This window comes from Chenopodium quinoa, unplaced genomic scaffold (genome assembly GCF_001683475.1).
Source record: "Chenopodium quinoa cultivar QQ74 unplaced genomic scaffold, ASM168347v1, whole genome shotgun sequence".
In the NCBI taxonomy this organism is placed as follows: domain Eukaryota; kingdom Viridiplantae; phylum Streptophyta; class Magnoliopsida; order Caryophyllales; family Amaranthaceae; genus Chenopodium; species Chenopodium quinoa.
In genome coordinates, this window is record NW_018743212.1 from 2,292,580 (window position 1) to 2,363,185 (window position 70,606).

At 34.7% G+C, this 70,606-nt stretch overlaps 3 protein-coding genes, 1 long non-coding RNA gene and 1 other non-coding gene across 5 annotated transcripts; 2 read left to right on the top strand and 3 right to left on the bottom strand.

Annotated features, from left to right (window-relative positions):
• Positions 1–28,025: 28,025 nt before the first annotated feature.
• LOC110734380 (LOB domain-containing protein 29-like) lies at positions 28,026–29,837 on the top strand. Its single transcript, XM_021914517.1, has 2 exons — positions 28,026–28,770; positions 28,946–29,837. Exons 1-2 carry the CDS (start codon positions 28,492–28,494, stop codon positions 29,372–29,374), a joined length of 708 nt encoding a protein of 235 aa, XP_021770209.1. The 5' UTR covers positions 28,026–28,491; the 3' UTR covers positions 29,375–29,837.
• Positions 29,467–32,121, bottom strand: LOC110734381. Its single transcript, XR_002513801.1, has 2 exons — positions 32,009–32,121; positions 29,467–31,900 (listed from the first exon to the last, which is right to left on the bottom strand). It is a non-coding gene; the product is annotated as an uncharacterized LOC110734381 (long non-coding RNA).
• A 1,436-nt stretch (positions 32,122–33,557) lies between these two features.
• Positions 33,558–33,630, bottom strand: TRNAF-GAA. Its single transcript has one exon. It is a non-coding gene; the product is annotated as a tRNA-Phe (tRNA).
• Positions 33,631–40,312: 6,682 nt separating this feature from the next.
• On the bottom strand, positions 40,313–41,832 carry LOC110734127 (LOB domain-containing protein 16-like; the record flags this gene model as incomplete). Its single annotated transcript, XM_021914182.1, has 2 exons — positions 41,170–41,832; positions 40,313–40,513 (listed from the first exon to the last, which is right to left on the bottom strand). Coding segments are annotated over exons 1-2 (483 nt in total), but the record flags the coding sequence as incomplete, so codon positions are not given.
• A 6,641-nt stretch (positions 41,833–48,473) lies between these two features.
• LOC110734128 (amino acid transporter AVT1I-like) lies at positions 48,474–51,243 on the top strand. The gene is made up of 4 exons (XM_021914183.1): positions 48,474–48,594; positions 48,818–48,980; positions 49,245–49,852; positions 50,350–51,243. Exons 2-4 carry the CDS (start codon positions 48,884–48,886, stop codon positions 50,878–50,880), a joined length of 1,236 nt encoding a protein of 411 aa, XP_021769875.1. The 5' UTR covers positions 48,474–48,594; positions 48,818–48,883; the 3' UTR covers positions 50,881–51,243.
• Positions 51,244–70,606: the final 19,363 nt, after the last annotated feature.

The window sequence follows — 70,606 nt, forward strand, 5'->3', positions numbered from 1 at the left end:
GTGGTTCACTATCGATGTGATAGCTACGTCCACGGGCACCGAGATCGAATGATTTCACTATAAACTGCAAAGATTACAAAGATGATTCTTGTATTTCTCAAGAACGGCTCTCACTCTGTCTCTCTTAACCCTAATACTGATATTAGGGAGGTTTTATATTAATCCCTAATTAAAAGATACTTGGGCAAAAAGATAATAAAATAAGATAACCTAAAACCGCAAAATCCGCGTTCCGTATTTTTCCTTCTCCGCCCGGTCAGACCGGGCAAGGTCTGCCCGATCGGGCGCGAGAAGAAAACTCCATACGAATGCTTCAACGTATCCAACCCCCACCGCCCGGTCAGACCGGGCAAGGTCTGCCCGATCGGGCGAAGGCTCGCCCGGTCGGGCGAAGGCTCGCCCGGTCGGGCGCGAGAGCAGCTTCTTCAACGAATTTGCCAGGCACCTCTTCTTCTTCCGCCCGGTCAGACCGGGCAATGTCCGCCCGATCGGGCGGACAAAGCTACGAAGTACGAGTCACCTAATATACTTATCAACAATCTCCACCTTGACGAGAACTCGTAGTCAGCAAACAACCCCATCAAGACATAGTGAAAAAACATCTCAAGCCAAACCCGATGCAGGACTCATGCATAAGCCATACATCCCGATAAGTCTTCAACCAAGACCCATCACATACTCGTCTCCAAGTATAACAACTCATAATGCTCCACCTGCATCACAAGCCCCGGGCAAGCTCCACCTTAAGGCCAACACACCTACACCAGGAGCTCCCCAACTTCGCCCCTCAGGGCCTACTACATCACGTAGTAATCAATATTTAGCAAGTCTAAGCAATGTTTAAACTTGCTAAACGGAACAGGCTTAGTGAAGAAATCAGCCGGGTTGTCAGCAGTCCCAATCTTCTTCACCTTAATCCTCTTGTCAGTACGTAAGAAATGATACCTGACATCAATGTGCTTCGTCCGATCATGGTGTACTTGATCTTTAGCTAAGCAAATCGCACTTAGACTATCACAATACACTGTAGCAAAATCCTGTGCAATACCCAGTTCACCTACTAGGCCTTTGAGCCAAATAGACTCCTTAGCTGCAGAAGTTAGAGCCATATACTCAGCTTCAGTAGTTGACAACGTAACTGATGACTGCAATGTAGACTTCCAACTAACCACAGAACCACCCAAAGTGAACACATAACCAGTCACAGACCTCCTGGTATCCACATCAGCTGCATAATCAGAATCACTGTACCCAGTGACCAAGCATTCCTTATCATTCCCGTACACAAGACCAATATCAGTTGTCCCTCTCAGGTAGCGAAAAATCCTTTTCACCCCTTGCCAGTGTTCCCTCCCAGGTCGAGCCATAAACCTGCTTACAACACTAACAGCATGCGCAATATCCGGCCTAGTACAGACCATAGCATACATCAAACAACCAACCGCGTTTGCATATGGAACTCTAGACATATAAGACAACTCCTCCTCTGATTGAGGTGACATAGACAAAGACAACTTACAACTAACAGTAGTTGGCGTACTTATAGGCTTCGATTTTTCCATCCCAAAACGAGACAAAATCTTTTCAATGTAGCTTTTCTGAGTCAAGAAAAGCTTACCTCTAGCCCGATCCCTGTAGATCTCCATACCCAAAATCTTCCTAGCTGCACCCAAGTCTTTCATGTCAAACTCCGAGTTAAGCATCTCCTTTAATCTTTTGTACCACTGTCGGGGGGATTGCTTAAGTCCATACAATGACTTTAGCAATCTGCAGGCATAGTGTTCCTTTCCAGGAGCTTCGAATCCTTCGGGCTGCTTCATCAGAATCTCCTCCTCCAAATCGCCATGAAGGAAGGCCGTTTTAACATCCAACTGCTCCAGCTCAAGATCAAAATGTGCTACAATTGACAATAACACACGGATAGAAGTATGTCGAACCACAGGTGAGAATATCTCAACAAAGTCAACCCCTTCTACCTGACTGAACCCCTTAGCAACTAGCCTAGCCTTAAAACGTATTTGCTCAGTTTCCGACAACCCTTCTTTCTTCTTGTAAATCCATTTACAACCCACAAGCTTCCTCCCTTCCGGTACCTTTACCAGTTCCCACACTCTGTTCTTGTAAAGAGACTGCATCTCTTCACCCATTGCGGCAAGCCATTGCGCAGACTCACTACAACTAATTGCTTGTTTATATGTGGCAGGTTCAAATGACTCTACATCATCAGCTACACTCAATGCATAACCTGTCATCGCATCAACACAGCAATTTCTTCCCTCCATCTCTTCAATCAATCTAACAGGCTTCTTGATAACTCGTTTAGGCATCTCAAGAATGGTGTCAGGTTGACTAGATGACCCCTGATTAGATTGCTCCACCTCATCCCCAGAGTTAGAATGAGTAGGAGTAATCTCAGGTTCAGGAGTACCCGGCACTGGAACATCAGCATCATCATCAATATATTGTACCCGAGGTAAATCAGCAATGGTAGACTGATGTACCTCAAGTACCCCATCTGTCTGTAATAAATTGTCTCCTTCCCTTCTCAAATCTGAAATCTCTGCATTTTTAATTGAATACATGGTGTTTTCATCGAAAGTAACATCCCTACTAAGAATGACCCGACCCTCCGAAGGTGAAAAAATTCTAAACCCCTTCACACCATCCCCGTACCCAACAAAACACCCCTTCTTGGCTCGTGGATCCAGCTTACCCTCAATAACATGATAATAAGCAACACAACCAAAAATCTTCAAATTCGAAAAATTAGGCAACTTACCACTCCAGATCTCAAACGGAATCTTGGAATCAATTCCAGAATGAGGACCCCTATTAATGACATAACAAGCTGTTAACACAGCTTCACTCCAGTACCTCCTCCCAAGCCCTGCATTAGAGAGCATGCATCGGACTCTCTCTAGCAGTGTCTGATTAACCCGTTCTGCTACACCGTTCTGCTGTGGTGTCTTCCTGACAGTATGATGCCGACCTATACCCTCATCTGCACAGAACTGATTAAACTCGTCTTTGCAAAACTCTAGCCCATTGTCCGTTCGTAGCTTCTTGATCTTCCTTCCTTGTCGATTTTCCACCAAAGCTTTCCATTGCTTGAAAACTTTGAAGGCCTCATCCTTGGACTTAAGCAACCTAAGCCATGTGTATCGGGACTTGTCATCAACAAATGACACAAAATAGTGGTAACCTCCCATACCTTCAACTCTAGATGGACCCCAGCAATCTGAATGGATGTAATCGAGCACTGCATCAGTAATGTGAGCACCCTTGCTGAACTTTGACCTGTGTTTCTTACCAAACACACAATGCTCACAAAATTCAAGGTTGGCAACCTTGACCCCGGATAGAAGACCCCTCTTGGACAATAGCTGCATCCCCTTCTCCCCCATATGACCAAGCCTCATGTGCCAAATCTTAGTCATCTCCTGGTGAGATACAGATGCGCAAACCGCAGAACTAGGCAGTGTAACACCCTCAAAAACATAGAGGGTGTTCCTTTTGATACCCTTAAGTACCAACTCAGAACCTCTGAAAATACACAACTCCCCATCTGAAAACACACCATTGTACCCCAATTCATCCAGGGTACCCAATGAAATCAGATTCTTTCCTAAAGCAGGAACATGCCGTACATTAGTCAAAGTTAACCTCCGCCCATCAACAGTCCTCAACCTCATGGAACCAATACCTGTGACCTTACATGGAGCATTGTTACCGACTATAACCATACCCCCATTGCGAGGTTCATATGTATCAAACCAATCTCGACGTGGACACATATGGAACGAACACCCCGAATCTAGAACCCAGTTATCAGATAAATCATCAGACCTAGCAGAACTGACTAATGCTAAATCTTCCTCTGAATTATAGCTCTCATTCGGTTTCTCTTCAACTACAGCAGCCTGGGACTTGTTTTTCCTCACCGGACAATTATTCCTAAAGTGACCCGGTTCTTTACAGTAATAACATGTTTTAGTAGTAGTTTTACTAGATCCATCCTTGCCGTTTCCAGCACCCGACCCAGCATTGTTCCCCTTGTTAAACCCCTTATTCTTTTTAGACTTTCCGGACTTAACAAATAACCCACTACCATTATCCCCATTATCACTCGTAGCTTTCATTCTGAGTTCCCTAGTATGAAGTGCTGCCTTCACTTCTTCTAAGGTTATAGAATCCTTACCAACAACAAAAGACTCTACAAAATTCTCAAAGCTAGACGGTAGAGATACAAGTAAAATCAACGCAGCATCCTCATCATCAATTTTAACATCTAAATTACGTAAATCAAGCAAAATAGAGTTAAGTTTTTCTAGATGTTCCCGTAAGGAAGTACCTGACTGCATCCGGAGGCTAAACAACCGCTGTTTCAGTAATAATTTGTTGGTCAACGACTTAGTCATATACAATGACTCCAGCTTCAGCCACAATCCAGCCGCCGTTTCCTGATCAGCCACCTCCGTGATGATTTGATCATCAAGACTAAGTAATATGGTAGAGTGTGCCTTCTCTTCCATAACTTCTAACTGCGAGTCAGTCGGTCCGTCTCCTGACTCCGAAGTAGTACTCTTTGGAGCCAACGGACGCCATATCTGCTGTTGTTTTAACAGAGCCTTCATCTTAATTTGCCATAGCCCGAAACTATTTTTCCCGGTAAACTTCTCAATTCTTATTGTTGAATCTCCTGCCATTGTTATCTTCAAGAAACTCTCCAAGGATTGAACCTGAGCTCTTGATACCAATTGTTGTGCGACAGCGGAAGCAAAGGTCGTAAACAAACAAGAAAACAATAAAGAAATTCAATGCAAACAATAAGAACAACACCAAGAATTTACGTGGTTCACTATCGATGTGATAGCTACGTCCACGGGCACCGAGATCGAATGATTTCACTATAAACTGCAAAGATTACAAAGATGATTCTTGTATTTCTCAAGAACGGCTCTCACTCTGTCTCTCTTAACCCTAATACTGATATTAGGGAGGTTTTATATTAATCCCTAATTAAAAGATACTTGGGCAAAAAGATAATAAAATAAGATAACCTAAAACCGCAAAATCCGCGTTCCGTATTTTTCCTTCTCCGCCCGGTCAGACCGGGCAAGGTCTGCCCGATCGGGCGCGAGAAGAAAACTCCATACGAATGCTTCAACGTATCCAACCCCCACCGCCCGGTCAGACCGGGCAAGGTCTGCCCGATCGGGCGAAGGCTCGCCCGGTCGGGCGAAGGCTCGCCCGGTCGGGCGCGAGAGCAGCTTCTTCAACGAATTTGCCAGGCACCTCTTCTTCTTCCGCCCGGTCAGACCGGGCAATGTCCGCCCGATCGGGCGGACAAAGCTACGAAGTACGAGTCACCTAATATACTTATCAACACTCTTTAATATCTACTATTGTATTGGCTTCTCCAAAGTTGTCTCCACCTAATATGACTATCTTGTGCATAACCAATATTGTAACATAGATTAATGTTTTGTTTAATTTAATTTGTTAATACAATTAAATCTTCTTATAATTAGTCTTCTTGACATGACCGTCCAAATTGTCTTTTGTGTTACTTAGTTCTTTGTAAAAGAATATTATCAACTCTTCTTATCTCCTATATTTAAGGTTTAGACTTGGAAAAATTGCTTCCCATTCAAACTACATTTTCAATTAAATTATAATCGTGTACGTAACTTAGAACTTTGTTATATTAATATAACAATAATACCGAGTAATAGTAATTGTATTAATTGGTTGTAATTATAATAATTAATAATGATAGATTTAGTCATATAATCTTGAATGAAAATGATTTAAACTTACTTGTGTCTCCATCATTAAGCAAAGGCCATTTTCATCACTGTTTTGTGTCAATGCTTTTCAAATTTGCTGATGGTAACTTGCTCGAGTAGTTCACCATTTGGTTTAACGCATTTAGTTGGCATTTTCTGGTTGCTCTTTTTGGCCGAAAGAGGACATGGATCCATGTATTTGGGCTACTAGTAAGAGATTAATCTGAGTATAAGAGATTTTTTTTCTTGTTTTTTTTTTTTGACAAGTTTAAGTATAAGCGATTATATATAGTGATATGGGGTCGTAAATTAGGACCGGTCCAAAATAATTTTCCATGTTCTAAACATGTAACAATACATGAAATAGGCACACTTGTTTTGATGTTATAATGGTATATTGGTATATATATTTTGTAATTAACATCAAATTAAATAAAATAACAATGTAAGATAGTAGTATTTTTGTATGATCAAATTATTATTTTCTCCTATATTATAATTATGTGATGGAATGGAAAAGATTAAGGAGTACAAAACAATATTTGTTGCTCTTTAGATTGCTTCATAAGTGTAAAAAGTATCTATTATTTGACTTAATTTCAAAGTCTTTTGATAATTTTTAAACCCTATATAAATTGGCTCTTGTTTGAACTTACATAAACTTATTTTATCTTATCTGAATTTAATAAACCTTATTAAATTTTATTTTCGTTGTAAATTGAACATAAATAGTCCTTAAAAGAACTTCTATTTATTTCCTTGATCCTAAACTTCTTACTTAAATGAAATTAATTTTTTAAAATAAGTGAAAACAAGATGAGTAAAACAAACTCTTATAACTATTTTTTTGTTATATTATACACATAATTTATACTTGGAATTTTCATTAGGGATCCTATAAGATATTGGGAGATAACGATTGATTTAATTAACAATAAATAAGATGAAATTTATCATAGATATGAAATAATAATAGATATGAAACAATAATAATACATACATACGTACACGTGCAAAGGCTACAAAGTTTTGGTATAATTAGAGTGTCGGCTTGACTGGTCCATGGAAGAAGACATGACTACATTATTCTCCGACACCATCGTTATCCATACTACGCCAATATCACACAGTATATATGCTACGAGTAGTATTCAATAGACCTCCTCTTCAAAATTTAATATATATGCTTTCTTTAATTTAATTAATGTGCAATCTAAACTAATTCCCACTAGTATTATTTTCATCTCCTTAAAGACTAGATGTTCTACTTAACAACATATGGTTTCATGCTTTCTTTTCTTTTGGATGGATCGCGTTTAGGTCTAATCGATCTACTCTACGCGCTCGTGAATTTTTTTATCATGAAATTACGATCTAAGTTCACAAACTATCTAAGCTCATTATTTTGTAGAAGTTTGACAGATTTTATGATTTTTGAGATTTTTCGGATGTGATGATGATTATCTTCATATTAGGCCCTGTTCAGTTCACCTTAAAAAAATAATATTCAGTAAAAATAATTTCAGTTCAACAAAAATCAGGAACTCTAAAGAAGAAATATAATAGAGAATCAGTAAAAATAATTTCAGTAATAATTTCAATTCAGTAAAAATAATTTCAGTTTAGTAAAAAATAATTTCAGTTTAGTAAAAATAATTTCAATTCAGCAAAAATAATTTAAATTTAGCAAAAATAATTTAAGTTCAGCAAAAATAAGGTGAAGTGAACGGGGCCTAGTTGAAATTTTACGAAAACTAATTACAATGATAATATCGTACTATTCAAGTCACTTATTATGAGTAGTTACATATTTCATTAATAGTTAGTACTAATCAATAACCATTGCGGCTACGATTAGGACTTCCAATAACTAAACCAACTTCCACGTACATAAATCTACGAGGTTGACTAAATTATGGATTTGGTGGAGACAATAGTATATGAACTGATGTTATCAATAATTATTTGACTTAAACATGTATTAAGCGATTCACAAAATTGTATGAGAATAGTTTTTAAGATATTAATTGATTGTAATATAGAATACTCCATGTGCATATATATTAAGGAGTATGTACTACGTAATTATTCTCAATGAATTGAAGAAGATAGATCGAGAATTTATTCGAAGGGGAAGTAAAATAGTTTTCTTTAGTCTTTGCAAGGTGAGGTCACAATTGCCTATCGAATCATATAAAAAATTCTCATTTTTTCACTATTTCCGTTTTATATTATTTGCAATAACTTTTGAATATTTTATATCTCACAAATATATATGTATTGAGAAGAATCAAATGAACTCCACTAGAAAATATTTTTTCTTAAACATTAATCTTAAAAATTGATATCAAAATAGAACAAACTTTATAAAAGAAAACTCAAACACTTAATTTCACGTGAAGAGAACAAATCTTTAGTCATATTATTCCTTGAGTTGATTCAATTCAATTTAAGTTGAGATTTTATAGTTTGGCCACTTTATTAATTTTGGGTATATACTTGTATATAGTTCAGGTCTATCCAAATTGAATAAGTGAGATTAATATATAGAACAAGTGCTAGTTTAGTTTATTTGCCCATTTTCATTACTTATTCCATTAAATCTACCATTGTCCATCTATGTACACATTTTTTTTATACACAATTTATGTACACATTGCTTAAAGAAACTTTGTATGAAAAAAAATATATATTGAGCTAAGAAAAAGTTAATTATAGCGCTATCAAACATAACATCACGTATAATCATGTTTATTCTTGTTTGACCTAATGTAATGCTAGTTTGTATTTTTTTTTTTTATTATTTGCCATAAATGCTAAATAAACTATATAACTAAAAAGGGGGAAAAAAAGTCTAATGAAAAGACATTTGTAAAACCAATTCTATGTTCTTCTAAAAGCCAAACAAGAAGAATGAAGACCCTCAAAAAGTAAAAAAGTTGAATTATAATTGTAGCCAAAAAAGATAACATAAAATATAAAATACGCTTAATTTATATTTCTCTAATTTTGTGTAAAAGAACGGACAGTAGATAATGTCACCTTTCTAAGATTCGTATTCTTTAATTATTTATAAACTTATATCCTAATTACAAGTATAATAAAATCCAAATTAAGATGAATTATTATACAAAAATTATATTATAATGTATACTTGTATTAAGGGTCCGTACATAATAGAACATGATTAGCACTTAAAATCTATGAAATGATCTTATATTAAAGGTCAGGTGGGATTTTGCGTCATACTTTCATTTGGTACTTATGAATTATATGATCAAGCTGTTTGTAGCTTGGATAAATAAGAAAATTAAAGTTGACTATAATATAATGGTATTTAATTATTTATTACACTAAATGAAAACCTTTTCAACTTGCACATTTTGACTATTTTTACTTTGTTTTTCTAAAAAGTCTCTTTTTTAACTAATCTTATGTAATTTAACCACGTATTAATCCAAATAGTAAGATAATATACAATGTATCAATGCATGAAAAAGTGGATGTACAAACATAAAACATTATTGGATATAAATTATTAAGAAAAACGGTGGATATACATAAACATAAATGGAATTTCATCCCCTAAAATCCATAATTTTTTATATGGTGTCTCAAAATCTTTGTCTTTGAAATTGTGAAACTAGTTTGATTTCGTGAATTATAGCCTTTAGTCTTGGATAAATTTGGGTTTTTTCGAACCTATAAAAAAAAGTGGTTGGAGAACTTCCCATGAAACCCACGATGCCTCAGGAGGTCATGCGCATGGGTAGTGTAGAACCATCCACTTAACTTTAAACTAAGGAGTAGCTATTAATTTAACCATTCATGTACAAGCCTCCCTTACAATATAATAAGGCCACCACGTACGGTATTTTATGTGACCGACTATTAATTATATATGCCTAATTACAAATAACATTATATGATCCCGAGATACATGCATCCTCTATAACATTGAAAATTTTCAACAGCTGGTCCAAAAGTGTAGATTATATCCTTTAGTTTTCAACAATTCTAGACTTTTTTTGACTTGAAAAGAAAAATGATTTTACATTTAAACTGTCAATGTAACCATTTACGAACACTCGTGCCTTAATTAACTCAATGCCACCACATGCCTTTATATAAACGACTAGTAATCATATATGATTTTAAATAACATTATATAATCCCAACGCAAAGTCTTGATGAAACCTCTGTGATATAATATCTACTACTCTGAAATTGGTCGGTTCAAAGAAGTTATTTGAGTGGTTAGAACCGTTCCTTTATATATTTATTTTTTATTTTTTATTTTTTTCTGTGACATACTTTGTCTTCAAACAATCGATATACATAATAGTTGCTTTTGTATACGCCTAATTAAAGGCAAAGAAAGAACCTTTATGTGACTGACTAATGACGGGGCCGGGTCATAGATGAGTAAATCGCTTTCTTTCTTCTTTCAGATTGATCGCTAACAAGATAATTTTCAATTTAACCTTATCTCATAATACATGCTATGAAGTTGATGAACATATTTTATAGACTCTAGGTTGAATAGCCTTAAGCCCTTATATATCTAGTACTCTGTATAATTGAGATTAAAACTAATAATGGACAAAATCATGACCTACAAGCTAAGGCTACAATCTATTTAAACCTAAGAAAATCTATCATATGCATATAATCAATATTTCATGTATGTAAGGGTAGGTCAGTAGCAGGTGTACGTGCGCAACTTGAAAATTTGTTCATCTGGCTGGAATTATTTCATGTTACACGAGTGGAAGTCTAACTGGCTAATACAAGAGGGGGGGGGGGGTGAATTGTATTTTTGAGGTGAAATCTAAAACTTTTGCGGAATTTAACTAAATGAAATAATGACGAGAGAAGATATAGGCTTTTCTAAATTTCCACTATGTAATCAAACTCTTTACAAGTGAAGATTCAAACCCGTTAACAAGTTCCACAAATTAGGAACTTGTTCCCAACTCTCACAGAAGCCTTCAGCAGCGAAGCTTCCTTGACCTCACCTTACACAAACTCACAATCCCAAACCCCAAAGTGCTTCAATACAATCTGTAATTATAAATACCTATTGCACTCAAGAATATATGAAGGAAAATAACTCTCTTTATGTTATTAGGTTGCTACTGGAATTTTTATGCTCAAGAGTTATGTTTTGCTGAGATAGTTTGCATGAGTATTTATAGAGATGGCTTAGTCATTAACCTCCACTATAATCACGTCCACATGCCAACACCCCACTAACAACTTGTGGAGTTATCTTGACAGATGGTGATCATGAAGGAGGTTTCCTAGCCTTATCTCACTAATTCACTATCTCAACAACTTGATAAACATTAGCTTTGATAAAACCGTATAATCAGAGATTTTCACAACAAAGAAAACTGTTTGTTAACTCTATCAAAAGTTTGTTTAAAAAGATTTTATTTTAAAAAGGATTTTATTTGAAAAGATAAATTAATTATTTATATTAAAACAACTAGATAATTATCTTCGATAATTATCTTTATTCGAAAATAGATGACTAGATAAAACTTTTATAAATTATCTTTTTCCTTAAGAAATTATCTTTTAAAACTAGCTTTTATTCCAGTAGTCTTTTTAATAACATAAGTCATTGAGTTCCTTTCCGACTTTATATTATTGAGTGCTCACAATTAAAAATAGAACGTGAGATTTGCATGAGGCTTTTTAGAGAATGCTACTCCGCATCCAAGTTCCTACTCCGGAACGAACTTTGCTTGAACCCTTTATTCACCAAAGACTCAAAACATTCATTAGTCGAGTTTGTCAATTTGTCCATCAAAACCAAAAGGCTCAACAACGAGTGGCTTCAGATTCCTAGTACCATGCCTATTGTATTATTTGAGTTGCTTTAAATTTGTTATCAAAAGGAAAATTGAACAACTTCAATTTTAAATTTAATTTAAATGATTCAATAAGATTTTTTTTTTTTAGAGTCAGAAGGACGGGTGATGAGAATCGATCTCAAAATCTCCTGAAATCGGAAGGAGGCTCCAACAACTTGATGTATCCCTCACTCTTAAAATTCAATAAGATAACATATTGAGATAAGAATGTATATTGTGATATGATATTATGAGAATAATATCATATGAGATATTATTATGAAAAGATATATGTGAGATATTGTGAATAGATTTAGGTCATCCCAAAATTTAACATAACATTACAAATTCTACCATATCTACTATTCCATACTCGTACCTAGTTATGAATTTTAGTTCACTATGAAATTGTTACAGTATAAATATTTAGTATTACTTACAAAAAAATATGGAGTACTCCGTATTTTTTAGTATTATATTATAAAAAAAAAAAATATGGAGTACCCCTAAGAATGATATCTTGTAGTAGTTCATCTTAGTTATCAAATATTTAGTATTACTTACAAAAAAATATGGAGTATACTCCGTATTTTTTTAGCTCAATATTTTTTAAAAATTATACTTGTATTATTTATTTTGACTACCATATTTTATTTTATGAGTTACAGTATAAATAAAAGAAGTCTTATGGTACCTTTCTTTCAAGGGCGAGTTTTGAGAAAGTGACTATGTCAATTTCACAATTAAACTACTACGTAATATGAAATCAATTACATTGATAAGTAAGTAGCTTCTTTCTAAGTGGAAGGAAACAACTAATTTCTCATTTTTTTTTCTTTTTTTTTAAAAGTCCAAAAAGACACTTAAATTTCATTAATTAAGGTCATACGACATCTAAAATTGATAAATAACGATAATGAAAATAGATTTAACAAAATCAAACAAGAATTAATCGGAGAAGTGCTAAGAATCCAAATACATAGATATAACAATCCAAATACACATTACGACATTTAAAACTTAGATTACTAGGACTTTATTGAGTTAACTGAACTTAGCAAAAGTTTGTACCTTCGATGTGTGAGTTCCTTGGTAAACACCTTATCCACCATGAAGTTTGTCTTTTCCCCCTTTTGGCATTATCAAAAGATTGAAAAAAAAACATTTTGCTATACTCCCACTAGACTACTTAGGGAATAGTGAGCTCAAATAATGCAAGGCAAAAATAAGTTAGGTACTAAATTATCAACAAACACACACAATCATATGAAAAATACGAGCCAATTTCCCATAGACGAAAATCAAAAGCAGGAAAGAGTAGCAAAACTTAAGAATTACAAACTGAAATCCAAATGAAACAAGCAAAAGCAAAAGAAATTAAAAGTGACAAGTTTGAAATTGCAATTATGGTGAATAGGTAGGTTCATCAGCTGGGGTTATGGGGTCATTAGAAGCTTCCACCACTTCTTCAAAAGCCACCCTGTTAATCGTCTCCAATATCTTTTGAGTGCTGTGCAGTATGTTCTTCTCAGCATCATCAACCTTGTTCTCCATCCTAGTAAAACTAGTTGCCTGAGTGTCTGCCACAGCCTGCACTTGGCGTTGAAGAGAAGTCAGCTGCTTTGCCATTTCCTCCAGCTTTGTGCTCACTATCTTTATCAGCTGCTCCATTTTTGCTTTCACCTGTTGAATATCAAAAATAGAAGCATTTGTTCCAGAGAAGGCAGCAAAGCCTGTAGGCTGTGATGTAGGAAAAGTTGGGGAGGGAGAGGGAGAAGTCTGTTTTGGAGGTGAAACAGGAGTGTAAGAGGGTTTAGCTTGTTTTGGGGGAGAGTCATGAACAGAAGATGGCTCGGAAGCAAAAGGAACTTGTGTAGAGGTAAAATCAGGGTCAGAGTGATCTGAAGAACTAATGTCTTCAATAATCACAGGCTTTAGAGTAGAAACAATAGGTTTGACAATTTTCCTCTTACTCCTCCTGAGTTCCCCTTTAAAAGGGAGGTCAAGACTCTCACTTTCTGAACTAGATTCCCCCTCACTCTGAGTCTCCTCTTCTTTCTCAGATTCTGCCTCCTGTGGTTCCCCCTCAGAAATTTCTCCCTCCTCTTTGTCTTCCTCTCCTTTTTCTTTACTTTCTTCTTTTTCAGATTTACTTTCCTCCTCTTCTGACTCACTTGTATCTCCCTCTACAACCTGTGTTTTCCCTTTTCCACTATTTTTCTCCGCTCCTCCTCTAGTCAAGAAAGTAATTATCCCACTCTCAAGTTTAAGGCTCAGGCGAAGCAAAGATTGTTCCGAAAGAATGTTCTCAGGTTTAATATAAGTGGGTGACTCACTTTCAACATCAATCCCAAAAGACTTAAACAACACAGTAAGGAGAGATCCATATGAAATAGTAGTTTTAGCAGCATAGAAAACCAAATGTTCAATCATCAGTTTTGGAAAGTTTATTTTTATTTTCCGAGCAAGACAAAAGATGATGGTTGCATCTAGTAGGGATACTGTGCTTCGTTTTTGCAAACGAGGAACAATGCCTCTCCATGTGAAATTGAACAGTAATTTGTGAAGAGGAGTGAGTATGTTATGATGTGAAGTCTTGCTTTTCGGGTTTCCACCTATAAATTTGATTATTCTATTCTCATCATAATGCCCAATTTGCACAATTTGTTTGTGTTTTAGGTATGAACTATAGCCAGAGGTGGGGACTTGAAACAAGTTCCCTAAATATGCAACATCAAAATGAATGTGAGTATCTTTGACTGTAGCCGTGCATACACCATTGTTGTGTTTGAAAGTATTTTTAAATTCAAACAGAAGCTTAGGGTAAATTGGATAGTGAGAACAATTTTGGAACAAATGCACCCATTCTTGATAATCAATTAAGGAGATGAATTCGGAGAACTTACTTGCCGTACACCAGTCATAATTGATGTGATAGCCGTGAGTGTAGTTCCAAGATGGAAACTTTTGAGAGCTTTGCCTTTTTCGGTCACCTCCTTTCACGGTTGTAGCCTTTCTCTTTGTCGGAGCTTGAGGGTGAACGACGGCAAGTGGGACTGGTTCAGGGGAGCCGCCAGCAGAGGAAGGTTTGGGAGGAGGTATTCGGGTTTTTGGTGGTTTCGGTGTTGAGTTTAGGTTGGTTTTCATGGTTATGAAGGTGAGTTGAAAGGAAGGAGGAGATGAATAGTGTGAATAGGAAGGAGAGAGAGTGAGGCCGGTTTTTATGAGGGTGTATGGAGAAGTTAATTTGATGTGATTGATGAGGGTGGAGTGTTAAAGAAAAAGAGTTTAATTGGGAAGGGTGAGAAAAAGTGACGGTTTATATGGTGAGGTAGTAGAGTAGTTTTAGAGGTAGTAGGATTTTAATAGGGTGGATTAATTGCAATATTCAAACTTAACACAATAAAAGATAAACTTTTAAAAGATAAGAAATATACGGAAAGTAAGGAGTAGTGAATATACTAGTTCCTTATCTTACGAAAAAAAATATTTTTTGTGTTTTTGAATTATATGAGGAATAGAAAAAGAATTGAGCATAAAAAAATAAGAAAGGAAAAGATGAGAATAAAAAAAATAAGGAAGAAAAAAAAAAAGATAATAACAAGATGGAAAACAGATAAATTTTTTTTTAAAAAGATAGATAAGTGCAAATTGATCGTAAATTATGATGATAATTTACGTGATCATGATACAGAGAATAAAGAATGATGAAAAGGGAACTTGAAACAACATGGCTCAATATTTTCAACATATTAAAAGTATGTATAAGTGACTTTTCAATACTTCACAAATCTTTCCCCTGGGTAATTTCAGCTGTGTTATGCACACAAGATTGAGCATAGCATTGTTAGTTACATCCGATTTTACCTTAGGGATTCCAAACAAAAATCACTTTAGCCGTAGCATTCCCAATTCCACACGCATCTTTTCAAACTTGTCTCTGCTTAAAGGCTTAGTTAATATATCAACAATTTGACATTCAGTAGAAATAAAATCTAGCTTAATTAAACCCTTTTCAACATTATCTTTCAAAAAGTGATGCCTTACATGTATATGCTTAACTTTAGAGTGTTGTACTGGATCTTTAGAGATGCAAATGGCACTTGTGTTATCACAATGAATAGGAACACACTCTAAAATAATGCCATAGTCACGCAACTGTTGTTTTATCCATAGCAATTGAGAGCAACATGCAGCAGCAGCCACATATTCTGCTTCGGCAGTGGATAGAGCAACAGGGTTTTGTTTCTTGGAACTCCAAGAAACTATGAAAGAGCCTAAGAATTGGACCATACCTGACGTGCTTTTACGATTTACTAAATCTCCTGCATAGTCAGCATCAGCATATCCTCTTAGGTCAAACGAGTCACTTTTTGGATAGAACAGACACAAGTCTTCCGTCCCTTTTAAGTATCGTAGAATCCTTTTGACGGCTGTTAGATGCGATTCCTTTGGATCCGATCGAAATCTTGCACAAAGACCTACACTAAACGAAATGTCAGGTCTGCTAGCAGTTAAATATAACAAGGAACCAATCATACCTCTGTATTTTGTTTGGTCCACACGAGTTCCCTTGGGGTCTTGGTCCAACCTTGTGGTTGTTCCCATGGGAGTGTGGTTTATCTTTGTGCTTTCCATACTGTATTTTTTCAATAACTCCTTCACATATTTCTGCTGATGGATCATTATTCCTTCGTTAGTTTGCTTAATTTGGAGCCCAAGGAAGAAGTTGAGTTCCCCCATCATGCTCATCTCAAACTCACTGCTCATTAAATCGGCAAAGTACTTGCACAAGGATTCATTAGTTGCACAGAAAATAATATCATCAACATAAATTTGTACAATTAATAAATGAGTTCCTTTTGATTTTAAGAACAAAGTTTTATCAACTTTTCCTCTTTTGAAATCATTTTGTAAAAGGAATTTAGAAAGTCTTTCATACCAGGCTCTTGGAGCTTGTTTTAATCCATACAGTGCTTTATCAAGCTTAAAAACATGGTTAGGAAAGTTTGGATCCTCAAATCCAGGTGGTTGTTCAACATAGACGTCTTCCTTTAAAAAACCATTTAAAAAAGCACATTTGACGTCCATTTGATAAAGTTTAAAACCCATAAATGCAGAAAATGCAATTAAAATACGAATTGCTTCTAATCTAACTACAGGAGCGAAAGTCTCCACAAAATCGATACCTTCCTGCTGATTGTAGCCTTTAACAACCAATCTTGCCTTGTTCCTTACAATTGTGCCATGTTCATCTAGCTTATTTCTGTATACCCATTTGAGGCCAATAACCTTTTGATTCTTTGGTTTAGGTTCAAGGTGCCACACTTTGTTTCTTTCGAATTCATTTAATTCCTCTTGCATGGCAACAATCCAATCAGCATCTTCCAAGGCTTCTTTGTGATTTCGAGGTTCCAGTGTTGATAGGAAGGCGTTGAATGCACAAAAGTTTCTCAGTTGGGATCTCGTCTGAGTTCCCTTGCTTAGGTCACTTATAATTTTATCCAGGGGGTGTGACCTTTGATGTTTCCATGGCTTTGGTTGGAATGATTGAGCTGGTATAAAAGTGTTATTTTGAGTTGCTCTTTCTTCCATTTCTTCATGGTGTTCTGCTTCTGCATTTGCTTCGCCTTCTGTGTTTTCTGTTTCTTCTGTATTTTGAACAGAGGCTTCAGTATTATTTGGAACTTCAGTAGGTTCCTTATCAGTATTTTCAGTAATTCTAACAGGCTGCTTTATGGGAATTAATTCTTCCTCTTGGTCTGTTGAACGAGTGAGACCAATTTCAAAATCTCCATCTTCATATTCCTGTATACAATCATAATTATTAGTTTCATCAAAAATCACATGTATACTTTCTTCTACACACATAGTCCTCTTATTGTAAACTCTATAAGCTTTACTATTAGATGCATATCCTAAAAAGACTGCTTCATCACTCCTTTCATCAAATTTTCCAAGATTTCTTTTATCATTATTGTGAACAAAGCATTTGCATCCAAAGGCTCTTAAATGAGCAATATTAGGTTTTCTCCCTTTTAATAGTTCATAAGGTGTCTTGTCCAACATTGGTCTGAGCATGGCTCGGTTGATGATATAGCATGCTGTGTTGACGACTTCTGCCCAAAAATTCCTTGGAAGCCCACTTGCTATTAGCATTGTTCTAGCCATGTCTTCCAATGTTCGGTTCTTCCTCTCAACCACACCATTTTGTTGTGGTGTTCTTGGCGCTGAGAAATTGTGACTTATTCCCTATTCCCTGCAAAATTCATCAAACTTGGAATTTTCAAATTCCGTACCATGATCAGTTCTCATATGAATAAGTTGATTACCTATTGATTTTTGTGTCTTTTTCAAGAAAGTCATAAACATATCAAAAGTTTCATCTTTACTATGTAAGAATATGACCCATGTAAATCTAGAATAATCATCCACAAAAACTAAGACATATCTTTTTCCACTTCTACTTTGAATTCTAACGGGGCCACACAAATCCATATGAATGAGTTCCAATGGTTTTGTGGTGCTTACCATTTTCTTTGATTTAAACGATGATCTAACATGATTTTGCATTTTTCAGAAGAAAAGCTTACAGAGTTTCCTTTATCACAAAACTGCAAAATACTGAGTAGATTATGCTTCAAACCCTCGACTAAAAATACATTGTCAATTGCATGGGAACTTGACCTTCCTACTTTGCCAACAGCAACAATGTTGCCTTTCTTATTGTCTCCAAAGGTCACTGTTCCCCCTGTATAGGCCGTCAGTGAGAGAAATCTGGATTCATCTCCTGTCATGTGCTTAGAACAACCGCTATCGAGGTACCACTGGTTGTTCCCCCTCACTGCGACCTGCAAAAGAAATTAAGGGTTAGTAGCAGGAACCCTTTCATTCATGGGTTCCTGTGTTGACACATTTGAATCAGATTTCTTCTGCCAAACATAGTTCACATTCTTATTGTACTGTTTTGCTTTCTTAGTACATTCTTCACTGCGATGTTCTTGTTTACCACAAAATGAACAAACAGTCTCACTAGGCAAATCCACATACTTCTTTTTCTTTCCAGTAGACTTCTTCTTATGGACATAGCCTAGACCTTCTGTTCTTTTTGTCTGAGCTTCCTTTACCCACTTGGGAACACCCGTGCTTGCTGTAATTTTACTTTTTCTTGCAATTTCTAGGTCCTTTTCTAGTTTCTCATTTTTATCATTAGTATCCTTTATCTCTTTCTTAACATGCTCTAGTTCATTATTAAACATGATTAAAGGAACTTCAGTAGACCTGCAAGAATCAATGTTAGTACACAACATTTTATATTGAGTCAATTCAATATTCAGCATGATATTCTCACTCTTGACTCTTTCAAGGGATTCTTTTAGCATAATATTTTTATCTAACAATTCAAAGAATCTGCCTTGAACATCATTTCTTAAGCTATTCAGATACTTAACATGATCTTTACAAATTCCAGTTGCCTTTTCGGCTTGCCTTAGTTTTGCACATAATTCTTTATATTCATCTAAGGTTTCTAACAATAAAGAGATTAACTTATCCTTTGAGAGAGATTTCAAATAACTAGGTTGAATGACTACCTCATCATCATGCTTTGCCATTAGACAGAGATTGGCTACTTCATCGTCTGTGTGTTCCTGTTCCTCTTCTTCGGAACTTGATTCTCCCCATGTGGAAATCATTGCTTTCCTGAAATTTGTTTTAGAGAAGTTAGGTTTGGAGTTTCTGTTTTGATCAGCTTCTTTTCCCTTGCCTTTCTCAGATTCCCATAATGGACACTCTTTGATGAAGTGGTTGGTGCTTCCACATTTGTGACAAGAAGACTTGGATTTGGATTCCTGATTTCTTTTACTGTATCCTTTATTCTTGTCTAAAAACTTGTTATTGCGATAGAATTTTTTCAGCCTTCTCACCAACATTGCAGCTTCTTCTTCATCAATATCAGACTTCTCTTCGGATTCTTCATTAGCTTTTAGTGCTAGCCCTTGACTTTTGACAGTCTCCTGAGTCCGGTTGTTCAACTGGATCTCGTGGGTAATGAGGGAACCCGCAAGCTGTTCTAGATTGAACTTGGTGAAGTCTTTTGATTCCTGCACAGCTGCAACCTTTGCTCTCCATCTGTCATTGTCTGGAAGACTTCTTAAGACCTTTCTGACCTGCTCATCTATAGGAATTATCTTACCAAGACACGTTAGTTCGTTAGTAATACTTTTAAATCGAGTAAACATGTCTTTAATGGATTCTTTGTTTCCCATTTCAAAGCGCTCATACTGAGACAAAAGAATGTCTATTTTGGAACGTTTAACATCTGATGTTCCTTCATGTGTAACTTCCAGAAGATCCCAAATTTCCTTTGCGGACTTGCACCCTTTGACACGAGTATGTTCATCGGGTCCAAGTCCCCAAATTAAAAACTTTTTGGCAGTAGCATTCATTTCTAGTTTTTCGAAATCAGTTTTTTTCATATTCATCCATAGGTTTAGGGATTACCTCATTGTTAGCATTCGTTTTCGTAATTTCGTAATCTCCTACTTGTATAATCCACCATACCTGATAGTTCTCTGCTTGGATAAAGATTTCCATCTTATCCTTCCAATAAGGATAATATTTGTCGTTGAAGTATGGAGGCCTTTGAATAGATGTACTCCCGAATTCCTTTTCCTCTGTGTAAGCCATTTTCCCAGGAACTCACTCAACAGGGTTGCCTGCGTGCTCTGAGTTCCCGCTCTGATACCAACTGAAAGTCTAACTGGCTAATACAAGAGGGGGGGGGGGGGTGAATTGTATTTGAGGTGAAATCTAAAAACTTTTGCGGAATTTAACTAAATGAAATAATGACGAGAGAAGATATAGGCTTTTCTAAATTTCCACTATGTAATCAAACTCTTTACAAGTGAAGATTCAAACCCGTTAACAAGTTCCACAAATTAGGAACTTGTTCCCAACTCTCACAGAAGCCTTCAGCAGCGAAGCTTCCTTGACCTCACCTTACACAAACTCACAATCCCAAACCCCAAAGTGCTTCAATACAATCTGTAATTATAAATACCTATTGCACTCAAGAATATATGAAGGAAAATAACTCTCTTTATGTTATTAGGTTGCTACTGGAATTTTTATGCTCAAGAGTTATGTTTTGCTGAGATAGTTTGCATGAGTATTTATAGAGATGGCTTAGTCATTAACCTCCACTATAATCACGTCCACATGCCAACACCCCACTAACAACTTGTGGAGTTATCTTGACAGATGGTGATCATGAAGGAGGTTTCCTAGCCTTATCTCACTAATTCACTATCTCAACAACTTGATAAACATTAGCTTTGATAAAACCGTATAATCAGAGATTTTCACAACAAAGAAAACTGTTTGTTAACTCTATCAAAAGTTTGTTTAAAAAGATTTTATTTTAAAAAGGATTTTATTTGAAAAGATAAATTAATTATTTATATTAAAACAACTAGATAATTATCTTCGATAATTATCTTTATTCGAAAATAGATGACTAGATAAAACTTTTATAAATTATCTTTTTCCTTAAGAAATTATCTTTTAAAACTAGCTTTTATTCCAGTAGTCTTTTTAATAACATAAGTCATTGAGTTCCTTTCCGACTTTATATTATTGAGTGCTCACAATTAAAAATAGAACGTGAGATTTGCATGAGGCTTTTTAGAGAATGCTACTCCGCATCCAAGTTCCTACTCCGGAACGAACTTTGCTTGAACCCTTTATTCACCAAAGACTCAAAACATTCATTAGTCGAGTTTGTCAATTTGTCCATCAAAACCAAAAGGCTCAACAACGAGTGGCTTCAGATTCCTAGTACCATGCCTATTGTATTATTTGAGTTGCTTTAAATTTGTTATCAAAAGGAAAATTGAACAACTTCAATTTTAAATTTAATTTAAATGATTCAATAAGATTTTTTTTTTTTTAGAGTCAGAAGGACGGGTGATGAGAATCGATCTCAAAATCTCCTGAAATCGGAAGGAGGCTCCAACAACTTGATGTATCCCTCACTCTTAAAATTCAATAAGATAACATATTGAGATAAGAATGTATATTGTGATATGATATTATGAGAATAATATCATATGAGATATTATTATGAAAAGATATATGTGAGATATTGTGAATAGATTTAGGTCATCCCAAAATTTAACATAACATTACAAATTCTACCATATCTACTATTCCATACTCGTACCTAGTTATGAATTTTAGTTCACTATGAAATTGTTACAGTATAAATATTTAGTATTACTTACAAAAAAATATGGAGTACTCCGTATTTTTTAGTATTATATTATAAAAAAAAATATGGAGTACCCCTAAGAATGATATCTTGTAGTAGTTCATCTTAGTTATCAAATATTTAGTATTACTTACAAAAAAATATGGAGTATACTCCGTATTTTTTTAGCTCAATATTTTTTAAAAATTATACTTGTATTATTTATTTTGACTACCATACTTATTTTATGAGTTACAGTATAAATAAAAGAAGTCTTATGGTACCTTTCTTTCAAGGGCGAGTTTTGAGAAAGTGACTATGTCAATTTCACAATTAAACTACTACGTAATATGAAATCAATTACATTGATAAGTAAGTAGCTTCTTTCTAAGTGGAAGGAAACAACTAATTTCTCATTTTTTTTTTCTTTTTTTTTAAAAGTCCAAAAAGACACTTAAATTTCATTAATTAAGGTCATACGACATCTAAAATTGATAAATAACGATAATGAAAATAGATTTAACAAAATCAAACAAGAATTAATCGGAGAAGTGCTAAGAATCCAAATACATAGATATAACAATTCGGCATATTCTCGATTCGTTGTTTCATACAACTTTTTGAGTGGATCCTTGTGAGGAAGAAATTTCTTGTGATGATTTTGTAACCCGAATTCGAGCAATAATCAATCGTAGCCCCGTAAAATTGGAGACCCTATCAAACGCAAATAACACCTTGTCTTTTGAAGGAGTTCGAAAAACCTTTTCTTTCGAAAGAGATAAAAAAAAACCCTTGTCTTTCAAAGGAGATAAACCCATTTTTTCAAGGGAGACATTATTATAACCTAAGAATTAAAAAACTTAAAAGAAACCATGATTGGGGCTTTTCACCTGTGAAATCCGATGGAAGCCACTTCAAAATTTATAATGGAGGCTAAAGTTTAGAAGAGAGAAGAGAGAGAAAGGAGGCTCAGGTTTTTTTTTAATTTATCATACAATTATTAGCTTATCATCATGATAATAATTAATAACTCAAATAAATAATTAAATTTGGGTGTTATGCCCTCGAGCACATCAAGATTAGTCCGTAATATAATTATGATTAATCAAGGTTTAGTACAATCAACAGTGCAACAGTGAGGTTAAATTAAATAGGTTCCAACAGAAGAAGCTGGCACAAGCATATAGACAAAATCCACCAATTCATCATTGTAATCATATAAATATACACATTACACTATTTTACATTTTTACATGAGATTTATGAGTGGTATGTACATGTACGTAACAGCTCACATGAATCTTTTCTCTTAAATAAAATTAGATAGTATGTAACATAAAGCCTATACAAGAACTTTCGTTACTAAAAAGTCCAAATTACATTTGAAGAATTAAAAAAATAGTTACTCTCTTTACACTTTTGGCGTTTGTAAGGGAAAAAAAATAAAAACACTACTATAGCACGGTTACATTAAAATAAATAATGCATTTGTTAGACAAAGTGCCCATAAAACTTGTATTTTGTACTATTATATAAAAAGGGAGAGAAATAGAGAATATATACGTTGAAATTTCTAGAAAAAAAATGAATTTATAGAAAAGAAAAATCATTTCTAACAAATTTGACTAACAAAAAAAAAAAATTCACAGTTAAAAATTAAGTATAGTGATAGTCATTAGATGATTACCGTAGAAATATCCATTATTGAAAATTCAGAACTATTGTAAATTATTTAGTTTAAAATGCTCTCATATTATTATATGATTAAAATGTCAAGCTCCCAAATGAGGTGGGCCAATAATTACCAATGATGTTACGTGTATAACAGTATATAAGTGTCCTAAACCCTTAGATTAATTCTTAATTAATGAATTGAAACAACTGATGGTTAATTATCAATTTGTCTTAATTAAACTCTCGCTGTTATTGCATATATGTTTCCCCTAAATAATACGGAGTTGGTAGCTATTCTACCAAAAGATCAACTTTGAAAACACAATATCAAATGGTATCAACTTTGAAAATACAATTATCAATAATGGTTCCTATGTTGTTCACTTTATTTTTTATGAACGAACAGAAATTATACATAACAATTAACTTATTTTTACCGATTCTCAGTATATTTGTTCATAAAAGTTATTGATTTTTACTAATTTGAAATTTTGTTTATAGAATATTATTGTTTTAGATAAAGAGAACGGAAGCTTACTAATTTTTTCAAACCTCTTTACATTTTTAAACTCTATTCAATTACCGTGAACACAATTTTATGAACCAAACTATTTTGTAAAAATCAATTAATTGATTTAGTAGAAGATGGAACAGACCTACTTAAAAACAACTAAAAATGTGTAAAACGGTAAAGGACTACAGAGTGTCGAGATTGGAAGGTGAAGTGTCATTTCTGGTAGGTTTTGAAGAAACAAACAAATAATAATTCATGATGCAAGTACTTCTAGATTTATTATCTATGTATATTTTTAAAATAAATAAAACTAGAAGTAGTTCTAAATTAAGCTAATTGGATTATACAAAAGTCTATTTAATTAGTTTCTCAAAACATACTAGATCATACACGTTATCAAATGATTTATCTATTGATTTATGTGTATTAAAGGGTGACAAAGTTTAATTTATAATTAGATTAAATTTAGATGGGGTTTGTTTGGTGTTCTCTTTTTTTATATCTAAAAGTTAAATAAATTAATTAAAATTGAATTAGTTAAATTAATTAATCCATCTTTTAATCAAACATGCCTTATTGTCTGTAAGATAAATTCAACCTTAGAAAGCTAAAGTGGCGAACAAGTACACCTGAGCACGAAAGATAATAAAGGGCCACAAAATTCCCCATATTCGGATGTTGGCTATGCAAATACAATGCTTCCATGCATAAATATAATGTACATTATTATTATTGTTACGTTTATGTCATCCAATGTTATATCTCCATCTGCTTATTAGCCTTGTCATCTTCTATGTTATAGTAGTGATTAAATGAAACATGCATTATAACACAAACTCTTAAGTAATTAAGCTAAGGTGAATTTGGAATTATTTTAATTCCTATATATTGTAAGGCAGGTGTAAAGTTGTTATGTCACCTTCACTTATATATATTTTCTAGAAACAAAAAAAGTAATGATCATATTGTTAAGTTGCTTACATTTCCAAGAAAAAATGGGAGATTTTTAAAATGAGTACCGGTTGAAATTTATAAACTCTATTCCAAACAACACATGCGAATATCCCAAATTGATAAATTATAAAGAATAGAGATTTACTAGTTTTATAAGGCTAGTGTGAATGTAATATGGTGATTTTCCTCGTGCTATCGTCATATAGTTTTGGGCTAAAACCTCAATAAACTCTCTTTCTTAATGAGGCATGTACTTGATCATATAGGTTCAAAGCCATATATGGCATAGATTACTGATAGAATATGTATAAACCAATTTTGGGCTCCAACTATTAGCTTAAGTTTTTAATTGAGTCGATCCTCTAATATGGTATCAAGCTAGCATGACAAATGATCATCATCAATTCCAATCTCACCCATCCCTCCTTTTAAGTGGAATTAGTTCATGTTGCGTATTTGGAGACTCAAGTTACATCCACATTTTAAGCTCAGTGGACTTTTATGTGTTGTGGCATGATAGAGTTTATAAACCAATAATAATGAGCTTCTAACCATCAACTTATATTTTAATTGAGTTGGTCCTCTAACAATTACAAATGAAAGAAAAGAGAGATTTAAAATAATAACCTATCAAATACATGCATTTAGTCTACATAATTGGGCCAATAATGCTTCAAGTGTTAAGTAACTAATGAATGAGTTTGTTGTTTCCGGTTTATAAGTCATGACGACTAATATCTCGTTAGTTATACAAATACCCAAGGGATTAGAACTAGTGACCTATCAAACACATGTCTTTAGTCTGTCTCAATGATCGTGTATGTTGTTTCTGGCTTAAAAGTCACCACCAATGATTTATTAGTTATACAAATACTCATCTCTTTTGTCAATGACAAATTATTAATTATCACGATATAAATGAGTAGTCTATTACTACTTATAAGTTATAACTCGAATGTCAAATAATATATTTTTACCCTAATTCCATCTTTAATCAAAAACAAAATGTATAGAAGAGGAAAACAAAGTAGAAGGACAAGGAACATCAAGTCAATTTCAAGGGGCCATTTCATAATTATGTGGGGGCTATTCTAATATTCACATTTAGAGTAAGGTCTCTTGTTTGTTGGGTACCATTGTGTGACACTAGAAAGTGACTTAAAAATCAAAATTCAATTAAATTATTGATCTAGCTTAATTAGTGATAATAATTTTAATTAATAATACTCCCGTATTGCTCGACAAGCTGTGACCCTCTTGTACATAAACAAATACACACACACACGTACACAATTGATTACACAAAGTGAGAAATCTTTTAATTTTTGAATTTTATTTTTTAAGGGATTCTATCTTTCTGTCACAACCTTTAGTTTTGTTTCAATTTTAGAATAATAGGCTCCATTAATTTTTATTATTTTCAACCATTATTTTTCACTTTGCAATTTTTTTTGCTTTTCTATATTAATTAAATAACAATTGACCACTAATATAATTAACCTAATTAGAAAGTTCTTATATTAACATGTAACCAAAATATATTGGGGTGACCCAATGTCTGAATTATGGGACATTGTTACAACTCTTACAAGTTTATGGTTTCATATTAATATAATAATTATCCAATTACAAATTCCTTATGTTTCCTCTTTAATTATTAGAAGGATCTTTTAATCTTATAATTAAAATTTAATTAAGTGGGACCGAAAACTACCCTGTAAGATTGAAGTGGGTTTGTGTCAGAATTTTACAGTAATAAAGCTTATTATGCTTAATAGTTTTAATTAGACAGCAAAGCTTCCAAAATCAAGATTTAGGTGATTAATTCTGTTAAATTTTGTAGTATATTGTATGTAACTTTTGTTAATCCAATAAAAGGTAAAAATGTACATTAAATATTAATATATATAGTAGGACAATGATGATTTCATAGTGTCATTTTGTACCCAATAAGAAAATATGAAGTATATATACATATTTTTCATGGTTCCTTTTGACTGTTCAAACATAGTTTTCTTGATGTCTATTCTCTTTATTTTGTCTTAGCATATAATATAAATCATAATTATTTTTTCTGTTCAATGATCATTTAAAGCTGCCCATCATTTGGTCATTGGCAGTTGGCATAATGGCATTGTCCAAATTATATAAAAATTAACAAAAGAAATTCTTCTAGTAGTGTAGTTATCAACTGATCAAAAGCTGAGTCATCCTGTTTTTTAAGTTTTAGAGAAAAAACAAATATTAGCTAATGTATATTATTTGCCAAATGACCAAAAAGATGCATTAATTTGAATAGAACAGAAATTATTTTACCATATTGAAATACATTTTGTGATTTTTGCAATCTCATTTTTATTGCGTATAAAGTAGGATGATTACTAAAATCTTTGCTTTTATTATACACCCGGGTGTGTGATTATCTGCTCAAAGATCATTTATCATGCACATTTGTGCCGAGGCTACATATTATATTATTCCATCAATCGAGGATGTATACACAACAAATAAATAAGTTTATTGGTTCACACAAATTCTAAGTCCACCTACAATAAAATTATAAACATTGTCTTAAATCAATACAGTACATTTGCGCGTACACATTAATTATGATATACTGTAAAGCATAGTGTAACAAAAAAGTCTTTTTCTCTATTAAATGGTTAAGATTGACTAATAATGTCATGATCATTCGAGATAAATCTCAAATTCCAATAAATAATTTGGTCGGATTGCATAAACAAATTGTATTAATTACTTAGTTACGAGTACAATTATAATACTATGATTTGTCAATTTGCATAGAAAACATATGAAAAATGTAAGGTTATATAAACAATTTTACTACTAATCCAAGGTAAATATTGGAAGATTCCTATTTTAAAATACCTAAAATTACAACATGCGCCTCGGGATACTAAAAAGAAAGAATTATTATTTATACGTAAATTGGCAAATAACAATTGATTAAGATTATTTTTTTGTGAAAAAAAAATGGTTAATTACAAATGGATCCAATAGACATCCAGATAGATACATAAATGGGGTTTGGTTTATGCCTAGCTCTTGTCGTTTAAGGATGTTGAATGTGGGAGTCTCTAATTAAAGTATGAGATTATTATTCTTATTATTATTAATTAATTTAATCATATGATCTTATAACAATGGAGGGGTTAAGTTAAAGAAGAGAGGGGTTTATAATTAACCAATTTAATAAAATAGTTTGTAGGCCATTAAGGGAACATAATGTAATTAAAGTATTGATTAAAATATAGTAAACCTCCCTCATCCTATGGTGTTTATAAACATGGAGGTTCTTCTTTCCTTTGGCCTTCAAAACTCCCTTAAAACAAGTAACAACTATTATCTTTTTTCACCTAAATTAATATTAAGCATAAACTAAATTCGATCACAAAAAATAATCTAATTTAGTATCCAAATTAAACAAAAATGACTGGCTCAAGTTCACCTTGTGGTGCTTGCAAGTTCTTGAGGAGGAAATGTGTGAGGGGATGTGTTTTTGCACCTTATTTCTGTCATGAACAAGGTGCTACTCATTTTGCAGCCATCCATAAGGTTTTCGGGGCGAGTAATGTGTCCAAATTACTTGCTCATTTGCCGGCTAGTGATCGTAGTGAGGCCGCCATCACCATTTCTTATGAGGCTCAAGCTAGGCTCCAAGACCCCATCTATGGGTGTGTTTCCCATATTTTTGCCCTACAACAACAGGTAATTACTACATATGTTTCGCGAGTTTGATCCTTTGTCTCGTTCTGTGTCTCATCTAAAACACTAGATAAATCGCGTGTTTTTGTTGTTTCTTCATTTTTTTTTTGTGGCTCTTAGTAGCCCTAATTTTTGAATCGAGTGAGGAATTTATAATTTTTGATCAAAAATTATGCAGGTTGTAAACTTGCAAGCACAATTAGCAGCTTTAAAGCAATTACAAGCAGCTCAAGGCTTGTTAAATGGTAATAATTCTACTCAAAACCCTAGTGAAAGATCTTCTTCTAATTACCCTCAAGATGTTCATAGTTGGTTGCAATCTGAGTACCCACAAATGGTACCTCCCTTTGATCCAAACCACCTCAACTGTAGCGCCGAATCTTCAGCAATCTATGGATCAAATAATCAAGGAGGATATAATAATAACCATAACTCAATGGTTTTACAAGATGATCAAGATGCCTCTTTTGCTAGCTATGAAGGATCTTCGTCTCATCACTCGGCTTCCATGGCCTCTCTAGAGTATGAGAATAAATCGAAATGGCCTTACCAAGACGCCGATGATCTTCACTCCATGGCTTTTGGCTATACTCAATATTCATTGTGAAAGGAAGTAAATTAAACAATGATTTGAAGGTTTTTAAGTCTAGTTTTTATCCAATTTTTGAGATGCTACTTGCATACATCTTTTTTTTTTTTTTTTTTTTTTTTTTTCGTTGATCAAAGCATGAGCTTTGATTACAATGATTAAATAGAATCCCTATATAAATCTCTCTACCTTAGATTCTAGATAAATATTTGTTGATACCTTTTAGATCGAAACCCTAATTTCGTATTATCTGCCTCCTATAGTAATGTTTTCTTAGATCTCTGTAGTAGTCATGGAAGATGTTAGATCAATCAATAATTATAATAATAATGTGGTTTTTTCAAGAATTTAAGCTTTAATTAGCTTTATAATTGGATTTAATTACAAAGACCTAAAGCTTTGACTTAAGGATCTTTTTTTACCTGACATCTTTTTGTCATAAAGGTTTTTCCTCATTACTTTGTTGTTAACCCTAATCTTTCTTTCAGTTTCTTCAGTAAATAGTTTATTTTCGATTTAATCAGCATCATACCAAAAATTAATCTTCTGTGTATACGTTATCAAATCATCTAGTTTGATGACAAAACCGATTTTGAGTAGCTTAATTAGGTATCTGATCTAACTGATCTGAATTGTATGTACTATGCTTGATCTTTCTTTCATAGGTGCTTGGTACCTCCCTGAAATTTTAAGGCTTACTTTGGTTATAAGAGGGACTAATTATGTATGAAGCTTTTATATATTAAGGAGCTTAATTAGGGAATGATTGATTGTAAACAAGAACTAATGTATCCAATACACAACTATCAAGGTTTTGGTCCAAAATCAAGTGTCCATGCCTAGGTCGAAGTGTCAATAATTCAACGCCCGCCTTTGGGATACTCCATCAAGAACTAACCCATTATTAGGCATTAACAAACTTCATCCTTCCTCCAAGATAAGCTTATGAACTCCGATGCTCCTAGATTTGGCATGCCGTGTTTTGATTTGGTTAGGCAGCATGTACTTAATTTGACCAAAACATTAATATTAGAAAGCAAAATTATACTTTATATGCTATTAATGAAACTCGTTCTCCTCGTTTTGTAGGGATAATTAGAGACAAACCTAACTCCTCCTAAATTAATCTCAATGATCAATATATTCTTGTTACTATACTATAGGTAAGTAGCTAGCTCACCAGTATGAACTAAAGAAAGCACACAATCAATTTAATTAAGAAGATATATAATAGCTTAATTATATTATTATTAATTGTATGATATGTGGCTTTTATTATCTTGGTAATTGGTTTTCTTAGGGATCTGCTATATTTATGTAGATGGGGGTTCTATAATTGTCCTTATTAGGTTTTACAAGGTCAACAGTAAATTATTGGTCATGTAATTTATGTTAGGGGATATGAATCCTATGATAAGATGCCTAGGCTTAAAAATGCTTCTTACTAAAAGCAATCATCCCTAGTCTAGATTTCTAAATAGCCACCATTTTGAAATCTCGAATAGCTAACTTTAATTTAGATTGTCTAATTAAGAGATCGGGTTCTTTTATTTTTGCCTTAAGGTGTTTTTGAACGGCACGTACACTATCCTTTAGTTTTTTTTGGTTATAATTGTTGATCCTAAAGGATCTTGAAGTATTAATTACAAAAGGCTCATCCATGCTTAATAATGTCAAGCACATAAAAATTAAAAAAAACCGGATCCATATCAAGATATAAAGCTATTTATATTATGTGGCCGACAAAAAAACAATCCAAAAAGGACATTATACTTTTCATCTACGCGTTTTAATAGATCTGACAAAAGTGAGTACGTTAAGGGTTTCTTACACAACAACTAGTAACTCTAAGGGTTTTGACCAAGTCAAAACATTACTACAGGTGAAATGTGGCCTTGTTGTTTAGTAAAAAATTATTCAATGATAAATTTTAAAGGTTGATGTACTGTATATTTTGGAACTTTAAGATAATATACTTAGTAGTTCATTCATTTGATAGCTAACTTCTAATAGATAACATAAACTAGCTACATACTACAACTTTTGCCGAACAAGCCTTAGCTTATAAACAAGAAACTCAGATTTATAAATGCTTCGACTTTTAGCATGATCTAGCTAATTTCCAACTTAAGATTCAACAATCATCCAATTAAAACATCTGAAAATTCCTGGATATTGGCATTGTGCATCCTACAATGCCATTCAAGCTCTCTGCCTACTTTCCATTTACACATTTATATAAAAAAAATATAACCACTTGAAAAGATTAGCATATAAATTTCATGCAGCAGATACTTAATTAAGCTGAAACATTCAAAGAACAAATTTAATTAACCTAAAAGTTTGGACATAAAGGAGGAAAAACAGGAAGATGTACAATTCTTTTGTCTATATAAATCTAACTCTAGTTGATCATATACCTCCAAGAACAGAAATTATCTTGCTAAAATAATTACGATTTTCAACATTAACATCAACATCAAGCAATCAAATTAAGCCATACCATTTTTCCTATCACGCGGCTGAATTTGTTTCCTTTGCTAGCTGTTTAAGAAGGGATTAAAAGAAAGAAAGAAAATATTAATCAAAGTTAAATTACTTAACCATTGAAAAATCTTAAATAATTAGAGTATTATACATAAGTATAGTAACCTTTTTGTCTTTTTGCTTGGTTTAGTAAATGCTGAAATAAGCCTTTGATCTGACCATGAAATTGAATACAAAACCTTCAACTTGATGAATTTTTGTAATCTTTGACAAAGTAAATGAAGATTGTAAATTATAAGAAGATTATATATATATATAAACAAAATATTGTAAGCTAGGTATAATATTATGATATGACACTGTATAATGCTAGGGTTATCTAGTGGCAGAAATTGGGCAACTATGAGTGGTGCTGGTTTAAACACGGCGCTCGCAATAAAATCCAAACAAAAAGCAACATTATAACGTTACAAAGCCCTAATTCTTAACAAAAAGTAATTTTTGTTAGATATAAGAACAAACTACCAATTAACAGATAAATAATTGTAGGGTTCATTTATACTCTTCAAATTAACCCTTCAATGGTAGGCTCCCTATTTTATCATGTTGACAAGACTTGCTTCGGGACTTAATATTTGACGCGGATGTCAACTAGTTTAATAGCAACACTCCCTATTTTATGATGTTGACAAGACTTGCTTCACGACTTCATATTTGATGCGGATGTCAACTAGTTTAATAGTAACGGTTAAAATTTTCCCCTTTAACTATTGTTTTTGTATTCTTGGGAGAAATCCTATCATATGCTAAGTGTCAAGTAAATTACTTGGTTAAAGTCTAGAAGTGATAATTAAAACCCAAATCATATATTCATTGTATGTCATTTGTATTTCTTTATTTAATTCTTAAGGTCTATCCTTTATAAGGGTGTACAAAATCTATGTATACAAACATTACAGCTTACAAGTTACAAGTGTCTCACAATAAAACCTATATGGCTATATGCAAATATACAATATACTACAGTATATACTTGAATGCTAATTAGTTTGATAGGAAAAGTTATGTATGGTGGTACGTATCCGTGACATGTGGTACCTGTGAGGCTGTGACTTGAGGTTCAATACTTAAATCTCGATTAAAAGTCGGATGCAATACTAGATTTTGTTACATATATTCAAATATTATGGTTGCTTTAGTCCGTGAAATGCTATACAACAAGATTCAAGTGTCAACTATGTCCAATTAATTCAACTAATATTAACTCCAGTACATACATTTTTTATACTTTTAATTTGGGATTAACTCTAGTATATACATTTTTTTATTTATTTTTAATCTAATTAATACTCTGAAATGTATCTAAGTCTCCTTATCACATCTACGTTTTATTTTTCAGTGAACTAATACCCCCGGTCAAACTAATGCACTTACAAAAACAGAGAGAATAGGGAAAAGCGTGGTTATATTTTTGAACTTACTCTAATTTAAAAAAGAAAAAAAAAGTAGCATCTTTAATTGGACCGTACTATTTATCTTGTTATGATTTTAGCCTTCTTAGGCTTGTGGGTCAATGGGCCCATTTTTTATATCGGACCATACTATTCATCTTGTTATGTAGTTGAGGCTTTCGTAGTAATGTAGCATGGCTCAACAGGTTAGTAAAGTAAATTTAGCCGACCCCAAAAAAAAAAAATAATAGCATGTGAAAAAATGCGGTGAGCGTGGATCGAACACGCGACCTTCAGATCTTCAGTCTGACGCTCTCCCAACTGAGCTATCCCCGCATGATTGATTTTTTTCTGCTTTACTTTTTACTATTCTAAAACTAAAGTGTTGCGTATGGACCGGATATAATAATTCTATTTTGTGATGGACCTAGACTCTTAATCTACTGGGCCATTTTATAGCCATATATTGATTTAATGGGCTTATATTACTTATACCCATTTTTTTTTTTTTTTTTTCTTTGAGGGGATATTACATAAATTAAAAGTTCTAGTATAAACCATTACAAAACCTAGATTGAAACAATAAATACAATTATGTAGCAATGTCAAGATGAGTGATGAATAATTCTTCAAGGTTAAAAATTAAGCTTTTTGAATTTTCAAATTGGAAGTAAAATATTTAATGAAGGTGACATATCTACACATGTACGAAGTACTCCGTAATTTTTATAATTTCAAACTTAATTGTAACATCATGGAATTTCCTCAATTCATAAACGGGTTTCTAGTAGTCTAATAGAAGTAGTATCACAATTTTTTATTTTTATTTATTATTTTTTGTTAACTAAGGTGTAAACTATTGTTAGTGGCATTATTGTATTATTTTTTTTAGAAAAATGAATATAAACATAATAATGGCCGAAGTTTAATGTTGCGAGGCGTAAATGTTGTATTCCATATTACAACTTTTAAAGAATGGTGAACGTAACTTTTTTTTTTTTTTTTTTTTTTCTTGATCAAGAAACACAAGTTCACATGACTAGAACGAACTACCACTACTACTAAATTGAAAAATAAAGTAAAATTGATACACCCAAATTATAATTTGCAAACTACAAAAAATAAAACTTGTAAGAAAAAAAAATGTAATCTACTTCCTCCCTATTCCGTAGTCCCTAGGTAGTAATTTAAGCTTCAAGCAGTTGCAACCAAAGTTAGAAGCTTTGAGCATTGGACCAACAAGTCAACCAACCCAAAATATAAAAAGTCAACTAAACATTTTCGTAAGAAACACTACCATTTCACAAATCCCCACTTTTTTCTATCACCATAATTTGTCCTTTTTACTTGAATTCTTCCAACCCGTTTAACATTTCATTTTTATTACAGAAATGGACAAGAGAAATGCTTATAATTTGTTAACAAAAAAATAAAAAGAAGAGAAAATCTTATTTATCTAATGAAATTTGCTTAACTAGGGTGGCTTTCTCACAAGTCACACCTAATTAATATGGTCATTTCTCACATATACTATAATTTATGATCAAAGGTCTTAAACTTTGTCCCTAATTTATACGTATAATTAATTGAATAAATAATAAATTCTAACACCATATTTAAAATAAATTTATTGAAAGCATCACATAAGAAATAATCAATTACGGAGTACTAGTGAGAGCATTGACTGATGATGAGATTATTGATTAATCCGAGATTATTTATTTATGATATTCAAGAGTAAATATATATACCATGTTCTATAAGATCGTAAGTGATAAATATTTCCTATATAATTTCTCATCATATGTACATAACAAAATTACTACTGTTTATCTTATCATTTTACGTTTAATTTATGAAATTTTTGTAACCAATTTTACATCAAATTTATTAAATTAACCCATGCCAAAAAAAAAAAAAAAGAAAAAAAAGACGAATAGGACAGTGGGACATGCAAATTACAAAGGCATACAACTTACAAGTACTTCCTAAATGAATTGACAACTTTAACGGACACACTTACCACTTTCTTTCTTTTTTTGTAGTTGAAGACTACTTTCTTCCCTCTTTCTAAACCAATCTATTACTTCCATCTCTTTATGTTTACGACTCTTCTTCTTTTCTTTTTGAGTTCTAAACTCTAAAGACTAAAGTATGTCCCTCCTTTTTCCCATTAGACTACAAGTTTTCCATCTTGACTACTTCGTATTGTACTCTTACTCTTAGAATATTTGATTACACAATAATAATACGAATTATTAGTAACCCTATATGTAGTCCTAAAGGCTAAATTCAAGAATTTATAACATTATTATGTTTTATTTATATGTTATGAGTCCATTGTCTTTTATACTTTAATTTGTATCTAGAGTATAACACTTCATTTCAAGATTAGTTATCCTGATAAACTAATACTTCATCCATTTTTTTTTAGTTAACATGTATGTATTGATTTTAGCAATATTCACGTACACTTTTATTCAATCGCTTTTTGTGATCTATACGTAATGAAAACTGTAATCAATTTGAGTACAGTCTTAATTAGATAGATTTTTTTTTATTGATAATTGATTAATTAATATATAGCTTTCAAAGTGCATTTGATGTGGCCCAGTTATAAGCGAAAAACACCAAGTTGTAAACAAATGCGACGAATTAATTTGGAGTATTAGGACCCAAAACTTTATTTTCCGTTTAATTTGCTTGTCTTTCCTTTATCTCAAGTTATGACCATTTGTTTAATATTTAGGGTGATGTATGAAGATGGTCAGTTTGTTTGACTATAATCAACGTTTTAAACTTTATTTTAAGGTGCTAAAGTTTATGGGCTCGAAAAGATTAACTATTTAGTCAATTGCACTTTTTTTCATTGTAATCATCCACTCTTTGATTTAATTGCAATTAAATTCAACAATTCCATTCCTAATTATACCAAATTAATAACAAATTACGAGATCTATATAAGTTTTCTCCTTAAAGGTATAGTTGGTCAAAATGCAAGGACCACCACATATGATTATATGTAGATATTTTATTAATATATACCAATAAGAAGAGAAACTTCAATATACGTAGTGTAATGTGTAAATATTGGTGTGCCCTTTAATCCTTTATCTTAGCTTCTTATTAATTCATGTGTATTGTATTTAGTTTATCTAGTGCAAATGAGGTAGGTGCAAGGCTCGAATGAGAAACATTCAATTTAAATGCAAAGGGAATAATTGAGCGAGGGAAAATTAATTTAGACTTGATACAGTAATTTGACTTGCATCGACCTATTCATCTGACTTGAAATAACTCGATTTATCAAATTGATAAATTGAAGCGTAACGGAAATTAAGTTACCTAAAACTAACTTGGCTACTAGGAATTATATATTTTTATCTTAATCTATTTGTTTTATCACTTTAAGCTTTGTGTGCTTTCAGAATATAATGCACACTACGCTCTTGAGTTTGAGTTTTAGGTGAAAGACTTAGCTTATATATTCAAATAATTATGTTACAAATTCCTTATTTAAATAAAACATAAATTTGATGAGTTTGATTTCTTCACGGACGGTCAAATTAAAATTAATTTTAACTATTTATATTTGGAGAAGCTGCCGAAGCTCCTTACGTTTGATGTTGGCTTGTGCTTTCAATTAAGGGAACAATTTGTCCATCTATTTGACAACAAATGTGATTACATACTTAATTTCTTATCAAAAGATATAAATAAATATTTAGATGTCTTAATTATATATTGGGTAAACCTACTTATTCAAACATATTTGCTCAAGGCAAAGTTGGGGTCCACTTAAATACTAACTCTCTAGAAATTTGGCATTAGCTTAATGGCCACAATTATAACTTTTGCCTCCTTACTAATCCCTAATTAGTGAGTGAATCAACGTAGTGTCATCATTTAAACTCGTACGTGGACACTAATTATATTTAATTTTTATGAATATATAAAAATGTTTCTAAGAATAAACTTTTTGGGCTTGCTGATATAAACTAGTAATATAGTAATATGGACAGCTACTATATTGGACTTGCGATTTGGAAAAAGGACACGGATGGGTTAAACGTATCTCAATGGACATACGTGTGATTAATTAACTATACAAATTGCTTTGGTTAATTAGAAATTAGAAGCAATCATTATAGAACATCCCTTCTTCCCACTTTACAATGAGGCAATTTTATTAACTTTTTCACCATCCATTATATATATTAACTGTATTTTGAGAAAATATAATTAATATCTTCCCGTTGGGTAATCTATCCGTGTATTATTTAATAGTTAGTTATTAAAACTCAACAACATACATAATTTTTTAATATTGACCTGTCCCATTACATTGCTCCGATCCAGTAACTTAATAACACCTATTTTTAGCAATTAAGGGTATTGTCTTGGCCAGCCTGACTTGCCTTATGACCAAAGCAAAGCAGTGGAGTTATGGTTCGGAAGACCTAGGAATTGAAAGGCAAGACAACGCAAGGCCAAGCAAAGGTATGTAGTAATAAGACCAAGGAAAGACAAGGGAAGGCTAAGAAATGATAACGAAAGGTGGATCAAGGCATAGATGAGATGGTTCTAGGTCAGGAACCAATTAGGCCTCCTCAGGCCTTTTAAGAACCCTATGAAGCACCTTTGGATGCCAAATTTGAAGGCTAACTATAATACACGAAATTGAATCATTTCAGAAGATATTGAGACTCGATATCGAAAACTCAAGAAATGGTAGGAGATGCATTCATATTATCAAAGGGTCATATAATGTTTTTTGGAACCTGGCTACTAATTCATCACATAAATGCACTCGGTGACCTTGAGTTAATGAATGAGAACAACATGTACGCAAATGGCTAAAATGACAATTTAGAGGCAAAGTGGAGGGATCCAACTACTCTAATGGTCTCCTTGGGTGTTATAGGGTTCATGAAAAGCACCCTAACTTACTTATTTTTAGGGTCTTAATTAAAAAGTAAAAAATTATCCGAAAATGAAGGCTATAACCCACGCTTTCGAACCAATTTTGAATTTTTTTTCTAAAATTGAAGTGAATGTGTGAAGGGGACATATATAAGTTGGTTTGAAACCATAACAAACATAATAATAATTCTGTAAAGCCCCGAGAATGATTTTGATTCAAGTATGTGCCTCTTTCGGAATTATGATTACATTGATAGTGAAAAGCTACAAGAGATGATTTTGATCTTACAAAAAATGGTGAAATGGAATAAATGTTATGAGACTAGGGGAGCACATCTTCACTGGTTAGAACATTCAAAGTGTCAAATCGACTGTCGTGGAATCACTATCTTTATTTGGAATTTTACTTACGAAGTGATCACATTGGAGTTAATAAGTTTGAGTAAACTCACAAAAGAAATCAACTAGCACCTCTTGGAACGAACCCTTATAAAAAGGCCTTTGATTAATTAATACAGTATGTAAAATAAATAGCACTATTTATGTCTGAAGAATTGTTAATTATGAGCACATAGGACAAGATAGGATTCAAATAGCTAATTAGCTAAATACTATGAGTTGGCTACTACTTATTACTTACTACTAGTCTACTACGAATTTGTACTGTGATAATGTACTGGACTTGTTATAGTGTTTAAGTAGTAGATATAAATTTATATATAGTAGCACTCCTGCCATGTGGTTAAAAATCATAAACCCATATACTTATCATGTATGTTAACTGTTAAAAAAATTAATTGCACCATTGACAAATATAAATTCTTTATACATATGACCGTGGGAAGTTTCTTAGGGAAATTTGTAAGAAATATTTCGAATCACATAAGAAAATAGGTAAATTTGTTATGTACTAAAATTCCCTCTTCTAATAGTATTTGACCCATGCATGTGTTGCATGCTTTAGCTTGTAACGTTGGTTATAATTTATTGTCTTATTCCAAGTGTTCTCATGTTTTTGGTTGGTAGACTAAATAATGTATCCTTAATATTGGAGGACAACCAAATTGTGGTGTAAGTAATTATCTAGTGTTTCATGTAATGGAAGTCATTGTGGACGACAAGCAAATTGGTTTTGGTAAAGGATCATTGGAGATGCAAAGGTGCGTGGTGGATGTAACAAAGATAGGAGGTCAATAATATGACATTTATCGTATATTTGAATGTAAATTGTCTTTGTTTAATTTCTTCGGATGCATAAAATAGCTGTATATGATACCATATTAAGTTTGCTATAAAAATCAAAAAAATTTCATTCGTTATCGTAATATGAAATTACTCTGACGCTCAATTAATTACGATTGGTAGATAAGACGATAAGAATACCATAATGAAGCTATAGAACAACTAAACAAGATTGATAGCATAATGAACATTTTCATTAACCTATTATTTATTAATTAATAAAATTCTGACCCTAGGCATTCAAGTTAGCCGATCAATTAATAGTATATCTCAAAAACAAAATAATAGTCCAACTAAAAAACAAAAGCAAAAACAAAATGCCTCAAATTTGGGTTTGCCTCATTTTATAATATGCCAAACATATTTTTTTTATACTAAGTACTAAAATTAGCTCCTCTGACAATCCCCTGTATTTACAATCATTTGTGGGATTAGAGTCATAAACCACCACCATCATATTTTTCTTTTTTGCCTCTCTATTTTTTTTTTATAAAAATAAAAAAAAGACAAGAAATAAAAAAAAAAAAAACTAATTTCTCATCATCCTAAGGGCCAATTCTTGAAGCTCACCCATGTCATTATGGGATCTTTTCTTTCCAATAATACCCTCTGATTTCGCCGAAATTGCACCACCATAGTCTTGCATTGCCATTATCATCATTCCTTGATGATCACGACTAACATTTTGTTGGTCAATTGAGTCTAATGAACTTTGTGGTGATATTGGATTATTGTTATTATTACTAGTACTATTATTATTATTATTATTATTATTATTATTATTATTATTATTATTATTATTATTATTCATATAACTATGATTATAATTATTATTATTATTATTATTGTTGTTAACTCTTGTTGCTGTTGTTGTTGGGCAGCTTTGTGTCTGATAAACTGATGTTTGAATGCTTGGATAATTGTGACTGTTATTCCCTTCTATTGCTGTTGTTGCTGCTGTTGTCCATTGGTTTTCCATGCTGTTTCTGTTATCTACTAAATTGTTTGCTAGTTGAGCCTTCACTTGTACAAGTTGTGCTTGTAAATATGCAACCTATACATACATTATTCCAAAGAAACAATGAGATTCAATACATGATGATAAGGAATGCATATATTAAAATCCTCAAATTTTTAATTGCGAGTTTCATCACTACATAACTTGGGTCTTTGAATAATTAATAATTACTAAAGGATAGTGTAAGTTCTCAAGAAACTCCATGAATTTTCAAGAAAACCCATATTGGACTATTGCTCCCACAAATTGAGTCCGTTATAGGGATTAAGTTAGATCTTCATGTTAATTATAATTTGATCATTACGTTTTTTAGAAGAGTTTATTGAAATTACGGAGTAATTTATTATGTATAATGCATGTATAATATTTTTTGAATTAATGATCAAATTTTTAGACAAGGAAATTTAGTACGTTTAAGGCCATGATGTAAGACTATGGAATGTGAAGTGAATTTGTTTACACATTCTTAAAATGCATTACTTCTTACGATTAATTTAGAACTAAATACCCAAAAAAAAAATATAAGAAAACTCTGATTTCTCTTCCAAAATGTTGAATTAACATGATAATAATCCAATAATTAATCATTTACTTACAAGATCATTATAGCGAGGAGTTTTAGATTTTACTCGAGAAAAGAAACTAAATATTTGTGGGTGTTATATGATAAGCATAAATTCTTTGCTTATTACCTGTTGTTGCAAAGCAAAGATGTGAGCAACACAACCGTAAACCGGGTCACGGATCCGGGCTTGGGCTTCATAAGCAATGGTAACAACAGCCTCACAACGGTCATGCACAGGGAGATGTAGAAGGAGTTTAGACACATTGCTTGCTCCAAACACCTTATGTATGGCAGCGAAACGAGCCGGTCCTTGTTCGGAACAAAAATACGGGGCGAAAATGCAATCGGATGCGCATTTTCGCCTTAAGAACTTGCATGCTCCACAAGGAGATCCTGCCCCAGCTGCCATACTCACTCGAGAAGAAGAAGAAGAAGAAGAGGAAGAAAAAGAAGCAATTTTTAAGTGAGGAAAAAAATGACTTTACTAAGAAGATTTTATTTTGGAAGAGAGGGGTTTTTAAGCACACGGGTGTACTAGAAAATGGTGCAAAAATAAGGGGGGTTTGGTGTGTGTATGTACTAGTACTACAACTACTAATTAGTAGCTTAAGAAGTGGGGTTGGTTCATAATAAGAGGGGGATATATATGAAGAAAAAGTATGGTGTTAGACTATTATTAGAGGGTCCCTTAATGTAGGGGTTCTATGGAAACATTTGGTAATGGTTTTGTATAAATTATAATTTGTGAAACTATAGTTTTCTAAATCTTTATAACACTTTAAGGGTTTCGTCTGAGTTCAAATTAGGTTTGAATGCATATAACTTTTCTTATGAGACTGGATCTGGTGGATATTTGTTTTTGATGTGTAATGTAACGATTGTCTATTATTTTATATCTGTCCTTTTAATAATGGTATTTCGAACAAACTGACAAATAATAATCAAGTTATTGATTTATGAAGTATAGTATTAATATAACAAAGAGATAATAATATGAAGCGAGTGGAGTAATAATTAAGTAATGCATAAAACATAAAAAATGGGGTTGGACTGAGTGATTGATTGACCGTTGAGTATACTTTGTAATAGCAAGTAGTACAATTAGTAGTATTATTATTGTGAGATAATGATGTAAGATTGGATTAATTAAATAATGGTGGTGTAGTTTAGTTTAAGGGCATGATATGGGTAGTGAATATAAAAATAGAAGTGTACTAAGTTTGATTTAGAGGTCTTCTTTCACTTCATTTTTCCGCCGAACGCCGCACCTGGGAAACTGCTGTCATTTGTTTGTTTTCTGGCCATCGTCCACTTACACGTGTCACAATATCAGTTTTTACCATGATATTTTTTTAACAACAGTAAAATTATATTTGAAAAATAATACCACTCTGTAGAGTAGGACATCATTTTTACTTAACTAAAATCTCAATTTAAATTTTAAAGTGGTCATCATTAATTTGAAATATTATTATGTGTTACTTTAAAAATTCGAGTAGTTATCAAATTATTTAGGTAAAATATCGTGACATTGGACAATTACCTAGTTTGCTAGTTATGACTCTTATGAGCTACATTGGCTCTTAAATCTGGCCGTTTTGTTTATATGTTTAAATTGTTTATGTTAATTAACTTCATACACCGCAATATGTTATAATGGTATATGTTGTATATTGAGAGATTGTAGACTGAATCTACCAAGTATGTAAATCTTTCTTGTAGGATATTTTCATAATTGTAAGTTTTCGTTTTGCATGCATGGGTTCAGTGATGCATGTTGTTGGATAAGTTATCAAAGAAATTCGAGTACGAGTCACATATAAATGTATTGGATAGGGACCTATTTCCTTTCTTAGTGTTGATTGCTTAAAACAAACATTTATAATTGTTAGTGATGTAGTCTAAGCTAGTCCTTCAAACTTCAACAATCAAAAGAAAATTTGTGAATCTTTTGACCTTGGAATGAAGCATGTATTGGTGAAACAACTATTTATAAATTGAAAAGTTTGTGATTAAGTGCTTTGATTTCTTTCAGCTTTCTGCTCATATTTTTAAAGCCAAAGTGGGTCATTAGTCACTAAGATTATAAAGCTAATTAAAATTATGAGATGTAAGTCATGTAACTCTATAATGTATTAATGTATATTAGCAAGAAACATTGTAATAAATAAGGAAAGTTGTCCCTAAAATAAATTACATTGGAAATAAGTGTTGCTTTTGAGCACTCACTTAAATTTGTAACCTCATTAAGCCTCGTCCCAATGTCTGGGAGTCAGCTATTGCTCGATGGAATTTTGAGCACCTATTTATTGCTACCATGGTTTTCCTTTATTATGCAATTACTACCACTTTAGTAGACAATCAAATGAATCATCATCGACTTATATCCGAGCTGTATCTATATATTAATAGACGATAATTAATATGATCTTAATCGAACTAAAAAATAACTCATACTTGAACCTGATATATAGGTCAAACCATTCATTTGTCACCTCTATTTATGATCCATGCGCCTACATACGCCCTATTATGTGATGAGAATCGTCATATAATCTGACATTGCATATGTACAAAATTTTATTCCGTGTTATTGTATAAAATAGCAAAAGATGACCTTATATTAAAAGTTTAAAACTCTACTAAGGTTTCCACTTGAATTTGTACGTGATTGACATCCTAAATTCCTAATTAACCCCATCTCAAGTCACGAAATTCTACCCGGAAACTTTGTGGAAAATTAGTATTTCTTTTACGGAGTATACAAATCAGTAAATCAATTACGAACTCATGTATAGGTCAGTTAAGAGTGCTTAATAGTAATCTTACTTTCAACAAAAAAAGAAAAGAAAAAGATGTGTGTTTTCTTGCCAATTAATTGTTGTTGACTAACATGGTCTCAAATTTGTTGCCTAATTAATTTGTTGTTCATAAAATACAAACTTCAATGCTAGATTTTTAGAGAACAGAAATTGCATATCGTGATCTTTACTTCTGTTTCTACTAACATCTTTATAAAGTTCGACCCTATTACTTAGAATTAAATACGGCCAAAATTTTAATTGCAACCGTCATAAATTAAATACAGAATGGATGTTAACTAGTTTAATTAGAATTAAGTAGTGAAGATAGTACTCAAATTATGTGACCAAATGTCATTTACAAGTACATCATTTGTCTTTTATAATTATCAACAGTATAGATTGGCCGAATAGTATATTGCCATTTGGCGTAACAAAAACCTGTTAATGTATATAAAATACCCGTTGCACTTATGATCGAACTAGTAGTATATATGAATTTATGGCTTAATTATCACATTTATTGACAAGGGATCAAGCCATATGCTATATAGTTGCCTGTCTCCAAGACCAGAAGATAGGAGAAGAAAGAACAAAAGCCAGAGTCAAAGATCTATATATGAAGAGAAAAGGTCCAAGTTATAGTAACACGTGAATTGCACTTAATAATTATTTCGTCATCTTTAACCAAGGAAAATGGCAGGAAGTATTCATGCATTAAAAACTCTAACTTCTAAGGAGTACATCATAACAAAAACTAGCACTATATATTCATATTATTAATAGATTTTGTATCATCATCTACAAGATTATAAAGAGTAAAGAATATAAGGTCAATAGCTCTTGTTAACAACGATCTAGAACTTTCATGACGTATTCAAACATATATTCAATTCAATACAATCAAATCTCGTCATTTACTCACATGGCACACATGAGAAACTGAATTTTAGAAAGATTTTTCATACATTACATAGATATCAACACCATAAGAAATAAACTCACATCATATACTTAAAATGTATATGAACTTTGTGACGCGACAATGCGTAAAGTTTAATGAAATGAAACTATAATTATAACAAATTTCAAACTAGCAACATCTATCAACTAATTTGAAAACACATGTATTATGCATCCTTCTCATCATCGATCAACAACGACATCAAGTATCATTATAGATAGAGATGTGGCTAATAAATCATTTCAATTGGGTTGTATTGATTACCTAGGGTGATGGGTCATTTGCATGGTGCAAGTTTTAGGTCTCGTTTGAGTATATAGCAAGTTAATAATTTTCAGTTGAAGCCGATCAGAGTTGAATTCATTTAGGTACGAATATGGTTTCTAATCCTGAATGTATTTGTTAGTTTTGAATCAAATAATCAGATCAGATCAATTTTATAATTAAGGTGTTCTAATTAAAAAAAAATTCAAAAAGATGAATAGACAATAATATTAACAATAAAACTTTGTCATATGATCAAAGATGCATGCACTCCTACTTAGTAAAATATAACCACAAACAACAAAAGAAAACAAGAAGTGTACGTTCAAAAAAAAAAAATTTGAACAACAAACATGAGTGGCCGCTTAAGCTTTATTAATTAAGGTTTAATGTTTCTTATGATTATATTAATAATGATTTAATATAATGCAGGAATCTTATAATCTTGGTATATTAAATAATGAAAGGCTTTTTATGTGCAATAATTGGTCCAAAAACATTTGCATTAGGTTAAGGAAACATCAATGCTTGACAGTACAAATTACAGAATAACTATGTTTATGTGAGTATATATATATATATATATATATATATATATATATATATATATATATATATATATATATATATATATATATATATATATATATATATATATATATATATATATATATATATATATATATAACATTTTGCTTAAAATTATCCCAATTAATCTATCAATAACTTAACACGTGCCACACGCATGTCTCTAAGTAGATACATTGATAAAAAAATATATTAAAGAATGAAAAAAAGAGGTAGATACATGGATCAACATCTCACGAATGTAAAAAGACCAGAAACATTGTATACATACAAAAAAAGTTCATGTGAAAATAATTTACAAACAAATTAAAAAGAATGTCTCAATTTTTAAGAGTTCCATTTTTTGGACAGAAAGCAAGTATGAAGTATACAACAGGAGAAAACATTTTTTTTTTTGGCTCAAAAAGGTGCAATTTCTACTTTTGATAACAATGCTACACGCATAATATGAAGAAAAGTATTTAACTAGCTATTTACGGTTGTTTGTACTCCAAAATACTATTGATAGTTCATTTCTCACCTTAATTTCTATAATTTTTCATTTCTCACCTTAATTTCTATTTTTTTTTAGATACGAATGAGTCATAAGGGCAACACAAATTGCATGGGAGGTGTGGTGGATTGTTCCTGTAACTTATCATACACAGATCCTCAATCTTAACTACAAACTAATAATATTCCATGTTACCTTAAAACTAATATTAGAGTGTTGTGCGATCAAGTTTCATTCACGATGAATGTAAAATGATTTAAGTACAGATAAGAATTAATAATGGTTTTTTTTTTTTTTTTTTTATGTAAATGCCAAATGACGTTGATGGTTGATCTTCTCTCTGTTGGTGCAAATATTTGGTTGATTGATTTTGTTACCATACCTTTGGGTTGCATTACTAGCCTTTGGACTGATATATTCCAGAGGCCCAAATAATTTGCTTATTTTTATAGGCCCAACGCACCAACAGGCCTGATTTCGTTAACATTTGGGCTGATTAAATTGTTTTTAACACATTTAGGCTGATTGATCTTCATCCATGGGCTGAATAACTAGTTTCAATATTGATTTCATAGGAGTTAATTGCACATACGCTCTGTGATTTTTACTAAATAACTTAAATTTAACAATAATTATTTTAAGGTAGAGAGAATAGGGTCTTAGTCTGTTACCTGTGTATTCATTACAGAGTGTTTTCTTTGTTTATTTATGGTTCTATTAGAAGACTACCACTTCGAATTTTTACACTATTTGTGTGTTTTATTTTAATTTAACTATGATGAGTATACACAATGGTGCAAAAGTCAAGATGTAGCAGACAAAAATAACTAGGAAGTATTATCTTATGTAGTTCTATTGTAAAGATATGTTGAATTAGTGCGCTAATTAAGTCATTATTGACCTAATTATGTACTCTAATTTAATCAATGTTTACAGCAGTTTCATATAACATGATAAGTTTTGGTGGAGCATTATTATTCAGTATAGTATATCATATTATCCTATACGAAAGATCTTGGCCTAAAGGGGCAGCTAAATGCATGGGGAAGTTCCCATGTGCCATGCATGTGAAGCCATACATGATCGGAGTTGGACAAGCACCTGCATGCTTGCCTGTCGTACGTTGCAACATGTTTTATATATTGCGTAATTGATGAGGTGCTTGAGAGGAGAATGATAGCGAGAAATATAATGTACGGGTAATTTCTGTTATACATTTGGGTGTATGTAATCATCAGTATGTGATTACGTGTGTAATTAATTATCTAATATGTTCGCCGAACTTGTTAATACAACTAGTTACATTATTAGCTACAACTACAAGCTAATTATCGAAAATGTATGGCCTATATCTTATATTATACAAATATATGGAGAGTACTTCATTTTTTGAAGTGAGAATTAGTCAATAAATTTTGTTTAAGCTACAGTTTATGTGAAATTATTCCAAAGTATATCAAGCGGTATCAGCGAATATATATGTAACAATGTCAATTGTGGTTATCCTTTGACTCTAAATGCTACAAAGTCAGCCATTATATATGGATAGATTGTTTATTATCTTGACCTAGGACTAAATGCTTTCACACATATACTGATATACATGATACAAAATATAACTATAACAAAGATGAATATTACTACATCATCTCAATAATCGATAGCTAAATCAAACATAGACATACAAAACTGAATAACGTAGTTATCAATTGTTATTTTACAGCTTGATTGGGAGGAGCGTGTGTTCAATCCCCCGCAACAACAATTGGAAGGGGATTGGAACCTAACCATCCAAAACTGATCCCCAATTTCGAATTAGTCCAAATGATAAACCGGGTGGAAAACCAAAAAAAAAAAATTGTTATTTTCTAGCTATGTAAAATGCGGAATCTAATCACATGCAGAATTTTTTTTTTTTTTTTAATGAATAGTCCCAAGTTTGTCTTTGGGGCAACTTTAATACAACCCAGCCACTAATTTAATTTAATCGAACATTTAATAGAGTATATATGTAGTAAAGTACTTAAGAAATTGTCAAAATTATTTAGCTCGCCACGTCTATCTTTAAGTCCTTGATTACAAAATTATACTGTAATGAAGTATAAAAAAACCTCTTTAATATATAAGATTGTTCATACAAATTTGGTCAACTTCAACCAAGTATTTTAGTCGTCGATCTTGAATCTCAGTGATGAAATATTTGCCATGTTTTAAAATGCTATAAATATACATATAAATGAATGTATTTTCCTTTAAAAATGTCAGTACAAACCCGAATTCTCTTCTTTGATTTAGATTTAAGAGTTAATAATATAATTGAAGTTTTATATATATATCATAGGTTTCCTACTCTTTCAATATCATTACATCTAAACATTCAATCTTATACATCATCATTCAACACAAAGCTTGATTATCTGCTATCTTCTACTACATACTTTGGTAAGCTCTCTCTTCTCTTTGTTAATTGTAAAAAATTTAAATGGTCGAAACCTATAATATTATGTTCATCTAAATTCAATTGTCGTGTTGACAATGTAGTTATTTGAACCAACAATAATGTAACAATTTAGCTAAACTCAAGATGGGAGTCTATATATTTTATATTTTAACTTTGCAGTATTCTTACTTGTTTGATATCTATGTTTTTTCTTCTCTATCTAAGAAGGTTGAGAACATAAGGATAGATATATACGATAAACAAAGTACCAAGATTCCAAGAATATATACAATGGATCAGATAGATCAAGAGGCAAACAACAATTCCTCAAGTGATGGCAACACCTCATTCTTTAAGACGTTATTCAATGGCCTCAATGCAATTATAGGTAATTCAACTCTCTCATACAATTTATCATCGTACAACAACATTGTTTATATTCACATACTCCAAATTAATTTGGTCTTATTTCGTAAGGCCGGAGCTATGTTATGTTGAAACCCATTGTAATCCCACTTGTAAATATCCTACTATCACTAATTGGTTTTAGTACAAAACCTCTTGAGTTTTGTTTGTGGACGAATTTTTTACATTATTTTTTATCCTATGCTAATAAACCTCGTTCTTATGATAAGTTCATTCTGTATTGTAGGAGTGGGACTTTTGTCAATGCCATATGCTCTAGCATCAGGAGGTTGGTTAAGCTTAATCTTGCTACTCGCAATCTCCGGTGCTGCAGGCTATGCAGGCCTATTAACCAAACGATGCATGGACGCGAATCCTAAGATCAAAACATACGCTGAAATCGGAGAGGCTGCGTTTGGAAAACTCGGAAAAACAATTGTATCAATTGTTCTATATGTAGACCTTTATTTAGTCCTAACAGGTTACTTAATCTTAGAAGGAGATAATCTACACAATCTTTTCCCTGAAATGAACATTCATATGAAAGGGATTAGTATTGGTGGAAAACAAAGTTTTGTTATAATAATCGCGGTAGCTCTTCTTCCAACGGTTTGGCTAGACAATCTAAGCATTCTTGCTTACATTTCTGCTACCGGTGTTGTATCTGCTCTTTTGATTCTTGGATCAATTTTATCAGTTGGAATTTTCGATGGCGTCGGGTTTCACAACAAAGGTGAACTCCTAAATTGGAAAGGCATTCCTATGGCTATGAGCTTGTACATGTTCTCTTATAGTGCTAATCCTGTCTTTCCGACCCTATACTCTTCCATGAAAAAGAAACACCATTTCTCTAAGGTACATGTTACTATGTCATTTCTAACTTTTTTAATTTTTAATTTTTAATTTTTTTTTGTTAGTAAGAAATTAATAATTAGACATACAATAATACTCCACTTTGTCATATCTTTGGTGATTTCTATATAAAACAATGAAAAAAAAAACCAACATAGTCATGTAATATGAGATCATGATACATTTCAGTATATAATAGTACTTTTTTTAGTATAATAATTAATTGATATTAATGGTTGAAGATATGTAATGGAAAGCATGAAAAAATTCCAAAAGAAAAAATTGTAAATAATAATCCCAACTTTTCTGCATTTTCTTTTAATAATCCCAATTTAAGATTATTTTGGAATAATTCGAACTTTGGGGTTGTTTACTTTCTTCAATTATGGAAAAATTCCAAAAATTGCAACAAATAAAAATCGGAGAAAGTGCTAATAATTCAAAATGCAAAACTTTGTATAAATGTGCTAATCCTGTCGATGTTTGAATTTTTGTGCTAGGTCTTAATCATCGGATTCGCATGTGCTACTATATGTTACACTTCAATGGCAATACTTGGATATCTAATGTTTGGTTCAGCATTACAATCCCAAATAACATTGAACCTTCCAACACATACACTAAGTTCAAAAATCGCGATATATACAGCATGGATTAGTCCATTATCGAAATATGCATTGATGATGGAGCCTGTTGCAGCTACCACTGAAAGTTGGTTTCCAAAATATCAAAAGAACAAGGGGTTCAAAATTTTATTGAGAACTATTTTGGTTGCTACGCAAGTTGTCGTAGCTGTTACCATTCCTTTCTTTGGAAGTCTTATGTCACTAGTTGGAGCCTTACTAAGCGCGACAGCTTCGATCACAATTCCATGCTTATGCTACTTGAAGATTTCGAAAAATAGTGGGAGATCGATCGAGCACATGTTCATCATGCTACTAATACTTCTAAGTTTAGTGATTGTAGCACTTGGTACTTATACATCATTGCGGAGTATAATTAAGGAAGCCATTAAACATCATCGTCACTAGGTTTTAGTATATATCCTAGGAAAAATATAGACAATGTTTGGTTTCATAGCATCACAATCTTGGGCCTGGGCGGTTGTCCCACCCCAGCAACACAGCATTACAAGCACAGTGTATGTGGCACTTGTGCTAACCACACTCTCATCTCAACATAATCTCTACTACCTCTAGCTGGCTAAGATATGAGCGGCACAATTGCCATCTCTACAAACTTGTGATAAGGAAATACTAGAGCACCACACAATTATTATCTTGGCCCGGCAAACTAGTACTATTACTCACGTTTTTATTTGTGTATCTAATACTTCCTCTGTTCTTTTTTACTTAACATATTTTTTTTATCACGCTTGTCGATGCACAACTTTAACCATCAATAACTTTATTTCTCTATAAATAAAAATTATAAAAGTTATAAATTGTGATAATACTTATTGAGACAAATCTAACGAGATCTCACATGAATATCTTTTTCCTTACATATAATTCACAAACTACGGTCAAAAGAGGAGTGGTGAATAGTGTAAAAGTCAAAGCGGGTCAAGTAAAGAAGAATGGAGGAAGTATATGTGTGTCTAATATTTAATGTATTTTCAATCACACACTTGTAAATAGATAAGACACAATTATTGGCCTGTGCATGGCTATAAAATTAGGCCCTAAACTCTTGACGACACAATAAACAAACACAATAATAAATCAAATATCCAAGTTTAGTACGTATAGTTACGTTGAAATCAATTCAATATGATTCTCCTTGCCTTTGTGGTGGTGGGTGAATCAGTTCCCTCTCAAACATCATGGAGTTTGATGAGCTTGCAAAACTACTTAATGAAGGTGGTGGTAGTGGCCGCGACACGGTTGATGAACATAATGGTGCTTGCATAAGATATTGCAAAACCCTTGGTGAATCTCGTGGGTTTGGCGAGGGCGCCTGTTGCTCGGACACACGCTGCATTAGTGGTGCTTGCACAAGGTATTGCAATGCCGGTGAATCTTGTGGGTTTGGCATGGGGGCCTGTTGCTCAGACTTAAAATGTGCTAGCTAAAATGTATGAACAGTAAAATCTGTTGCAAGACTCAAGGTGAAACAAGCTAGTTAATTGCGATGCCTAAATATATATTGTTTGGGTCCAATTTAGTCAAAATTGGGCCTGAGCACCAAATGATCCAATTAAAAGCCCAAGGTCAAGGTTCAACTCTCCAATTGCTCAAAAGTCAAAAGTCAGCCCACAAAGTAAGCCAATTGGGCTAAAGCCCAACCTCTCCAAGTATGATGAGGTATAAAAGCCCTCATATTAACACATTCAAAAGGGGATCACATACATTATCTCATACACGGATTATTCCAATTGATATGCTCATTCTTGCATTGAGAAATACTCCACAAAAGCCTCAAGCTACAAACTCTCTTGCATAGTGTCTTCCTTTTTACACATTGTACTGACTTTAGCATCGGAGGGGCCTTCCTCGGAAACACCCCCGAGGCTAGTTTACGTGTGTTCACTGTGCAGGAAACCTTCGGCCCAACACAGCTTGGATCGAATCCAGTCTTCTCCATTTCAGTGGACCTTCGGCAAGGTCCCATTGTTTTCAACCGAAACAATTTGGCGCCGTCTGTGGGGAAGACTTTCAAAAATCTTTAAGCCAAATTCCTAACCAAGATCATCTTGCAATTATCTTAGCAGCCATGGCTAAGAACCGCAAGAGCAAAAGCCTCCGTCAAGGAGCGGGCGAAAAGCCTAAAACCCCTACACCATCGCCCACGCCGGACCGGAACTCTCCCAAGGGTGCCGGCTCGGGGGGAGGATCACACAAGGAGGATTCCCTATCTCCTATAATGCATGACTCTCAATATAGGCCAGACCACTCTCGGTCTAGCAGGGGTCAGTCTGATCATAGGACATATTCAGTGTCCCGAAGCCAACCATCGGCTGCACGGCCTCATGCCCACACTCGGCCGGGGACCCCTTTGACGGGGCCCAATTCGGAAGAGGTGGCAAGAGCGCTGGCAGTACTCATGGAGGCAATGAGGGCACAGAATATGCCACCGCCTCGTGATCGAACTCCTCCGCATACCCGGCATCAGCGGAGGAAGTTAGACCATGACGGTGGGAAGCTTCCTTCCTTCCGGGAACTGGAAGAGTGGGAGGAGGATTCTTGGAAAAATGAAAAACAGAGGAAGAAGAACTCTCAATTATTTAAAGGATCCTCATCCTCAAGACCAGCAGCGCATAAGAGCGGCAGCTCAGCTTCTCGGCCAGAATCTACTCGCCGGGAACCCGAGACTGCTCGCAGAAGCGTCCTTGACCGACTCGGCGGCCAGGAACCGAGCGTGCGTAGTCGCCTCTCGTTCCCTGCAGCCGAGGCCCAGACTTCCCAGCCAGGGACGAAAACCACTCCTACCTCTCTAAGAGGGCGGAGCGCGGTCCCTTCGGCCAGGAACAAGGGCAAGGCCATTATGCTTCCCGCTAGTTCACCATTCGAGCAATGGATACTGGAAGAGCGCGTACCCACGGTTAAAATACCGTCGCATATCACATATGACGGGACCACGGATCCGAAGGACCACGTGGCCTCGTATGAGACTCATATGCATCTTTGCCCCAGATCCGAGGCGACTTGGTGCAAATATTTCCCAACCACTCTCAAGGGGGTCGCGCAAGCGTGGATCTCCAAGGGAGTAAGGCAAGGCTCCATAACAGGTTGGGATGATCTGTCCTCCAAGTTCAGGAGCAAGTTTTCCACGGCAAACCGCCGAGAAAAGACTACCGCAGAGCTCATGGGTCTGCAACAGGGGGAAACCGAAAGCCTCCGAGACTACCTGACCCGTTTCAGTAACGAGTCATCAAGCGTCTCTCAGCTGGACCAGGGGCTAGCTGTTTTTGCAATGCAGGATGGCCTTCAGCCAGGAAAATTCCTAGACTTCATGGTCATGCATACCCCGCAGACCTTGGAGGAAGCTCTTAGTGCTTCGGATAAGTTCATCCGAGCCGAAGAATGGAATAAAGCAAAAACCCAACCTCAATCCGGGGGAGGGAAACAGAGGCAAATACCCTTGTCTGAAGGCCAAGGCCATAAGGCAAAGGGAAAATCAAAGGCCTCGGAGCCATCTTCGGCCAGCGACCTAAAGAAGGACAGGTTTGCCTCATACACAGGCAGATACGAGTCCTACACTCCGCTCTCTCTTCCACGCGCCAAAATTTACAGTGTGACGAAGGAGGAGCAGAGTTACCGAAAGCCGAGACCACTCCCAGAGTGGTATCAGCGAAAAAATAAAAATCAGTGGTGTGAGTTCCACGAGTCTTCGGGCCACAACACTGAAGAGTGTATCCAGCTGAAGGACCAGATAGAGGACATGGTCCGGAAGGGATACTTGAAAAAATACATCGCGGATCACCGCGAGAAAAAAGAATCCGAGAGGCTAGCAAAGGACCCTCGGCAGGACCTTGATTTCCCCCGGAAAAACAGTAAAAAACCGGAGGGGAAATTCCCTCCGATCAATGTTATCTCGGGAGGAATATACTCTCGGAGGGAGCACAAGCGTCACCTTAGAGCTTTGACTCACCAGGTGAACAACGCTGACATTCAATCTCCCCAGTCGCCGGTGCCGAACATGACGTTCACAGCCGCCGACTGCCGGGGGATTACGTTCCCTCACGAGGATCCGTTGGTGATCATCGCCACGGTGGCCAACCACGACGTCAGTAAGGTCCTTGTTGACGGTGGCAGCGGAGCAAACATTCTGTTCCGAAAGGCCTACAACCAAATTAAGCTGAAGCCCAAGCACCTTACGCCGGTACCCTATCCGGTATCCGGGTTCAATGGGGCTTCAACTTATCCAGATGGGAAGGTGACACTTCCTGTCACCATCGGTTGCGATGAGGCAGCCCGGAACGTCATGATTGAGTTTTTGGTCATCGACGCTCCTTCAGTGTACAACGTGATTTTGGGGAGACCCATAATTCACGAGATCCAAGGGGTCGTCTCAACTTATCATCAGCTGATGATTTATGTCTCAGACGCCGGCTTCCCCGAAAGGATACAGGGCAACCAGAAGGACGCCCGAAGGTGCAACTACCTCAAGCCATCCAGTAGTCGCCCAGATAACGACAAGGATGAGGAGGAGAAAGAAAAAGAAAGAGAGCCAAGCACAAAAAAGCCGAAAGGCCTAAGTGCTTCGGCCCAAGGATCAGTGCCCAGAGAAAAAGGTCCCGAAAGGGAAAAGGTTGACTCTTCATCTGAGCCGAAAGACTCAGAGAGCCAGCCGAAGAACACAAAGACTGGGACACCTGCTGACATTGGCAGCAGACCAGATTCTGAAGAGTCCAGTCCATCGGCAATGGACATGGACCAACAGACTGAAACAGCAGAGTTGGCCGAAGGAGATGCTGAGAAATGTGTAACAATCGGGATGGACCTTGATCCTAACACCCGTTGTGAACTTATTCAGCTCCTGCGGGATAACAGAGATGTGTTTGCTTTCTCGGCAGCTGATATGCCCGGGATAAGTTCAGACCTCATCTCCCATAACCGAAGGGTCCATGCAAGGCCTCTCAAAATTGGGGATCTTGTCCTTCGGAATGCTGCTGCAGTTCAGAAAGGCCGAATCCATGGGAAGCTCTCAGCTACATGGGAGGGACCTTATGAAATTTATGATGAGCTTCAGCCAGGGACATACCGACTTCGGCAGTTGGATGGAACTGAGTTGAAGAATCACTGGAATGCTGATGTACTGAAAAAATACCATGTGTAAACCCTTCGGGGCAGAACAATCTTTGTAAGTACATTTTGAACTAATGACAGGCCTTGGAGCCGCCATTTATATAAAATTTACAACTTTTTATCCTTTCAAAATTTTCTTTGTTCTATCTAATTTTGAGGGTTTTTTATTCAGCCTCGTCTGAAGCCTTCGCCTTCGGGTAACTGGGTTTCAGATTGCTGACAAAACCTGTCTTTTTAAAGAACACTGGTCTTTCAGCTGAAGTCAAACTTCAGTAAGACTTGTTCTCCAAAGACATGAGTCCATGGACAATTCTGGGATATTGCCTTAACTGAGCCTTGTATCCCAGAGAGCCATTATCCGAAACATTGCCTTAAGTTGGCCCTGTGTTTCGGGTATCCATTTTTCAAAGATAGACAGAAAATCAAGGATAACAGCAACAGTTGAAAATTTTTAAATCAGCCTCGTCTGAAACCTTCGCCTTCGGGTAACTGGGTTTCAGATTGCTGACAAAACCAGTCTTTTTAAAGAACACTGGTCTTTCAGCTGAAGTCAAACTTCAGTAAGACTTGTTCTCCAAAGACATGAGTCCATGGACAATTCTGGGATATTGCCTTAACTGAGCCTTGTATCCCAGAGAGCCATTATCCGAAACATTGCCTTAAGTTGGCCCTGTGTTTCGGGTATCCATTTTTCAAAGATAGACAGAAAATCAAGGATAACAGCCTTTTTAAATCAGCCTCGTCTGAAACCTTCGCCTTCGGGTAACTGGGTTTCAGATGGCTTACAAAACTCAGTCTTTTTAAAGAACACTGGTCTTTCAGCTGAAATCAAACATCAGTAAGACCTGTTCTCCAAAGACATGAGTCCATGGACAATTCTGGGATATTGCCTTAACTGAGCCTTGTATCCCAGAGAGCCATTATCCGAAACATTGCCTTAAGTTGGCCCTGTGTTTCGGATATGCGTCTTCTTTAAGAACGCTGGTCTTTCAGCTGAAGTCAAATTTCAGTAAGACTTGTTCTAAAGAGGTTAGTCCCAGAAAGCTAATATCCCAAGCATTGCCTTCAGTTGGCCCTGTGTTTCGGATATCCAACTTTCAGACAGTCAATCTTCAGTAAGACTTGTATCCCAGAAGCATTGCCTTCAGTTGGCCCTGTGTTTCGGATATCCATTTTGAAGAAGTTCAGAAATTGCTTATTCAACTAAAGTCATACTTCAATTTCTGTGGGGGCAAGAAGCACGCAGTGCAGCTATGTTCGGCAGAGTTGAAGAAAAGAAACAGTAAAGCATTCAAAAATAAAGCAACTGAAGAAAAAAAAAAAAAATTGAGCTACAAGTTCAATAATTCAGTATCGGCAGCCGCCCACAAGCGGAAAATAACAGCTGCCGAAATACGTACATAAGCAAAAAAATAAAACTGTTGTACGACAAGGCAAGCTGAAGCAAAAAACAAGGCAAAAAACTCAGAAAGCGGCAAGTCTAAAGTTAAGCACATGATGAACCGCAAGATTCTGAAGACGACTGCCCGAGTTCCTATGCTTCAGCCGGGGGATCAGACTGATCAACGTTGAGTCCCATGGTGGCCTCAGCCCCAGCAGCAGAAGAGGCGGGCTTTGCACTTTGCCGAGCCTCCCTTTCCCTCTGCTCAGCTTCCAACTCCAGTCTTTCAGCTTCCTCTTCGGCTTCCTCAGCCTTAAGAATTTCAGCTTCAGCTGGAGTTGCATACTTCATGTGAGGGTCTTCGGGATTCTGGACCCACTCAGCACATTTAGACCAGTCCAGTTTCGGCTCAGCATGAAGGCAGACTCTTCGGCATACTCGGAATCCGTTTCTGAAACCCATCTCATATTCCTCTTGGGTATATACACGGACATTGAGTAAAGCCTCAGCATCAGCCAGCTTCTTCTGGGTCTCCTCCAAGTCTTCCTTGGATTTCTTCAGCTCATCAGCGACTTTGGAGGAGGAACCCTTCAGCTCATTCAGCTCTTGCTGAATTTGGAAAGCCTTTGTCTGAGCTTGGGCCACTTCAACTTTCTGGATCAGCAGTTGATCCTCAGCCTCTTGGAATTTAGCTCTTTGGGCTTCAGCAGCAGCAGCAGCCTCTGAGAGTTGGACGTCTTTGGCCAGGAGCAACTCTTCAGCAGCCATTCGGCTGGCTTCAAGAGCCTCTAGACGCTGCTGCACTTCAGCTTGTGCAGCAGTTCCTTCTTGAATTCGGCTCTCAATAGCAGCCTTGAATTTGGAGACGTCCACTCCCATATGCTCCTGGAGGAATTTTTCCCCTTCCATCAGTGGGGGAAAAACCTCCATCTCCATAGCATCGCAGAAGGTTTTCAGAGCTTCGGCAGCTTTTTTACCGTACTCCTCAACCTCCTGCTGCTTCTCTTCAGCTGCTGCTTGCTTCAGCTTAGCAAGCTTAACTTCCTCTTCAGCCACCTTCCTTTCGTGCACAGCAGCGTCTACCCTATCTTGTAGGGTATCTATCAGCTCTACAGTGAGAGTCTGATTGTGCACGAACTGAAAACAGGAAGACAAAAAAAAAATAAGTAATAAGAAAAAAAAAATAGAGCTGAATTTCGGAGGAAATGAAGGAAAATTACCTGCATCATCAGCAGTTGGTTAGACCTGGCTGGATCAGGAACTGATCTACTGGATTCGCCCATCCCAGCAGTGGCCTTCAGCGACCAGATCCTTGCCCTGTCTACTTCGGACATGCCAGCAAAATTGCCGAAGTAGGCTGCAGCTCCTTCTCGGTTTTGACCCCATATGAGGTCCCAGATGTGATCTGGGATTGGAATTCGGGGGGCCGAGAAACCCATTTCTCCAGAATGCAGAGTCTGGAAAGAAGGGAAGGACGACGATGGAGCTTGATTAACCTTGGTTGTCTCAACATCGTCCTTCTCAGAGGAGTCAAGTACTATGACCTCCTCTTCTTCAGGGGTGAGGACGAAAGCCTCAACCTCTCTTGCGATATCTGCCGTGAAGCCTTCAGCACTTGACATCACGGCATCTTTATTTTCGTGCTCAGCAGCACTCTCCTTGATTTCTTCTTGGACCCCTCCCTTAGGTTCGGGAGTTCTCTGATCCACCTCCATCTCAGGAGGTGGCGGAGGGGTCTTTTGAGGAGATTGGGGTGTTGGCTGGGGAACCCTCGGCGATCCATTGCCTTCCTCAGGTTCCCTTATTGCGACGCCGATGGTCATCGGCCTCTGCTGAAAATCATGAGGGCCGATGATGGCCATCCTTCGGCGCCTTTTCAGAAGGGGCTCCTCGTCCATATCTGAGTCTGAAGACTCTTGTATTTGATCTTCGGGACGAACAGGAGCTTTGCCTTCTCTGTGTCTGTTACTCTCTTCAGACTGTAACAGACAGGGGGGAAGAAGAGTGTGAGTAAAAAAAAAAAAAAAAAAAAAAAAAAAAAAAAAAAAACTCACCGAGGTTTTCAGCAAAGCCTCGTCTTCTTCAGCTGCTCTAGCTGCAGCTTCGGCTTCAGCAGCTCTGGAGGACCCTTCTCCTCCTTCACAAGCCTCAAGTACCCGTGCAACCTCTTCGGCTGTGCGGGCAGCTTCAGCTTCTTCGTTCAGCAGCTGAAACCAAGGGTCTCTCTTCTTCCACCAAGGCTTCTGCCTCTGATACAGAGCAACAGCCTCAATTTGGAAGTGGGAAGAGTCCAGATGAACTTCCCTATGCCTCGGCTCAGTGATAGACGGGGCCCGTTCAGTTACAACTCGCTCTCGGTTAACACCAAGACGAGCGTAGTTAATACCAACGTTGGTCTCGTCCCGCTCTGAAAAAAGGAAAGGGAAAAAGTTTAGCTCAGATATGTTGGCACAGCATAAAAAAGCAAAGCGAGAGAAGAAAAAGAGGTAGTTAAAAGCCTCGGCCCCAGCCGAAGAAGCTTACCATCCTTAAACTTTCGGCTGAGGCCAACAGCTGCTAGCATATTCTCTTGGAAAACGTAATGCGTATCGGGGAGCCAAGTCTCCGGGATATGCTGCATTCGACCACTTCCCCCCGGGTTCGGCAGCTTGCCGAAGATATGTTGCTGATCCAGGTTCGGATCCGCCCCGTTAGCATCGGGGGGACCTAGACTTCCCATTTCGGGATCAGGCTCAGCTAAGTACCGGGGAGCGCTGAAGACGCAAGGGTGGCCCGGATCTATGGGTGCCCTAACCCAAATCCATTGACCTCTCCAGTCCTTGTCTGAAGAGTCATTTGGCCACATGGTCAAGTATTGGGGCCGGGACTCAATCCGATACCACCCAGAACCATGGCTTCCGTGCCCACTCTGAATATTTGGCACTAGCCGATGGAGCTTTCTGAAGCAGTGCAGGTTCGGCACGTATTTGAAGAACTTGCAGACCCATAAGTATGTCATCACCCTTCGGATGCTGGTGGGGGTTAGCTGACATAGGGAAATGTTGTAATGGATCAGCAAGTCTCGGACGAAAACGTCCAAAGGGAACCTCTGCCCATACTGAAGCTGTCTCGTGTACACCCCCACATACCCCGGGGGTGGACGATGGATTCTATCGGATGCTGAGGGCATTCGGCACCAATATCCATCAGCTTCAAAAATGCCGTAGTGCAACTCAATTTGCTCAGCAAATCGATATTGATCGGCGTTCTCTACCCACCATGAGTAGGGGCGGTTCTTTATCATGGCCGAAGCGACTTCGGCATTCTCCCACTCTGAAAACCCAGGGAGGATATCCCAAAGGACAGCGGGAATTTCATCGTCCCGTCCAGAAGCACTCGGCTCATCCGTTCTTTGAGGAGGAGCCGAGGAAAGGGGAGTCGCCCTAATCCCTTCAGCAGGGTCAGACTCCGGCCTTTGACCATTCCAGGTCCCAATCCTATTCCTAGGATCGGGAATCGGCCTTGCTCTTCTTGGAGCACGGGCTCTACCTCTAACTCCTCTTGCCATGGATTATTTCGAAGAGAAAAGTCGAAAGAAAAGGGGAAGGAGTTCGAATTCGAAGAAAAATAAACTGAAATCAAAGGAATTTACCTTAATCTGAAGCGAAAGTTGCCGATTTACGAGTTCGTAGTGGCAAGTCTCAGTTTCTAAGCTCAATGCTCGGGGGAATTTGCGAAGTTTTGATGCGGGTTCTTGGTTTCTCTCTCGAAGAATTCTGGGTTTGTGTTGGTGAATAAGTGAGGAGAATGACGCGCCTCTGTTTATATCTCCAGGTACGGGATACGAAGAGTCTGTGCTTTAATTTCTCTTAAGTACCCACTAAGTAACCATTAAACACATGTCTTGTGATTAAACCGCCCATTATCCGTCCAACTTCCGCAAATCATTAACCGTTGTTATCTCATTAATTACGGTTTAAATTCAAATTTTTGGATCAATTAAATCATTTACTTCCCTCCTTTTCTGAGTTAAATCAAACCCGACCCGTCATTCTTCCAAATCGGGTCTGGGGGGCAAGTTGTTTGGGTCCAATTTAGTCAAAATTGGGCCTGAGCACCAAATGATCCAATTAAAAGCCCAAGGTCAAGGTTCAACTCTCCAATTGCTCAAAAGTCAAAAGTCAGCCCACAAAGTAAGCCAATTGGGCTAAAGCCCAACCTCTCCAAGTATGATGAGGTATAAAAGCCCTCATATTAACACATTCAAAAGGGGATCACATACATTATCTCATACACGGATTATTCCAATTGATATGCTCATTCTTGCATTGAGAAATACTCCACAAAAGCCTCAAGCTACAAACTCTCTTGCATAGTGTCTTCCTTTTTACACATTGTACTGACTTTAGCATCGGAGGGGCCTTCCTCGGAAACACCCCCGAGGCTAGTTTACGTGTGTTCACTGTGCAGGAAACCTTCGGCCCAACACAGCTTGGATCGAATCCAGTCTTCTCCATTTCAGTGGACCTTCGGCAAGGTCCCATTGTTTTCAACCGAAACATATATAATAGCAATGCGATGGGTGAATGGGTGATGTTCCACAAAACCATTTTATCTCACTACATATCTATATGCAATATGCATGTATTGTTGTGAACGTATATGTAATGTTCATGACTTCTAAATAAAATCTATGTGTATGCATTATATTGCTGCTATATATATGGGTCCGCACATGATTTCTAAATAAAATAAAATCTATTGTTGTGTACGTGGGTGTTTTACTATTATCGGGTGTGTTAATTTATTTGGGTTAATGAACATCTCTCATGAACTCTACCGTCGCCCTCAGTTTCCATAATTAGTACTTCTCCATAGCTTCCAAAAACTGATTGACTACGATTAATAGCTTGCCGCAACTGGGTGTTGGTACTTGGTTACCATTGTTTGAGCGCTCCAAGGAGGCTCAAGGCTCGAACCGTGCTGGTCAAGACCACCGGTTTGAATTGGTTTTGAGCAAATTAGCTTGGTAAACATTTATTAGATAAAAATTTAAAAATAAATTAATTTACAACTAGCTTAACCATTAAAGCAACAATTCAAATAGCTAGAATTGTTGTAACTTAAGGAGATGATGTGGCATGACAAGCTATTAATGAATTAGCCAACCATTGTAGTTGCTCTTAGCTAGTTAGCTCCACAAAGCTAATTTGCTTGCCAAAACTAATCAACAAGATGTGCAACAATGGTATAACTATTAGATTAAGATTTTTAATTTTTGCAAGCTAGTACCTTTCCCAACCATTGGAGTTGCTCTAATACTCATCGAGGTAATGCATAAAAGAAAATTTAACCATTGTTAAATCAATTTTAGTTTAGTCTTTTACTATTTTAATGATAATAATGTCTTTGTTTTCAGTATATTATAAATTATATACAAATGACATGTTTTTATAGTCAATGGTTGTTTCATAAATAATTCAGGGAAATGATATAAAATGTGGTTCAACCATTTTTTCATCTTAACTATAATTTATTCAACTAGAGGCTATATACATATATACTTCAATTCGTATTATTTTTAATCCAATCATTGGTCTCATTTTATGATAATTACTCCTTACCTTTATATTCTTTGTATTCTAAACTAGCAAAGTTTAAACAGGCTGTATTTTATTTCATCAACTTATTAATCTTTATCTAAACTTATTTTGTCAAAATCATTGGAAAAAGAGTAAACAGATTGAATATGGTTTTAGATTTACATTATCCTTGATATGCAAAAAATTAAAGGTAATGATTTTGATATGTTCTGCGTGAATCATGTGTTTTCGATTTCTAGCATCTTCCTTCAATTCAGTTAAGAAAGAAATCACACACTTATTTAGATTAGACACCCAATTATTATCTTGTTCTATTGTGAGCAGGTATACAATAATTGATCCATTTTATTTTATTTTTTTCGTCTCTTATTTTATAATTTCAATCATTATTAATTCCTTTTAATCTAATCTGATATACATATATATATATATATAAAGTAGGCTTTTTTCGAGAGCATTCGGAGCGCTACGTAAGAAATATACTTATTTCGACCAATAAGAAGAAAGATTTGTATTTTTTTTTTGAATTAAAAAATTATGTCGCCACCTAGATAAAAGTAACGAATTAAATTTGATATATCTAAAATTTTAATGCCACGTAGATTATAATCCACGAATTAAATTATTTTAATGAAAAAATAAAGTAAAAATATAGGAAAAGATAAATTTATTAATTCAAAACTACGAGTATAAGAAATCCAAAAAAAATATACTAAAAAGTATTTAAATGATAAACGCTTATAATAAAGTTTGATACCTATCATTATACGATAAATTTTGATAGTATTTATGATAAGAAATACAAATTGTTTGTTAATTATAATTAAATTAAAATTTGTGATACCTACCATTATAAATTGACACATCATACGACACAAACAAAATTTCGTATCAATAAAAAACCCAATCAAGCGAATTTTGTGTTAGTAATTTTGTGTTAATTGTCATCAATGGCCGGGTAATTTTTAGCTTAATTTTTAAAATCTTATGTTTAAATTAGTATTTCTAATTATTACTTACATCGTATTAATTTGGGATAATCAATGATTATATTTTTATGTTTTATTTACTAAATGTTTTTTTACATGCAAATCTAACACATCATACGACACAAACAAAATTTCGTATCAATACAAAACCCCATCAAGCGAATTTTGTGTTAGTAATTTTGTGTTAGTTTTAGGTCATCAATGTCCGATTAATTTTTAAAATCTTATGTTTAAATTTATATTTGTAATTATTAGTTACATTGTATTTATTTAGGATACTTAACGATTATTTGTTTATGTAATGGAATAAGATTAGATGTTGTATACTTAATATATGGATGACTTTGGTTATTTTTGGAGATGATGAAAAAATTCCAATGCATAGATTTGATTTTATATTGTGGACGAGGTTGGCGTTCTATCGAAATAAATGATACGGTAAAACAATGAATAATGATTTAGGATTTAAATTATTAAAAATTTATCATTTCACATTAAAGATTTTATATAACGGAAAAAATATCATATTTACAATTTATTTATATTTAATAAATTCATTATAAATTACAGTAAAAAAAGAAATATTAAACTTTTGTAATTTTGTCTGAAATTATTAAATACAATAAATCAAATAATTAAAAATCTTAGATGAAAAAATCGTGCATCGCACGGGGCTTCCATCTAGTAATCAATAAAGAGAATTAAAAAAAAAAATCTTAATACAAGTAGTATTTTAAAAAAACACATTGAGGCAAGTATAACAAGATGTCACACGTCAATAATTTTATTTCTACTTCCTTACTCTTATATTTCTTTCTTTTTAATAAACTATTAACTTCTCATATCCACAGTCCTACACAAAACTCAATTCTTAAAGTAGAAAAAAAAATTATACCTCAACATCAATTACATTTTATTATGTTAAAGCCAATTAAACTACTGAGAACTATGTATCAATCAAGTGTTACATTTTAGAAATGTTGGGGATGGGGCAGCAGATAAACACAATATCAAGAAGAATAATAAAATACAGAACAAAAAAAAAAAAAAACAATATACAAGATTTTTACGTGGAAAACCCCTCATCAACAATAAGGGGAAAAACCACGGTCCTGATTTTCAGGGATGAAAACAACTTCACTAGCAATAATTTCGGGAGTACAATGACCATTACTACAGTTACAATATTAGATAACAATGTATTTTAAGATAGTCTACACTAAGTACCCTTAACTAGTACTGTCAAAACGGTTTGACAGTTCAATTTTGATTCAATTTGAAATCAGGTCGGTTTGAAATCGGTTCAAATGTCTTACGGGTCGGTTTCAGTTCGGTTTAAATAATTATCGGTTCGATTCGGTTTCGTTTTATTCTTGAATTGTTTAATTTGATTCGGGTTGTAAACGGTCCAGGTAGTAAACGGTTCGGTGTAGACGGGTTGCGGTTTGTTGACGGTTCGGTGTAAAAGGTTTTTATCCCGGTTTAAATTTGGTTCGGGTTGTATACGGTTTGGGTAATAAACGGTTTGGTGCATACGAGTTGCGGTTTGTTAACGGTTCGGTGTAAACGGTTTTTATCCCGGTTCAAACGGTTTCGGGTTAGAAACGGTTCAGTTCTTTTTTGGTTCAGTTGTATTTTAGTTCGGTTTATAACTAGTTCGGTTCGTTAACGGGTTCGGTTCTTCTACGATTTAACATTATTCGGATCGGTTTTATTTCAGGTTTACTAAATTACGGTTCAGTTTTATAGAGTTTTTAAAGAGTATATTGGATTGTTTTAAAGAGTTTTTAAAAAGGTTTTTCAAAGGAAGAGTTATTGATTTTGAAAAGTTATTTATATGAGATTTAATTCTCAAGTATTTATTAAAAGGTTGATTTTAAAAGCACGTTGAATTAAATAAAAAGGAGTTTTGAGTTAACCTATTATAAAGGTTGATTTTATTCAAAGAGGAATTTTATTGAATTATTTATTAAAGCTTTACAAGCATGTTGTTAGTAATCCTACTATCCAGATTTGGTTGATAAGACTTTGGACTTTGTATGATTGAGTCTTTTCTCAAGAATAGCCTTGCAATATAAGGAGACTAGCTTGGGGGGTGTGCACATTTGAGTAAGGAATTGGTTTTAAAAAGAGGAATTGGTTTTATTGAATTGATTATTGAAATATTGAATTATTGGAATTGGTTTTATAAATAGTTTCATCGAATTATTGAATTATTGAGAATTGGTTTGAAACATAGTTTTGGAATTCACTAGATTAATTATTGGAATTGGTTTTAAAAGCATGTTTGCAAATAAATTGATTTTACTTATCTTGTACTTATCGTACTTAGTTTATTTTGCTAATCCGTATTTCCTATTTGTTGGAATTCACTAGATTAATTATTGGAATTGGTTTTAAAAGCATGTTTGCAAATAAATTGATTTTACTTATCTTGTACTTATCGTACTTAGTTTATTTTGCTAATCCGTATTTCCTATTTGTTTTGGTTCGCCCTGTTTACTGTAATGGTAAGCAATGTTGACTATTTTCAGGTGGAGTCGTGAATGAGCATATGGGAGTCCCGGGATTTGCTTCACCTAGTTTATGAATGTTGGTCTTGTCTTTATTTTGAGTACTCATAACAATGTTACTATTTTTATAAGTATTAATAAAAGAAAGTTGAGTTTTCGCTGCAAGTTTTGTTATTGAATTAAGTATTTTGAGTAGTCTTGCGTAATCACGCGGCGGTATTGCGCCTAAGTCTATCTCTACGGTATAATTATACGTATTATACTAGTATTTCCGTAGAGGGAGATTTGGGGGTGTTACAGGACATCTGTATGAGACGTCTCAACCGTGGTATGGACTTCTCCCACAGATAGATATAATACCATGGCGTATATAGACGTCTTCAGCAAACATCTATAAAAATTTTCCGGTGATTGATTTCTATTATTTTTGGCAGCTATTCAACTAACCTCGTTCGACGATTCATCTTTACCGCCCAATGCTTCCGTGATAAATGCATTACGTCGTCGCATTGATTAGAATTGAAAAATAAAGGGCAGTGGTGGTGGTGGGGTGGCGGCAGCGACCGGGGTATTACTCGTGGTGGTAGTCTAGGTGATGTTGTGCGGTGGTCTGAATTTGTGGCTTGAAGGTGAGTATAGATGAAGAAGTAATAAAAATTTAAAATAAGGGTAAAATGGTCATTAACAATGTCAATTTGAGTAACATATTTTGCAATTCAATAACCTCACCATCTTTTGTTACAATTTTTTAGTTCTTCAACAACCCATCCACATACATTGCATATTATTATAATTTAATAAAATCAATTCAACTACTTAAAATTAAGTAGTGATCAAAACAAGGCCATGGCTTTCCTCATTTACCACAAAATAATATAATAAATCAAACACAACCACCTATATATATATTTTCTAGTCATCATTGCCTTTGTGAATTGTGATGGTGGGTAAATCATCATCACTTCCTCTCTCAAACATCATGGAGCTTGAGCTTGAGCTTGAGCTTGACCAGAACTTGAGGTGGTAGCCGAGGCGCAGTTAATGTTGGTAAAATGCGTGGTTCAAGGGTGGGTATTTGTACACAATCTTGCAAATTCAAGGGTGGAGCGTGTGGATTGGGCAAGGGTTTTTGTTGCGGTGCAACCGTGAGCTGCACTGACGGTGTTTGTAAGTGAAGGCGTACCAGTTGCAACAACCAACTCCTAGCTGCCTACATTAACCTTTAATTTGATGATCTCTATATCTATATTTATATCTATATTTATATCTATAATATCTATCGTCGCAGCATGGCTGCATGGGCGCATCATTTCTATATAAAATGAAAAGTACTTGTACTTTGTATTGGTATGTGGGCACGTTTTTTTTTTATTAACACATACTATACCAAAAACAAATGTAATCTTGTGAATAATTTGTTAAAATCTATATTAATTACCCCTGTTATTAAAATAAGCACGACAGCTTCGATCACAATTCCATGCTTATGCTACTAGAAGATTTCGAAAAATAGTGGGAGATCAATCGAGCACAGGTTCATCATGCTACTTATACTTCTAAGTTTAGCGATTGTAGCACTTGGTACTTATACATCATTGCGTAGTATAATTAAGGAAGCCATTAAACATCATCGTCACTAGGTTATAGTGTATATATATGAAAGTCTAACTGGCTAATATAAGAGGGGGGTGAATTGTATTTGAGGTGAAATCTAAAAACTTTTGCGGAATTTAACTAAATGAAATAATGACGAGAGAAGATATAGGCTTTTCTAAATTTCCACTATGTAATCAAACTCTTTACAAGTGAAGATTCTAACCCGTTAACAAGTTCCATAAACTAGGAACTTGTTCCCAACTCTCACAGAAGACTTCAGCAGCGAAGCTTCCTTGACCTCACCTTACACAAACTCACAATCCCAAACCCCAAAGTGCTTCAATACAATCTGTAATTACAAATACCTATTGCACTCAAGAATATATGAAGGAAAATAACTCTCTTTATGTTAGTAAGTTGCTACTGGAATTTTTATGCTTAAGAGTTGTGTTTTGCTGAGATAGTTTGCATGAGTATTTATAGAGAAGGCTTAGTCATTAACCTCCACTATAATCACGTCCACATGCCAACACCCCACTAACAACTTGTGGAGTTATCTTGACAGATGGTAATCATGAAGGAGGTTTCCTAGCCTTATCTCACTAATCCACTATCTCGACAACTTGATAAACATTAGCTATGATAAAACCGTATAATCAGAGATTTTCACAACAAAGAAAACTGTTTGTTAACTCTATCAAAAGTTTGTTTAAAAAGATTTTATTTTAAAAAGGATTTTATTTGAAAAGATAAATTAATTATTTATATTAAAACAACTAGATAATTATCTTCGATAATTATCTTTATTCGAAAATAGATGACTAGATAAAACTTTTATAAATTATCTTTTTCCTTAAGAAATTATCTTTTAAAACTAACTTTTATTCCAGTAGTCTTTTTAATAACATAAGTCATTGAGTTCCTTTCCGACTTTATATTATTGAGTGCTCACAATTAAAACTAGAACGTGAGATTTGCATGAGGCTTTTTAGAGAATGCTACTCCGCATCCAAGTTCCTACTCCGAAACGAACTTTGCTTGAACCCTTTATTCACCAAAGACTAAAAACATTCATTAGTCGAGTTTTTCAATTTGTCCATCAAAACCAAAAGGCTCAACAAATTCCCCCTTTTTGATGATGACAAACATTGACAAACTTAGGTAAATAAAATCATCCAGGCATGCAGCAAAAATTTAAAGCAAGACATGAAAACAAAAAACAGAGTAATTAAAGAACTTAGAAAAATACTAAAAAGTATTTATTTTAAAAAGACTGAGCAAAAAATTAACAAAGACTTTAAAAACTTAGATTACTAGGACTTTATTGAGTGAACTGAACTTAGCAAAAGTTTGTACCTTCGATGTGTGAGTTCCTTGGTAAACACCTTAGCCGCCATGTAGTTTGTCTTTTCCCCCTTTTGGCATTATCAAAAGATTGAAAAAAACATATTGCTATACTCCCACTAGACTACGTAGGGAATAGTGAGCTCAAATAATGCAAGGCAAAAATAAGTTAGGCATTGAATTATAAACAAACACACACAATCATATGAAAAATAAGAGCCGAGTTCCGATTTAGGAAATATAAGAGGAACATAGAGAATGTAGCAAAGGATAAAGGCGTACAAACCAAAGTTCAGAGATATTAAACAAAACCAAAATAAAATTGTTCAACATATGAAATTAGAATAAGTGCAATCAAGGATTTAAAAGGCTGCATTGGTAGGATCAAGGGTTGGATTTGTGGGATCAATAGAGTCTTCCTCGACTTCCTCACAGGCTACTTTGTTGATAGTTTCCAAGATCTCCTTGTTGCCTTCACTAAACTTGCCTTCAGCCTGTGCAAGCTTTGCCTCCATGCCTGCAAATCCGGTTGCTTGAGATTCTGCCAGAGCCTGCACCTGGCCTTTAAGAGAGAGCAGTTCCGAGGCCATTTCCTCCAGTTTCTTGCTCACCAGAGTAGTCAACTTCTCCATATCTGCTTTAAACTGTTGAAAATCATAAACAGACACACGAGTTCCAGAGAAAGCAGCAAAGCCAGTAGGCTGAAATGGAGGAGGAGAAGGTGAATGAGGAGGCTGCCTAGTAGGTGAGACAGGAATAGAAGAGGGTTCAGTGGCAAAGGGAACTTGGGTAGGTTTGAAGGTGGGATCAGATTTGTCTGAGGAGCTGATGGTTTCTACAGTCACAGGGTGTGTAGTAGAAAGGGCAGGCTTGACCATATTCCTCTTACTTCTTCTAAGGCCCCCTGTAAACACAGGAATGACAGGTGGTCCAGTTGTGCTCTCAGAGTCTGTGGTATGTTCCCCTCACTTTGATCAGTTCCCTGCCCCTCATGTGAGTCAGATTTTCGAGCTTCCCCCTCAGAAACTTCCGTATGTTCCCCCTCATAATCTTCCTGTTTTTCTCCTTGCACATCTCCCTCAAGTATTTTTTCTTTGTTTTTCTCTCCGTTAGCACTTTTTTCTTCTTCCTTATCTCCCTTAGAATCACTAAAGGTGGTAGCACCCTCACTAGCATCCTCACTACCCTGGTCACTGCCCTCCTCATCACTTGCATCACATTCTTCCTCAGCTTCTTTCCCTTTCCCTTTCTTTTTCTCCCCTCCTTTCCGAGGCACAAAACATACTTTGCCATTTGTAAGCCTAAGATATGTTGGGGATTCACATTCAACATCAATACCAAAAGATTTGAACAACACAGTAAGGAAAGAGCCATATGGAATTGTGGTCTTTTGAGCATAAAAATTCAAGTGTTCAATCATTAGAGCAGGGAAATTAATCTGTATTTTGCATGCAAGACATAATATGAGGGAGGAATCCAAGAGTGATACGGTACTCCGTTTTTGTAAACGGGGTACTATACCCTTCCAGGTGAAGGTAAACAGTAGCTTATGAAGGGGTGTTAGGGCATGATGGTGAGTAGTTTTCACTTTCGGATTTCCTC

Bases quoted from the DNA above. Each gene is read 5' to 3' on its own strand.
- LOC110734380 (XM_021914517.1), top strand. From the start codon at position 28,492: ATGACTGGCTCAAGTTCACCTTGTGGTGCTTGCAAGTTCTTGAGGAGG. The intron at 28,771-28,945 runs GTAATTACTACA...AAAATTATGCAG, and splicing joins TTTTTGCCCTACAACAACAG to GTTGTAAACTTGCAAGCACA.
- LOC110734128 (XM_021914183.1), top strand. From the start codon at position 48,884: ATGGATCAGATAGATCAAGAGGCAAACAACAATTCCTCAAGTGATGGC. The intron at 48,981-49,244 runs GTAATTCAACTC...TCTGTATTGTAG, and splicing joins TGGCCTCAATGCAATTATAG to GAGTGGGACTTTTGTCAATG. The intron at 49,853-50,349 runs GTACATGTTACT...TTTTTGTGCTAG, and splicing joins AGAAACACCATTTCTCTAAG to GTCTTAATCATCGGATTCGC.